General features: G+C 36.9%; 2 protein-coding genes across 2 annotated transcripts; one reads left to right on the forward strand and one right to left on the reverse strand.

Annotated features, from left to right (window-relative positions):
• Positions 1–11,965: 11,965 nt before the first annotated feature.
• Smp_032520.1 (putative lysosome-associated membrane glycoprotein) lies at positions 11,966–19,022 on the reverse strand. The gene is made up of 5 exons (XM_018790063.1): positions 18,702–19,022; positions 18,543–18,667; positions 17,397–17,613; positions 16,971–17,159; positions 11,966–12,724 (listed from the first exon to the last, which is right to left on the reverse strand). Exons 1-5 carry the CDS (start codon positions 18,733–18,735, stop codon positions 12,558–12,560), a joined length of 732 nt encoding a protein of 243 aa, XP_018655444.1. The 5' UTR covers positions 18,736–19,022; the 3' UTR covers positions 11,966–12,557.
• Positions 19,023–34,316: 15,294 nt separating this feature from the next.
• On the forward strand, positions 34,317–57,277 carry Smp_032510 (putative importin-beta 3). The gene is made up of 16 exons (XM_018790065.1): positions 34,317–34,470; positions 34,505–34,585; positions 37,902–38,094; positions 38,763–39,067; positions 40,609–40,737; positions 42,567–42,882; positions 43,137–43,450; positions 44,257–44,429; positions 45,808–46,015; positions 46,102–46,319; positions 46,410–46,545; positions 47,456–47,749; positions 48,282–48,449; positions 53,685–54,002; positions 54,244–54,609; positions 56,393–57,277. The coding sequence occupies exons 1-16, from the start codon at positions 34,393–34,395 to the stop codon at positions 56,477–56,479; spliced, it is 3,384 nt and encodes a 1,127-aa protein (XP_018655445.1). The 5' UTR covers positions 34,317–34,392; the 3' UTR covers positions 56,480–57,277.
• The last annotated feature ends 14,812 nt before the right edge of the window (positions 57,278–72,089 follow it).

Raw genomic sequence — 72,089 nt, forward strand, 5'->3', positions numbered from 1 at the left:
CACCATGGAAAACCTGGAAGCACTGAACGGCCGTTTCGTCCTACTATGGGACTCCTCAGCAGTGCGCATCCACGATCCCGCACTCACGAGATTCGAACCCAGGGCCTACCAGTCTCGAGCCAGAGCCCTTAACCGATAGACCACTGAGCCGTCATCCAACGCTGTTAATGTCTAACTTCGTGGAGATGGCTAAAATTTATTTTTCTATTTATCAAAGTCTTGTCACCAAACTTGAATAGTTTAACTGGATTGTTTTTTTTCTCCCTTTCATTATAGACAGTATTATTAGTGTCTAGTCTAAGTAGTAGACTTGCTATTATATCCCGATCAGAATAATGAATAGTAACTGTTGAGATCTATTTATGGACTAATACTATACATATATTTTTATTGTATAATTATTAAGTAACTAGATTATGTATATTCATATTCATCTTATTATAAGCTTTATTTTGACCTATAGACGATTATAACACGATTTACTATTCTTAAGCTATGCCCAGTATATTAATTAGCTTCTCACAATCACAGCCAATTTTTGGTTATATCTTGTACAAATGTTGTTTCCTATTTTTGGTGTGATGTGGTCTGTTTGGCTTGTATATAAACCAGATATGTTTGAAATAAGTGATTCGTATGGTGGAAGCTGGCACTGATGTTCTGAACTTGACTGGCAGGGCTAAGAGGTGAAGGATTAATAAGGACTCTAGGCTGCTCATACCGATCGATGCATCATTTGTTTAGCACAGTGTTAAGGTCGTATTCCGATTGGTGAATAAGTCACGCGATAATTAGCCGGACTAAAAGTCACAACACATGCTTAAATCAAATACAACACTTGTCAATAATGCGTATCCTTCATTCCAATAGTGCAGAGAAAAACATCACTTTATTCAGTGATTATGTAAGGACAAGCTGGTTAATATAGTTTAACATAGTACAACTACCATGAAACATCAAACATATTTATTTATCCTAACTTAAGTTACTCTTTAATTGGTTTTGATTAAAGAATGATGAAGTGTATACTGGAATACCATGAAGTCAGTGATCTAATTTAATTAAGTGGTCTAATCAAGAAGTTCTTACTAGAAATTATGACTACTTTTCCTAAATCATTAAAAATTATACAGCGAACACTATGGTATCATATGAATGAACTATTACAAATTGTATATTGAACAAATTACTTTTGATTAGAGAATAATTGCTAGATGTATTTTGTCAAATAGTAACTAATTTACAAGTCAAAATTCTTAATCATTTAATCATTATTACATATTCAAGATGGATTCAAAAATCAGCTTGTTTTCAAAACTTGAATATAGGCTTCATCAAGAGTTGATAAAACTTGAAGAACCATTAAAAATTAGACTGCATAGGTTATCTGTTTTTCCTTAGTTTGTGGATGCTCAATACCAATGAACACTTCATCTACTCACTATAAAGTATCGAATTTTTTTAATAAACGGAAATAACTGATTGATTGGGAATTTATCAAGAAAGAGATCTCTTCTTCAAACTACATACGTGCTACCTCATAAATAACGCATTCTTAGCTGTTCTTGATATAATTCAGCTAATTAACCAGAATACGATAGTTCACATTTTCAATTTTAATCCATTCACGATACTAAGCTACCTTGATTTATAATTGTCGGTTGATTATTTTTTTCATTCACAACAAGGTTAACCAGAACAAAATTATTATCCAGTGTTCATTGCTTACAGCTGTTCATTATATAACTTTACCTTTGACAACAATTAGGTCCAAAGAGGGACTAGTTATTTTGCTTCAATCATTTTTATAGTTGAAAGCGTGAGTCAATTGAAGATAGACCACCAGGGAAAACCTGGAAGCACTGGACGGCCGTTTCGTCCTATTATGGGACTCCTCAGCAGTGCACATCCCACACTTGTGAGATTCGAACCCAGGACCTACCGGTCTCGCGCCAGAGCACTTGACCGATAGACCACTGAGCCGGCATCCAACGGTGTTAATGTCTAACTTCGCGAGTGCGGGATCGTGGATGCGCACTGCTGAGGAGTCCCATAATAGTACGAAACGGCTGTCCAGTGCTTCCAGGTTTTCTACGGTGGTCTAGCTTCAATTGACTCGCGCTTTCAACTATGAAAATACTAAATCTCCACAAAACCCCTTCTGATAATAATCCAATCATTTTGTTATTCTAGGTCTACTAGTTTCAATGAGAACTGATCAATAATATAATTCACTAAAAGTAGTTTTACCAAACCAATCTATGAATTAATCAGTAGTTGAACTGTTCATTTTTTTTTGTTAACGTAAATATTTATTTAATCACTTCAAAAATATTATTAGACATAGTATATAGGTGAGGTCACTTACGATGTATTGTAATAAATCTCAGTCTGTGTATATTCATCTGGGTTTTTTTAACATTTGATAATGATTTGCCTGTTATATAAACCTAATCAATAAAAAAATGAACAAATATAATGAGATTGAGAAAAGCTAAAGGTAAATAGAGTGAAGAAGTCATTTATAGTTGCTATAGTTACTCACAAGTTGGGATATTGATTACTACTTGACTTGATTCATTAAAGCTTGAAAACGATGAAGCTGTATACAGATCTGGAAATAAATATCTAATTTAATTATTTAAAAGTGTGCATTAATTTAAATCAGGCGTAAGTTGAAAGTAAAATCATAAATACAATTACATAACAAATACATTTAGAATAAATGCTTCTACCTCCAAGACATAGTTAGATGGAGAATGCTGGTGGGCGGTCTATGCTCTTCCATGAGGGGTAACAGACGTAAGTAAATAAATACTTCCACTTAGTTAAACACAATAATGAGTTCATTCCATTTTAACATGATGTTCTCAACTAATGATAGCTTTTATTATTTCAATGTTGATATTACACGATTTAATTCAGGGAATTTAAATCATTCACCAGACAATGAAAGCAAGTATCGTCATAGTATTTCAATAATTAACAAGCGGCAAAGTATTTCTCTTAAGTATTAGAACTCATTATGTTTGTTTTAGTACATATATGAATTTTATTAAGGAGTGGAATTCAGGAAGAGTATTTTATTGTGTTTGATAGTCGTCACCTGAATGTATCTGCATAACAGTGTTGATAATCATACTGAGACACGAAATCCCAACCCATGTTTTCCAAAATCGATGTGTCACCCATTAGGCTATTGCGTTTACTAAAAACAATAAAGCCTAACGGTGAATAATCAGGCGCTCAAGTAGGAAGAAGTGACTTACTTACTTACATGGCCCAAGATCGTTTTCAATGGTGAAGGTGCATCCACTCTTTGTGTTTTGCCAAATTCTAATCTTCTGAATTCTTCATGTCTCTATCTTTTTTTCTCTTTTCAAATTTATTTCATTGGATTATACTCCTTGAATAACATCTTCAAACCCTAATCTTTCCGATTACTGCTCATAATCTTACTACCTCTACCACCATGGGATTTAAATCGACAACTGCATCTCTGTGCTAATGTGGTATGGCAGCTCGAACTAATGTACGTACGAACAAAGCTGACTTAGTTACTTACTGCTTATTAACGCCTGTTAATCATCATCAATTGTGAGTGAGTTGGTGTTCTCTGTGTTGTATTTGAGGATCTTAGTTTTTCCCTTGTATATGTTCAGACCTACTGCTGCAAAGGCTGTTGGTTTACTGTTCGTCTTGACCTTAATTTGTTGGTGTGTAAGGGATAGAAGAGTTAGGTCATCTGATCACACAAAGTGCTAAGTAAGATGTTACAATTTGAACACTGTCAAGCCACAAGCGACAGAGAAGCAAAGCAAGCAGTGCACAATAAGTTAGAAATAACTAAGGAATAGTAAAGCGTATAACAACAGTTGATAGGTTCACTAAAGGGGAATATAGAAATGTAACACTACAGTTATCTACTAATTACGCTGTAAAAAATGGATAATAATCGAAAAGTAGTTTCAAAAGTTTCAACATCCCCAATATTCTTCATATTGTGACAAGATATTCGTATTCCCATGCTTTCGAATATTAAAGTCATAAGTTGGCGGTTATTATTTGATTAGAATTTATGAATGTGATCCATAGATTGCGGATTAGTGATCCAAAGATATTGTGAATTTTACGAAACATGTGAACCATCAGTTCGATCCCTTGTAGGGTCATTGATTCATTCTACTTAGGAGTCCTAAATGGAGAGAATTATTCAGCGTCCTTTGATTTATATTGGTTTTTCAACTGTTCCCTGTCCGTAGTTAAAAAAAAATAACAAACTACCTCTACCGATGCATAAATAATCATGTTTCGAGACTTAATAAACTTCGTCCATTATTTTTCACTAATGTGAATATGGACAGTAAGTATATTCTATGCCTAAACATAAACTTTTCTTTCACTTTCAAAAGTGAAGATGAAATTTAACAGCATTTGTTGGCTGAGTGTACTGTTAAGATATTCAATAGTTTGGGAGTCAAAGTACTCTGATTGTGGTTTAACCATATTCTACTGTAATTGAACGATTGAATAATACACAGAATTATCTGAAGTCTTAGTTGATTGTAATAATTTAAAATACTGACACAAGCATTTAATAAATATATAAAGTATTGTGCAAGAATGAACGATTTCATGTGTTAAGAGTATTGATCGATCAGTCGGGTGTCGGAGATCGTCTATATAACAGTATTCATATACAGACGCATAGATGATATAAATTTTGCACACTATCATTAAGTGGGTTTTTGAGGATTATAATTAGATTTTATGCTGCAATCTTCAGTAATAGACTGATGGAAATAATGACTGTATTAAGCAAAGTAAAATCTGGTTTAAGTCAGTGAATCCTTCTGATAAATTGGGATAGAAGAAGCACTCGGACTGAAATCATTAAACTACCAGTTAATTATTTTATGGACGTGGTCTAAAAGCTAAACCATCACATCAAAGACTGGAGGTCTTGAACTCGATCGCTGGTAGAGTATCGGGAGTCCAATACTGAGAAGTCACAGACTAGGAAAAACATCTATCTAGTTATACTATATTTTTAATGATATGCTGATTGGTATACTGAAGAGATAAGCAAGATACTAAAATACAGTATAGAGAACACCAACCCAAACATACTTGATGAACAAGCTCTGCAAGTGGTGGAAACGTTTACCTACATGCACAGTATCAACGATCAACAAGGAAGATGTATTGTAGATGTGAAGGGACGGATCGACAATGTAAGGGCGATATTCCTACGTTTGAAGAATATCTGGAACTCACAACAACTCTCAGACATCACCAAAGTCACAATCTTCAATACGAACGTCAAGACGGTTCTACTATACGGAGCTGAAAATTCGACAGAGGTGAAGATGTCTATAAACAGCTTTCTCAACAATATTCTCCAGATCTATTGATCAGAGACCATCATCGATACTCGACTGTGGTAGAGAGCAGATCAGGTGTCATTTGAGTAGTAAATTAGGAGAAGACATTGGAGTTGGATAGGACACACATTTCGGAAATCATCGAGTTGATTCCCAAAGGAAGTCTTAACATATAGTCCTCATGGAAGAAGGTGAGTTGGCAGAGTAAAGAGTAGATTGTATCAGGAGTAGGAGTGATATGTCAAAAGCATGAATAGCACATGTGGTAAAACTGTAAGAGTGGGACCAGGATAGTGTTGTTTTGAGATTGTTGGTTGAACGTCTATGTCTTACGAGGGGCAAAGTTTATAAGTAAATAATCAGTATCGATTCATTACAACAACACTCATACATATAAGCAAAGATAGATAGTGGCTAGCAATGGAATCCAGGACGCGCATTTCGTCCAATTTGGGAGTCGTCAGCTGGATGTACCTACATCTCAGAGTTGATGTTCTCTCTGGGACTCGAGCCCAGTACCTTTCGCTTCAAACGCCATCGCGTTATTCACTCAGCTACTGAGTCCTGATAGCCACTTGCTTGTGCAATGGGGTGAAGTTTAAATTCACTTAATATTATTTGTTTGAATCTTCCCATTGATATTTAGGACTGCAAATGGTCAGTCTCTAATTGGCATATGTGCATACTGTGCGTATTGCCTCAATATAGCCTTAATTCACAACTACCGTTCCAATTCATCACAGTATTTTTCATTTTGTTATATGTTGTGTAGTTTTTGATCCATTATTATGATAAGATTTTTTTATGTGTAGTAAACGAAAAAATAAAGTAGAACAAAGAGAGTTGTCTTGATTTTATTTTTCTAACCATAATTCGACAATATTCTTGTGTGTCATCTAGTGTTTATTGATCAGAGCATGAGTATTAGATACTGATTGGTTAATCAATTAATAAACGACCTCGATTGTAATTTTATTAGTTTATAATACATTTATTAAATCATTAAATAATAATTATAAGGGGGTTGTTTGTGGAGATTTTTAGTAATTTTTTATGTATAGTTGAAATCATGAGTCAATTGAAGCTAGACCATCATGGAAAACCTGGAAATCGTGGATCCGCACTGCTGAGGAGTCCTACGATAGGACTAAACGGCCGTTCAGTGCTTCCAGGTTTTCCTTGGTGGTCTAGCTTCAATTGACTCATGATTTCAACTATATATAATAATTATAAGTTTAACTGAAGGGATTTTGTATTGATTAGTTTATTTTGTAGGCTGTTTTTTTTACACAAATTGGTCTCAGTTTAGATATTATTGAAAACTGAGGAGCAATGAACAGCTATCTTGTCACAATATGCAACTTGTAAGCAGTGTAGACTTGCTATCCTTCTGAGGATTGAGCCCGAAACCTTCGGGTTTCGTAGAGAACGCCTAACCATTGATTTCCATTGATGCAATTCCAACTTTAGTGAGTTTATAAATCATATTTGTTTCGAATGGTATAGTGACCGAGATGCAATGAATCCACCTCTTACCAATAATAATCGTAGTATTTGTCTTATCCATAAAGGGTATTTCTAACAAGTGCATAATTTGAATGATCAAAATACTAAACTAAACATTAAACTCAATTTCGACAAAAAGAATTCCTGGAAATTTGGTTATTTCATGCTAAAACTTTATACATAAATGTAGTTTGTATAAGTGTAAATTATTACAACAAATATTGAATTATCAGAAGGGATTTTTGTGGAGATTTTAGTATTTTAATAGTTGAGTTCACGAGTCAATTAATCCCGCAAGCAGGATCATGGATGCGCACTACTTAGAAGTTCCATGCTAGGACTAAACGGCCGTTCAGTGCTTCCAGGTTTCACATGGTTTTCTAGCTTTAATTGACTCATGAACTTAACTATTAAAATACTGAATTATTTTTCAGATGATAAGGTTCTGTGAAGATGTTATTGATCTGTTTGCATCTAACAGTGATATCATGTGGAGAATAACGAAAAGAACAACAAATCAGAACAATACATATAAACGAGCAGTATTGTTTTCAATTAGATCAACAATACTGTTTGCTTATGTATGATGTTCTAATTTTCAAAATAAGAATCTTTACTATTTTAAGATAAACGATTGTTTTTTACTGAAATAGTTGAAAAGTAATCAATCTCAACTTTATCTACGATCGAATTTATGACATAAAGAGAAGTTAGGAAGTTGCTCAATTTTCTGAATGTTTACTTTTGTTTTTCATAACAATAACAACATTCAAAGGTTATTTTCATTATTTATACAATCTTAAAGAGTACTGAATGTCCGAAAGGATAACTGTTTCATTAAAATTTTGGATTATTTAGCAATAGGATTCACAGCTTCAAATTCAAATGAACTCAGGATCTTTAGTAATGTCAAGGACTTTGGTACTATTCAGTCACTGAATGGATGTGCCGTGATCCATAATTTAGACTAATCCAACTTAAAATATGGTGTGATCTTCATCCAACGTTACTTATAAATAGCTGTTAAAATCCCCAGAATAATTGAATTAAGAGCTCGCTGCTTCCTGGTTAGTGTTTTTTTAATCAGGATTGTTCTTTACGGGATAAGATTGATGACCATATTCCCCAAACTCCTTCTTTACCTGGTTATGGGACCGGTAGTAATTCCAGAAGAGATACATGCTACAGGGATAAAGTGAGATCCTCAAATACAACACGGAGAAGACCAACTCAATCACACTTGATGAACAAGGTCTGGAAGAGATCGAAACATTCACGTACCTTGAAAGCATCATCGATGAACAAGGAGGATCTAATGCAGACGTTAAGGCAAGGATTGGAAAACCAAGGACAGCATTCCTACACTTGAACAACATATGCAACTCAAAACAACTGTCAACCAATATCAAAGTCAAAATCCTCAACACGAAAGTAAACACAGTCCTACTGTACGGAGCTCAAATTTCGAGAACTACCACAGCCATCATCAACAAAGGACAAGTGTTTACGAACAATCGTCCACTCAACTTACTCAATGTCCGTTGACCGGATACCATCAGTAACAGCCTACTGTGTGTGAGAACAAACCAGCTTTCACTGAAAGAGTAAATTAGGGAAAGACGTTGGAAGTGGATAAGACACACATTTCGGAAATCACCAAACTGCATCACGAGGCAAGCGCTAACTTGGAATCCTGAAGGAAACAGAAAAGAGGAAGGCCAAAGAACACTCTGAGCCGAGAATAGGAAGCAGACGTGAAAAGGATGAACAGTAGCTGGGGTCAACTGGGAAGGATTGTGTGGGATAGATTTCGATGGAAAATGATGTCTGACCTATGCTCCACCATGAGGGGGGACAGGCACAAATAAGTAAATGTGTGGTTGGGTATTTCCATTATATCATTGAGATCATGAGCCAATCTAATTTAGACGACCATTGAAAACCTGGAGGCACTGGGCGGCCGCTTTGTTTTAGCATAGGACACTCCATTAGTGTGCATCTACGACCCCGAACTCGGCAACCAAGCTTATGACTTCGGTCTCGCGCACGAACGATTAAACTCTAGATCCCTGATTCGGCATCTAACACAGTTGTCTAACTTTAATTGATCCACTATAAAATAGGACCATCTATGAAATACGTGACGAAATCTGGATATTTCACTTTGCTCCGAAGTTTGTGCTGATTTTATCGTTCAAAAGAACAATGAAAGCTCCACGACCAAACCACCTTGCTGAGAAAACGGAACCTCACCAAAAAATCAACCATCTCCCACTGTTTTTGTTGGATAACTGCATCATACTCGACACGGTTTAGCTCCACAGTTTATGATTTGAGTTACAATTTAACTGAGTACGATAAAGAATTAGATTCCTTCCTGTCATTGTCTTCTGACTGACTATTGGGTTAGAAAAAGCTTAAGGTTGTTAATAATCGTTAGGGTCTCATCGTTTTTTATTAATCAGCGTGTCAATTGGCAAATAGATGGTCACCGGTCCTACTGTGCGGCCCATGCTCCTCCACAAGGGGTAACAGGCGTAAATAAGGTCCTACTGGCAATATAGCACGCGAAAACCAACTAGAATCTCAAGCCACGACAAACTACAGTTCTGAAAACAGCATATCTAAGATTGTTCAGGGAAATTATGGACATTGTCGTAAGATTTGTTATCTTCATTAGTACTTCATCTTAAGTTATAAATCTCTATTTACTAGCATGTTGACAAATCTTATTAGATAACTTAGATTAGTGGCCATATTGCGACGACATAATTTGATCAGCATTGAAGACTAGACAAACATGACATTTATCATAGTTGAAAGCGTGAGTCAATTGAAGCTAGACCACCATGGAAAACCTGGAAACACTGGACATTTGTTATTAATTACTGATTAGTTAATAAACACACCTTGTTTCTTTGTTAATAAATTGTTGTCACTTGCTTTTTAATAAAGTAAATGCGATTTTATGCATGAAATTATTGAGAATTGAAAGAAAAATCATTGTTCATGCTAGGAAACAATAAACATTATCAATATAACTGATCAGAAAAGGACATGAATCGATCAGATATAGAGAAATCTGAACTTGCAATATACAATACGAAATGTATTGAACACTAATAATTATATGTAAAAGGGACAACTATTATGAGATCACTTAGTATTGTTTGTTTGAATCTTCCCATTGATGTTTAGGACTGCAACTGGTCAGTCTCTAATTGGTATATTCGCATACTGTGCGTATTGCCTCGATATAGCCTAAATTAGAGACAGACCAGTTGCAGTCCTAAATATCAATGGGAAGATTCAAACAAACGACACTAAGTGAATTTAAACTTCACCCCATTGCACAAGCAAGCGACTATCAGGACTCAGTAGCTGAGTGGATGACGCGATGGCGTTCGAAGCGAAAGGTACTGGGCTCGAGTTCAAAAAGTGAACATCAACTCTGAGATGCAGGTACATTCAGCTGACAAGTCCCAAATTGGACGAAACGCGCGTCCTAGATTCCACTGCTAGCCACTATTCATCTTTGCTTATTATGAGATCGCCTGGCGCTATTTACTGTTGAATATATTAAAAATGAATATCAAATCCATACTCAAGTTACTCGTTACACGTAAATAAGAAATGATTTCACTTTCAAAGATAATTCGTTTAACAATTGAATTTACCTTATTTGATCATTTTGGCATCAAATAACTCTTTTTATGTAGGCATAACCATATTGTTGGTTGTAAAAAAAGGTTCTAAATTATCAGTCAACTTATGAATTTATACCTAAGTAGCTAGTGCATTCGAAGGGATTATAACAAATTTTTGGTCAGGTGATTTTTTCCAACTAAACTATTTACTTGTAAATTTATTAATTATTTTCTACTCAACAACTATAGTGAGTACTAAGTAAATGATTTCTATTATTCTTGTAATATATACAGTTGAAGAAACGGATCTATTCAAATTCCGAAACCCTTTTCAGTAGAACAGAATAAACCAATAGTATTATCTTCAGATGGTGAAGATTTGTAGCTCAGGTGGATGATTTTGATGGAGATTTGTTCTCTCTCCACGACCCAACCATCCAGCTCAGAGAACAAAACTCCATCAAATGTATTATCTTCAAGTTTACACGTGGACAATAGTGACACAAATTATTGATCAGGAACACATAACTAAACTTTGAATTACAGAGATTGATCTGATGACTAGAGGATAACTATTTTAATAATCAAACTAATACAGAATAAAACAAAATTCATACATTAGTTGGTAATTTATTATTCGGATAGCAATGTGATACAATTCCCAGGATCAAATATCAGTAATTTAAGTAACAAGAAAAGCGTCAAGCTGTATAGAAAGTTATTGATAAGCATATATATACAGACTGGTTCATGACTTTCAGGTCTGAAGTATGAATTACATTGCAAAACATTACAGTTATTTAGTTTAGTTCGACTTTGTAAAAGTGATCAGACTGGATATCAACGTATTAGTTACCTATTAGTGGGACAATAATTAAGCATCCATATGCATTCCTGATTGAAATGCAGTGTAATTTATTTATCTTGGACACATAAACATTGGTACAAGGGGGCACCAAATAGATATGCGCCACACAATAACAATGAGGCCAGTAGTAGTTATCATTGATTTGTGTGAGGGCTGGGATACTGCCCGGGTGCTCAAACCGGAGCAGATAGTTTTCTGAGGGGGTCACATCCGGAGCCTTTGACCTAAAGGTCTGACCCACAAAGCAGTGGAGTAACTTTAGGAGATGAAGTCCCATGGTAGCCGGTGACAACAGTAGGTTCATACACCATTTGTTCCTTCAGGACCCTGGAGCCCATGTGCACCATTGGTTTGGAATCAGGGCTATCCAACTCCCCTAGGTGGATCTTCTGTGTCCATTAACCCGGACAAAGGGCCAGATATTCGCTTTTCGTTTTCTCGATTTCGTGAAAAACAGCCCCCCTCCCTGCGAGAAGTCAGTAAGTAGGACTTCCCTGGCAGTGGCTGTTTACACGTGGCCATGTGGAAGCATTTCGAGAAGGAGAACAGACTATTTTTTTATCTAAAATTACTTGTCTTCTCACACTTTCTCGTATCATAGAATGTAATAAAGCTAGAAGAGAAAAAAAAGGTCAGACTATAGTTTTTAGCTCCGTATTTCTAAAATTTCTTACAACATAGAAATAATTCTTTACAGAAAATGATTTTAACAAAATTTTAGCCAATTGTAAAACGCAGTAAAGCTGAAAAACTGGAAAAATGTTTTGCTTTCTGCCTGAAATAAATTACGTAAAGTACATATATTGAAGAGATTATTTTGAGTAAATTAACCAAAATAAATAACGAATATGTATCTATGAGATTCAATACAGAAGAACAGCATAATATCGTATTGATGTTTGATGATACGACATTTTAAAACATGTGTGTAATTAGAGAAAAAGGATAACTCCATATAAACATAATAAAACAAGTTCCAAGGAGTAATCATACAAAATTTCAGTAATCAATTTTTTTAAAAACTGGAAAAAATCGCAGGTAAAACTATCGAAGTAATTATGAACAGACTGTCCCCACATGGCATACAAACAGTAAATCACCGACTAAGTTGGGCCATTAACCATACATATATAGTCAGGTCTTTTCATACACTTAGATTTGCTGGTAGCCACCACTGACACCATTTCCACTGATATTCCGATTACGTCGACTTGTAATAATGAATGCGATCAGAGCAACGATAATCATTACTGCTAACGATATACCAATGACAATTGGAACAACTCTGTCTAAATGATAATCGAGTGAGCATTGAACCACTAATTGAAAGAAAATTTTCGAAAAGAAAAACAATTAGTGGTTAGTTGAGAGTAAAATAAACGAAAATAAAAGCATAAATGATCCGCTACTTAAAAATTAAATAAGTTAAAATAATGAAACCAGATGAAGTTCCGTGTACCGTATTATGAGATACAACGATAGTATGATGTACAAAAATGGTTACTAAATTTGTTATAATTGACGAGAATTATGTAATTTTTTTATTGTGCGATCGATTGTCTGGATTGATGTGAATGGTGGCCGTGATGACGACTTACGCAAAAATAAACAACCGACCCAGTTGCAGAATGAACAGATACCAAACGACAAAATAACTGGTCGGCAGAGTTATAAAATAAAACATTAATGGGCAAGATGGTTGACACAAAAATGAACGTGACTAAATATCCCTTTAAACACAAATCATTGACAGAAATGAATTTTGTAAGTCATTTATTGAGCTATGAAACTTAGATTTATCAGACTACTTACCGTTTCGCCTACAAAGTGACGTCTATCATTGTGTTTTGTCCATACATTGACATACATTGCGCAGAAATGTAATTCCGAATAATAAAAATAGTTTGAACGTAAAACAAAAAAGGTCAATACTTGCGACTTCAGAATAAATTGCTACCAAAATGTCATGGGAGATTATTTTTTTAAACTAACTGAACTAGTCTCGATTATCTGAACGAAGTGAACCTGTAACCTTTAAACCATAGACTCATTAGCTTATTGTTGTTTACTTATGACGGGTCATGGATTTGTGCGTTTATACACATGTCGAAATTGTAACATAAGCACTAGAATTTATTGGGTGATTAAATTTACTACCTATATGACCGACATTTTCCAACTACTCCTTTTATCCTTACATCACTATTTTAAGGCCCATTCTGAAAGAACATAAAATAAAAACTTTGCGCTGCAAATCGGAAACTGATGATCGTTTTCCCGAAATACATTTTATTAGATATTTTTGTCCTTACCATTCATTAGCTAGCCCCTCCAGCACAGTTACCGGTGGTCAGGATTGACCTTGACCGAAAGGCTACACTTGATTTTGCTTGAAAAGAATCATCACAGCTTTGGACTTTGAAGACCATATCTTACAAGAACATTTATTTACTTAAAGTTATTTAGGGGCTTATGAATCATTGTCATCTGAGGTAAAGTACTAGTTCCGTGAGGACATATGAACAAGGAATAACCATGATGATGCAATCGAATATAATACTGGATTGCGTAATATGGATAATAACAACAGACTTAATAAGTTAGTAACGAATTATAATGTGAATGCAATAAGATGAGTAGTGTTTTTGTTACAATAATTAAAGGTAATAAAGGTGCAAAATATATGACGTGATATCGTGAACACTTATGAATAAAATCATGAGAATATGAGATGTTGATTCTCTGTTCACGAGTATATAACTAACTGAAACCATATGCTATATATATGAGCATATTGATTCTAACAACATAGATCTAGGTCTGTCGACTGACCACTTGTTTTATGGCAAAACAACCAACTTAGTTCGATTATCAATCGATTTAATCTATACGTAAGATACATAGACGACACATTTATCATTTGTGACGATAATATTGAATCAGCAGATATTTTACACTGCTTCAACACATGCCACCCTTCCATAGACTTCACATTAGGAAATGAGCTAGGTCAGTCAAACTATTGTTTCGATGTGCGTTTGACGAGGAGTGATAGCTCCTTAAAAAGACCTATTTTTAGGAAACAAACATGGAATGGCCAGCTGACCAACTTCTATAGCTGGATTCCTTCAAGCAGAAAGAGGAATCTTAATCACTCTTTATGTTACCGAATGCATTGGATATGTAGTACAGAATGCATTAACGAACTAGCATTCCTCAGGAAAACTGGCGGAAAACGGCTATCCAAGTCGCTTCATAAAGAAAAATATGAAAACATGTCATGACAAGTAATCTGCTTTTTTCCGTTTCAAAGAAACACCTTAAAATAAATTTGGAATTCAAAGGAGACCGGAAATTTGATCTAATTAAAAAGAACGTTTTATGTGGCAAAATTGTGAATAACGTTCACTCGTGGGAACTTGATTTAGGTATTCGTAAAGGATAAGTCTCCCCATTTGGTCACCTTTATGTCGGTCAGTCACAACGTAGAACTTCGTACGTACGTACATCAGTCCGAGTTGCCATACCACATTAGCAGTCAGTCAGTCAGTTACAACGTAGGACCAGAACGGAGATTCAAATCCCATAGTAATCGGAAAGATTAGAGTTTGAAGATATTCAAAGAATATAATCCAGTGAAATAAATTTGGAAAGAGAAAAAAGATAGACATGAAGAATTCAGAAGATTAGAATTTGGTAGAACACAAAGAGTGGATGCACCTTCACCATTGCAAACGATTTTGAGCCATGTCTTTCAAGGTCTCCAACCATCGATTGCTATCATCTCGCGAGTCCCAACCAGGTAGTCTACACCTACCAACATGACTCAGTCCAATTGTCAGCGACTTCATGGATTTGTGCCACGTTTTGGTCTGGCCGCCCATAGCTTTCTTCCAACCTACTCCTACACCATAAATCATTGCACGTCGGGGCAGTCGGTGGTTGGGCATACGTAACACGTGTCTCAGCCATCTCAACTGATGAAGTTTCACTACTTCGTCAATCGATTTGCCATCCTTACCTAGTACCTGTTTCCTAACAACTACATTACTTACTCGGTGGTCCCAGGATATACGAGCAATGCTTCGAAGACACCTATGATCGAATACTAGTAGCCTACGAATATCCTCTACTCTTACCGGCCATGTTTCACTGCCATAAAGTAGGACGGAGAGAACTGTTGCGCTGTAAACCCGTCCTTTGGTTGCTAGACGGATATATCGCCTACGCCATAAATGACGCAAGTTGGTGATAGCTAGTCGAGCCTTCTGTATCCGTGCTGAGATTTCGTCGCACACCAGATCACAAGGGATGATGAGACTCTCAAGATAAGTGAAGCGGTCAACACGCTCAACTACTTCACTCCTTATCAGTCACCTTTATGTGCATCTACCAGGTCATCTGCTCTTGTGAAGCAAGGTATAGATATATGGCTTGATAATAAAAGTCACTGAAAAGAGATCCCTTAGCTGGACTTTGTGTTTTTAATGTTTAAATGAGAATTGTGTCAACCTGAGGTTAAGGCAGGACTATGTTCGAAGCCCTTAACGGGGATGACTGATTAAATGACCAGGTTGTGAAACTGCACCAAATCCAGTAACTGAATTATACGTTGTACCGGTCAAGTGATCATCTTCCCTATATGATAATGATTGAGGTTGGGATCAGACTGCATAAAGATAAGGGTGGTTAGTGATAAGAATTTCATTAGTGGTAGATTTTCACGAAATAACAGAGAAATTTCCACTTTATGACTTTGAAATCAGATGAAAGACCTGTAAACGGTACTTTTGAAACTTTAATTCAGCGAACGCAATGATGAACGTCTGTTAAGCAGCTGCATTTAACAGCGTCAAAAAAGAGATTTTGTAGTAGTCTGCCCGTTGAATGTTCATCCAAGAAGTAGGTCAACCTATCAAAGGTTTTCTACTCGAACCCCGTTAGTCGGGTAAAAGCCTAAGATGGACTATCATATGGAATGACTGTACTAAGCAGTATTCATCAGGACTGTCGCGATTCCTTTGAAAAAACCCTGAAACACTAACAATAACTTTTTATAAGGCGAAATATAATTGAAACGCCATCAATGAGTCCTCACTAATGTACAGTTTAGAAGTGATACAGTTGATGAAGACAGTCATCAAAAAGCATACTGGATTATTCCCAGAGTTTGCTGTAATAAAAAACAGGGAGTCTTGGGAATCTTCTCAAGTATGAACGGAAACCTAAAACATTCAACAGACCAAAAGAAATCACACATGCTTAGTATTCAACAAACCATCATTAAGCTTGAATAAAAATTGTGATATTGAACTGTCAGTATTGTTACCTTGTCTACAAAACCGAAGTAGATACTGCTAGTTTATATACCATATAAATCGTGTTGCATATAAGTTCATTTAACAACAAAAACAACTCAGATTTGGTGCTTAAAAACAGCGATAATAAACTACAAGGGTAGTGAATCAAATCACCGCCGAACGATCATTATTTGCAAACGACAGACGGTATACAGCTAATAATTATTTACATCAACAAACTTATATAATGTTAAGGAAAACTTACTGATACCATTAAATTCAGGCTCCAATCCATGTCTGAATGCTTGAACTTTTAACTGAGAGAAAGTTAGGTTAACAGTTACAGGATTTGGTGCGAAATGATTTAAAACTAAATTCTGTTCAGCTTGACAAGAATAGTATGAACCGATTGCAGCGGAAAATAGTGAATGGTTATTTGATGCATATCTTAAACCTAGATATAAAAACAGAATAAAAAGTTAAGTTAGATTGTCAAATGTTTAAAAAGTAACAGGTCTAAAAAATTATTGCTGAAAACTTCTTTTAAAAACTAATGACAGGAACACCGAACAATAAAGTCATGTCAAATATTGAGTCTTTAGGGCTGGTACACTAGCTAATACACGGAATAATTTACAGCAATTAAAATAACTAACTCTAAGAATAAAAATAAAAAATATGAATTACCAACCCGGCAAATCAAGCAGTTCATAAACGAAGCTAATTTCACTGAGGTTGTAACTATTTTCAGACTTCGCGAATCGAAATGTAAGGTTCCAAGTACTGTTTGACTGATCTGGTTTCCAAGATAAGTTCAAACCTTCTATCTCGTTTCCCAAAACACCCGAAACTTGGAATTTCCCTTGAGTTGCGGAATCAATTGAAACTACAACAGGTGCTTTCTGAACCTACATACACCGAAGTCAGATGTAGGTAATGCAGTAAGGAGGTAAAGAAAAAAATGAAGTTAACCGAAATGTTTTATAGTTTCACAAGCAAATTTACAAACTATACGAATGGTTGCACACAAAAACTTTCACCTTGTAATGGATTATTAAGATAACTACTAGTGTTTTGATATTAAATAGATGTAGAGTATAATGGTTTAAGTGGTCGATCGTTAATTATTTTAGTGACGGAAACTGACGGAACCTCATAAAAAACAATATTTTAAGCATTCTTGTTATATGATTGTTTTTCAGTCTTGAATATGAACTTGTGAAGGATCATTGGACTGCATTAATTTATCAATGGTTATACCTTCAGCGGTCTCGGATAGAGACTGGTATTCCACAAATAAGATCAACATACATTTTGTTCGTAAATTCTTGGTAAATCCACACATACAAAACATTACTGAGTATTATTCACACTATATATAACGATTATTCTAAGGACATACAAGTGACCTGGTCTGGAGCGAAGATTATTGCATAACATTGTTTTGTTAGTCATCAAAGCTTAGAATACTTCTCTGCTACTGTGAATACTTCTACCTTGTCACTTGGTCTAATGCATGTCCTCCAACTTTTTCCAAAAGACTACAACTTATGGACAAACCAACGAAATTAAAGATAGCAAGTCTCAATCATGTACTTGGATAGTATTTTGGCATGATAGCTGACGTCAGTTCGTGGTGAAAACCCTGAGTTCAATTTCTAACCTTAGATTCTAACTTTATCTTAATTTTAATTCTACAAACTAACTTATAACACTCCTTTGACCCTGGTAAGTAGGTGAACTGTCTCCAGGTTACTAACGTCGCTCAAAAGTTTGTCATAAATTAGTCCTACCAGTTTTGCAAATCAAATGTATGGAAATGAAATCAGATCCTAACCTTTGTGTAAGCCAAAGTAATATTTATATAGCCTTGCAACAGTATGCTTGAATCATTTGAGCCAATCCGAAAAGTAGCAGGTGATGTGACCGGATCCACACTGTAACATACGATTTGATCCAGACCTATGATCTCAAAGTATTATGAAGTAATCATTACATGCAACAATTAACGCCGAGAGAGCTACAAACATGGCTGCGATAGAATATCCGGATAGGTTGGGAAGTTTCCAGTCGCAAACAGGTTTGTGTCCGGCCTTCAGGAATACTGTTGTTAGTAATGGATGGACAGTGAGAGTAAACTTGGTGATGGTAAGTCCCTTAGCCTAGTACCTAGAAAAATGATGGGGGAAAAGTCAATCAGGTCCATATTTGTTTCAAGCATACAACAGAGATCCACTTACTCTTAAAAATCGTAGCAGTAAACAGTGAACAAGTGCTAAGATAAAGTTTGAATAAGCATACCTGTGGCGTCCTTGAAGTCACAAATCCACAAATCGAAATTGAGTAAGCCACAGAAACGTATCTGTTCCGTTTATTTACTCTCTAATTTCAACCTTATTTAATCAGAAACGGCGAATTTATGATGCCTTGTCACACCTGATTATGTATAAAAACTAAAAAACATTTGCTTCAAAAATATTTCAATGTCCACTTCTCTGGGAAAACTTGTAGTTGCTGTAACATTGAATAACTCCCCCAAAATAAGTAGTTCTGTATGTCTTTATCATTGATGATGATTCCATTTTATTTGCTGGACACACATTAGGTGAATGTGCTCGGCCACGCATCCACACCAGATCACGAGTGTGTATCCCGCACAACGCATTCCTGCGAGCCTGCTTAGATTAAACTCTTCTCGACATACCAGTAGATCCTCAAATATATCTTCGGTTCCCTTCGTTTCTGACTTCTCATTTGATTGGGTTGGTATTCTCCGATTAACAAGTTGTCACGTGTAAAGGTGATGTGAAGCTTCGAATACCTGTGGCGTTTTTACGGTAAATGAGTCTCCACAAACGGATGGTTCTCAAAGTATTCGATACTTGTACTGATCTCGTTAGTTTTACTGAACATTCTGATCATTTTAGGTCACGCATTCGAACCATATTACATTTGGGCATATTGTGCGACTCATCCTTTTCAACAACTAGTTAGCTTGGACCACACACTTCTCGACATACCGAATATCTTACAGATTTATCTTCGATCTCTTACATTCCTGACTTCTGGTTTGACATAGTTTTTGAGATTCGATTCAATATGTGTTAAGTAAATACGTTTTCTAAGCCTTAAATATCCATGACATATTAATGCTTGTTCTTTTTGATCTGTGTCTTGGTATTAAAAAACGATTCTTGATCATAGAGAGACATAACTCTCGCTTAACTCATTTAAAACTCCTTTGTTTGGTTTTTCAATAAAAAAACAAAAAAACATTTTTTGAATAGCTTTTACACTGTCGAAAGCGTATTAGTTTATTTACTTTTTTTCCGCTCACCTTGTGTCTTTACGCAAGTACTAGTGTATTTCGATATGCACTCACACGTTCTATTTTTTTCTCTTCCAGGACGGCTGGAAAAGAAGAATGAAGTTTATGAAGAACCGAGATTTCGATTGTACTTCGTTTTACGATTACTATACTATATTTCATGGCCCGTTATATTAAGGAAAGACGACCAGACGCTGCTAAACATAGCAAGCTATCAGAAGAGTGTTTACCATCGACAAACTCGTTGGGTTCAAACTTCTGGCTGGCCATGTCGTAGGGTCATTACCAGCTCACTAGGAGTGATCCGTAGCTGTAAATAAATCCCCAAAATCAATAGCTCTGTAAGTGTTCGACATCGGATGTTGACCACATTAGTTTTAATGGAATCATTTAGCTGAAGGCGCTCGGTCATGCATCCGCACCAGATCACGTTTCAGAACGGCGTGCGAAACATATCCCACGATCACTAGCCAGATTAGACCAGTCACTTCTCGATATATTGACAACCCATCAAATATATTTTCCAACCTCCTCGCTTCTGACTTTCGATTTTACTGGGTGGGCGCTATTCGATCATAGGTGTTATTGGTAAAGTGTTGTCAAACTACAATACTGGTGGAATCTTTATGGGCATAGCTTCACTTCTTTTCCTAGTCAAAGTATATTTTACTCCTAATTAAAAAACTTTATGAGAGTATAAATTAAGGGATGTTGGTGATATACAAAGTAATTGAGTTGAGTAGTTGAGTTGCTAAACTCATTATGGCAGATATGCGTAGATAAGGACTTTCGACTCAATATGTTCATTATGAAGTGCTCCCTCAACTCCGTTAATTTTATGAAGGATGATTTAAAATATTTTTTCGGTCACTTATACATCGATGATACGTTGAAATGATGGTGAGGCTAGTCACGTCATATCAGATCCAGGCATCACGTCCCAGAATAGAGCACCAGACTGTAGACTAAATATCTCTTTATGCCACAAAATTACTAGCGGTCACTCAGTGAGTTAAGAGTATAAATCAATGAGAGGAACAAAACTCACAGACTTAATAGCAGTTTACCAATCATCTACTTAATCGTCAGTCGTCTAAGTGCCTGTTTATCCACACCCGGTGAACAATCATGCTTTACCTCCACGGCCACACGTCTGTTAATATGTATATGCGTAATCCTGGTTTCTAAGATTTCCATCGAACGAGGCTGACGATTTGACTTTAACCACTTAATTTCCATGAAAACTTTACTGTGTAATGCGTCAAAAGATGACCAGCTCCGTTAAAAACGTCATTCCTTCGGCGGGTGGACTTTCTATGACATTGCACGTACTTGACTTTATGAAAACTCACAGGTTTTTGATTTGTGGTGCGTAAGAGGGTCACGTCGATCAGTAGACAGGATAAGTATCCCTAAGAAGACTCTGCCGCCCGTCCATATAATCGAAGTTGCACTCACCCAGCCATGACATTTCCCATGGCATACTATGACTTTATCTGGCAGTAATTTATGCATGAGGCTTGTTGGGTGAACAGTTAAGCTATGTAACTACTAGATAATAAAAGTACGTGATAACTACGCCCAAATGAATGTAAGATGACAAATCCAGGAACTTTTATCACTTGATAGGTAAAGAATGTAAATTCTGGAGCTTTGTCTATAGGCCTCCATCAAGTAGATTAGGCTACATTCTCAAGTAAACTGAGCCCTTCTGTTAAGCCCCTAGTAATGTTATTGTGGATAGGTTAGGAATGTTGGAATCACCCGAAAGTAGTGTATGAACTCCAAAATGTCGCTGACTACTCGAGAGTGAAAAAAAAACGCCATGCCTCTATACTCCAAATGGTTTCATACTGAACTATTGAAACTTAGGGGAAAACCCCTTACTAACCGACTGGCCTAGAATGTATTTTAAAGACAATATCGCAAGACCGAGTTGAGGAGCAATTTTTCACAGTCAGCATATGAGTTTAGATCGAGGAGAACTTATATAACCTTCATTTACTGCTTGCGACCTTGAGCTTTAAATGGTATGTTTTATCACACAACCCGTGAAACAAATGGGGAGAATGGCCGCTAATTCAAACTCACAAGCATCTCACCACTTGGCACAGAAACGTATAAAAAAAATAGTAGCCTACGAAATAAGCAATTAAATAAATATCCATAATTTTTTTGATCTTGACACGTTACCGGCCGGCTCTTTGCCACTCAGTGTAGGTTGCTACGTCAGTCTTCTTCTACCATAGGCTTCCGCAAGAATTCTAGTTTGACCAATTTATTAGACAAAGACATTCTATTGCCGTAGCTTTGGTAATCAATGAAGCTCAGCGAAAAGTTGTTTTATCTTGTTAAGTTTCTGGCCTAGATTCACCATAGATGACGAGTATCGCCCACCCGGTACTCAGAATCAATCAACAACTACCATACACCTTCATAGCATGTTGTCTTGTCTCAGTAACTGGAGACATTACTTAACTCATTCAATTACATGATCTTGTGACTGTGACGACCGAATTTTATAACTTGGTTTGTAACTGCCGATACAGATACTGTTCAGTAACCAGAAGTAAAAGGATAAAAACAATTTACCCAGATGTTTGACAAAATAAATTACCACCATATTTGCCTGTCTTTTTATATGTCACAAAAATTACATTCGCCGACCACCGAAAGTGACTGCTACAATGTCAGTTTACAGAAAAACAAATTATCGAAAAGTATCCTGAAACCGTTTGTGTCAGATAACGTAGCCACGTAGAAACAACGCTTTATTTATGATAGTGATTATCAGTCAATTTGTCGACTGTTAGTTTTAGTCTCACCACTTATATCAATCATATTACTTGATCATTAAGTTCTACCAACGCTATGTGAAGACGTTAAGAAACCACAAGGAGTGATTAATTTTAGTATCAATTAGGGATCAACTCGCGGGAAAGTTGACATTGCTGCTTTAGATCCCTGGTATTTTTCTAGTCACCAACTTATGTGATCTGTGTTGATGATCGAGATCAACTTGAATCGGGCGAGAATGGAGTGACCCCCTAACTTACATTGAAATCATATCTCTAGGTTAATACTTAGCCTACTTTGTGCTATCGTGACAACCAAGGGAACCGACCACCTAAGTAACTAGCTAGAAAAAATACTCTTAATAGGTAATATCATACACTAGTATTATTGGGTTACAGAGATACAAAGAAGGAACCATCGATGTATTCTTTTGTCCTTGATATGCTACTGATTGTTGCCCGTTAGTTGTCCTTGCTCTTCATGGGGATCGACGAACTGTATAGGAATCGTTGATCCACATGCCGGGTGACTTGGCTGGAGCCTAGTGAGGTTTCGCTGGTCATAAACCTTTCGACTGTTCAGAATATGTCCATAGTTGATTATTCGGAAATGTCGCTAGTTTCAAATGGTTTGTATAACATTAACGAATTCGAGTTCATTGATCACATTACGAACCATGAAGCAGAAGTATTCATTCACCTGACGCTGAGGTTAAAGTGCACTGCAGTTCTATTTTGAACACCCATATTATTTACAAATGTACTATAGTTGGGTCGTTAAATTAGTGCATTGTGATGGTATATGAATTCTGTGATCCTGTTGTTGTATACGGTTTCAACTATGTTGGATGTTTATGACTACTGTGATAACCGAATAAATAAATTCAAACTCATACATCAACAACGATTAGAATGGGCTTTCTAGAATGACTGTCAAATATGAATAGCATAAAATAAAATGATATTCCCGGTCCCAAGCCCGGGCAAAGGAGGAGGGTTGGGCATGGGGTTAACGACCCCATCCCGTAGATAACTAACTCGCTAAAAACGCTAACCAGAAAAAATTATTCAAACCATTTAAACTCTGCCCGGGGGGTTGAAGGGAGAATTATGACGCCTCATGATGAAAGCCGAGTTCCTTCGGAAGTCATGAGGCCGATGCACCTTCTTACAACCAGAGCAACAATTTTTATAGGCACATGGGACGTTCAGACAATGTGGGAGACCGGAAGAGTCTTCCAAATTGCTGCGGAAATTAGGAAATACAACATGGAATGCTTGGGATCACTGAAATATATTGGATACAGGTTGGACAACAACGAGTATCTTCAGTAGAGCTTCTGTTATACTCCAGCCACGAAGAAGAAAATGCCCCACATACACAAGGAGTTTCATTGGTGCTGTCCAAACAAGTACAAACAAGCAAGTGAAGAGGAGCATCCGAACCGACGAACGCAAATATGTGGAAGAATCAGCAATGACGGTGGAAAAGGCTGCAAGAGAAGGAAACATGAGACAATTATATGGTGCAACAAAAAAACTCGCTGGAAATTACCATGAACCAGAACGGCCAGTGAAAAGCAAGGAAGGTAAGGGAATCAACAACATTGAAGAACAAAAAAACAGGTGGGTAGAAAATTTCAATGAACTCTTAAACTGACCAGCTCCACTGAATCCACCCAACATCGAAATAGCACCCACAGACTTCCCAATCGATGTTGACCCACCAACAATTGAAGAGATCAGCATGGCCATCAGAGAAATCAAGAGCGGCAAAGCGGCAGGCCCAAATAACATTCCAACAGGGAAACTGAAAGCAGATGTATCAGCAACTGCCAAGATACTCCACATCCTCTTCAGTAAGATTCGAGATGAAGAACAAGTACCAACAGTCTGGAAAGAAGGACTTCTGACCAAGATATCAAAGAAAGGCGATCTCAGCAAGTGTGATAACTACAGGAACTTTGTCAATGGCCTTACTGAAGTAAATGTAGACTATGCCTTTACGTAACTTTTGACATTTAAAGACTAGCCAACTTTCACGGGCCACCAATGAGTTAGTGAGACATGGATAAACTGTTCCAAACCCATGGAGCCTCACAGAAATAATCCGGTTTACGTCTAGACACTTAACTAACTTCCTCCGGATAATCTTTTCTAAAAATTTAACAACCACATTGGTTAGGCTTACAAGTCGATAGTTATCAAGCCTGTGTCCCGTACCTATCGTAAAGACAAGATTTACCATGACGTTTTTCCGGCCTTTTGGTAATCGACCGTGGGTTACAGGTACATTGAAACATATGCTTAAGGGATTTGCGATAAAATTTGCTAATTTATTTAATAGTCTAGTATGCATTTCATCTGTTCTCATGAATTTTCCTATACCAAGGTCATTCATTAGACCAAATACATGGGGTTCTTTAATGGTCGTAATGTCTTGTGCGAATGTGGGTCATATGAACTGAAAGGTGTGGCATCTCCATGGTATTTTCATTGATAAAGTAATTTGAGAACACCTGAGCTTTACCACAGTCTTCTCCCACCAATGTTTCGTACTACTGTCTTTCCGTATTACTGAGATGTCGCCTCTTCTCTTAACCCTTTGATTTATGTCTGAGTGGACCTACGGAGGGTCGAGGCATAAATGTTTCGAGTTCCCAGATGTTAAGATTTTGTCTCATCAGTATTCAGTAACATAAATATCTCGCGCACTCCCTTCCTTTTACGTGGAGAAGTGAGCGCCTCCTTACTGAACTGTTATGGGGAGTTTCTTCGACTCCTTGCTGTAGTCCAAGGGATGTACAGTGCAGTAAATTTATGTGCAAGTTTCGGCATACCTCCCAAATCGTTGTAACAGGGAATTATGGTTTTCATTGTCCTGCCTACATAGGATGTTGTGTGTACAGTATCTTGTACATTTGCTTTACAGACGTCTGGTCTTAATTGTTGACAACGATATGGAAATTAGAGATTAAAACTGTATGGTCATTTTTACCTAAGAGTAACACATAATGGAGGTTTGTGATGTCATCCTTATGATGGGTTAGTATGAGATCTAGCAAAGATGATTTGGAGTCCGAGTTGTGCCTAGTAGCTTCTTTCATATGTTTTACTAGGACACATTAGATAACTGGGTAAAATAGTTTCTGTTCGAATGAATTTTCCGAAAACTCAATCCTCAGATTCTTCCAGTACACCGTAGGTGGATTGAAGTGCCTTAATATTAAACATCGACCACTTGATCCCCGAATGTTGAGACTGTCTAGCAAGACCTCATTCACCCCACAGTTTGGGCGGTGGCAGACCATGCCAATAAGCAGCTCTCGTCCTTTATATTAAAGGCGGCAACTGACTAGCTTGCTCGTTTTCGGGATAAATTATGGATAACGGTAAAGCGGATATTATTTCAAACGGGCAGAGCAACTCCTCCCTTACGCCTCTGAGTTCTGTCGGCTCTTACTAAATGAAAATTTTGGAATCCAGTTCTCCACTTTCGACAGACTGCATCAGCCAACTTTCTGTATCGGCGATTACATTGGGCTTGGTAGAGTCTATCTGTATATCTAGCTCCAATCACTTGTTTGGCAAGCTTCGAGTATTTGTGTAACAGTTCCGAAGGCAATTTAAATGGTTTCGTGATACGCTCAGAGTGGTCTCGGTATCATTCTCTACCAAAGACTCATCGCCTGAAAATTCAAAATTCCATGGTCCTTCTCGCCAACATCTAACCTTAGATTTAGTCCTCCTTCAGCTTTTCGTCTTTTTGCACGATCCGAGAGCAGCAAGTATTCAGGAACATCAACTTCTAACCCCCTAACATTCTGTCCGTTCTGTAGTACTAAGTTCCTTCCATTTGGAGATTTAATTATCACTTTTAGCAGCCCAGTTTGATTCTGTTTCAATCCTTTTTGTCTACTCGGTTCAAAAACCTTCGGCAAAATGACTTCAGAGATGTCTTGCGGCGATAGGCGGTCGAGTAGATATTTTATCAACTCAATCTCATGCTCGCAATGAGTTCTGGATTCTGAGCTTCTACTCTCCTTGACCCTATGAAAGACAAACAGCCTTTCATTACGATCAGCCTTTGATTTCTCAACTGCTGTCTGAGGAGACTGTCTTTTCTTCAACGGCACAAAATCGTTTTTTATTCTTGATTTGTGCCCCTTTGTCAGTTTCCACTGGAGTAGCAGTTACAGTCGCGTTACACACACTATGGGATTGTAGTGGTCGGTATTCGATATAATCCTTAAACTTCATAAACAGTTCGTCCTGATAACCGCTACTAGATAATGTCCCCAACGGTGTATAAATCAGAAGACGAGTACGAAGTATTGATCTCGTTTATCATTGCGCGGTGAACAGACCACCAAAACCACAGGTAGGATAATCAAGAATGAAAGGCTAACGCCGAAAAGCAAGCGAGCGAATGGTTGTGCGAGTTAGCGAATCAATGAACAAGATTAAAATGTACACATATATACATAGGGAGGTGAGTAAGTCATTGAATCAATTAGGCGACTAACGTTAAGGCTAACAGAATGAATATGTGCGTAGGCTGTAAGCGATCCACAAGCAGATATATTCATACAAGCGCAACAATAATAAAAGTACGATGGTATAGGTAAGTTGTTATTGTACAAATGACTCTGTCCGATAAATAGGTTAACAAAAGGGCTTGACCAAATGAAATGTGAACAAACTAAATTGCCCGTGAGCTGCTATAAGATCCTGGGTGATTGTTAATGGCTTGGGTAATCAGGTCGTTATTTTCCCTGCTATGAAAAGCCTCAGCTTTACCACTAGGTTTTCTAGCCGTTGCTTGCCTGATGCTATTGAGAGGGAGGGAAAGAGAAGAAACCTGCTTTCTTAAGTTTTTATTTCTAACAGACCTCTCTGACGTTGGTCGTTCTTCCTATTTTCCATGTGATTCACTGGACTTTGTGATTTTTTAGGATGGCTCAACACCCATTTGTTTACCAACAGAGTGATTAACATTTGATCCACCTCGATTACACTTGCTAATATTCCTTTTAGCAATGTTCACCATGGCTTCCGATAGCATTGCTGACACAACCACTTTTACTAAACCCTCTGAAAGCCACGAGAGTTAGATACATGCAATCTCCGTGATATCATCATTTGCACTCATCTCAATGAATGCCACTTCAACAGAGTATCGGAAGCTCAGTCATTTACAGTGAAGATGCCACAGGTATTGTAGTTTGACAACACTTTACCAATAACACCTATGATCGAATAGCGCCCACCCAGTAAAATCGAAAGTCAGAAGCGAGGAGGTTGGAAAATATATTTGATGGGTTGTCAATATATCGAGAAGTGACTGGTCTAATCTGGCTAGTGATCGTGGGATATGTTTCGCACGCCGTTCTGAAACGTGATCTGGTGCGGATGCATGACCGAGCGCCTTCAGCTAAATGATTCCATTAAAACTAATGTGGTCAACATCCGATGTCGAACACTTACAGAGCTATTGATTTTGGGGATTTATTTACCGCCACAACACCATTCTTTAGCACTAATCAGTCATCAATCAGAAGTTGTCAAATAGATTAGACACAAAAATACGTGGAGACGGAATCTGATAACCAAAATAAGTGGAACCGTAAACGTTGGATTCAAAAGTGCTACAAATAAAAATCCAATGTACTCATAAAAGTACAGCCGATAAATTACATTCAGAAAACCAACATTCTTGGTGTTACTCTAGCTGAAATAAATTCAGTTAAAGCAAAGACAGTAGTATTGATGCGTAATAAACAATTGACGATGCAACGGATGTTCTAGTTTTACAACTAGCTACCAGTAGCACCTTCTATATTCGATCGTTCCCAGTCAGATAGAAATCAGCAGTCAGACGAGAAGAGGCAGGAAAGATATATTTGATTCGTTACCAATATATCGAGGACCTTTTCTATAAGCTGGCTAATGAAACGTAGGAGCTGTGTCCCACGCCGTGTTGAAACGTGATCTGGTACGGATGCATGACCGAAAGCCTTCAGTTAAACAAGTCCACTTAAACAACATGGTCAGCATCCAATGTCGAACACTTAATGAGCTATTGATTTCGGGGAATTATTTACAGCTACAGATCACTCCCCCCCTAGTGAGGTAGTGATGCCCCTAAGACGTGACCAGCCAGAAGTTTAAACCCAACGAGTTTGTCGTTGGTAAACACTCTTCTGATAGCTTGCTTCGTTTAGCAGCGTCTGGTCGTCTTTCCTTAAACTATGGGACCAAAATGTACAACATAGCAATAAAGAAATACAGTACAATGAAAAATTCCGGTTTCTTGCGAAACTTCGTCGTTCTTTTCCAGCCGTCCTGGAAAAGAGGAAAAATAGAACGTGTGAGTGCATGTCAAAAATACACTCGTACTTGCGTAGGGAAACAAGATGAGCGGGGAAAAAAATGAATAAACTAATACACTTACAAACAGCGTAAAAGCGATCGGAAAAAAAAATGGTTTTCTTTTTATATATATATGTATATATACGCTCAAAAAAATAAAAATGTTTTGTTTTTTTTTGTTTTTTTTTATATAAATAAAAAAAAAATGAGCATATTAAAAAAAAAATTTATAATAAACTATGAAAGTGTAATTCAAGATAAAGCTTATGTCCTACGTGCAATATTCGATAAGATGTTCTGGAAATCCTACTCGTCTTCCAGAACGCGTTGTTTTAGGTTTATCTATTGTCGTTGGCGAAGTATCAAGTTTTGTGTCGGTTGTCGTGTAGGGTACTACAAGTGTAGTAGCTGTGTCGTTTGCTTGTACCGAAGGAAAATCGACGTAGCTAGGGTTTCCTTCTAGGTACGCAGCTTTGAGTCGATCGATACTGATGCTATCGTTCGTACCGTTCTTATCGACTACATAGTACTTAGGTTCGCGTTGAAGAACTTCGAAGGGTCCTTCGTATGCTGATTCGAGGGGTCGTCGATGTGAGTCTCGACGAACGAAGACGTGTGTACTACGTCGTAATTCGGGTTGAACGAAAACATCAGTTGATTGAGGTCGAGTGTGAGCAGGTTTAACTGAACGCATAGCGTTTGTAAGCCTACTCGTGTAAGAGTTTAGATCCATGTTCAATGAAGAAGCTGAAGGATCCACGAATTCTCCTGGGAGTCGAAGTGTCGTTCCGTAAACGAGTTGAGATGCCGTGTATCCAATGTCAGCTTCCACTGCATTGCGGATACCTAGCAAGACGAGTGGAAGAGCGTCTGTCCACTGTGAAACGTTTGAAGCTGATAATAAGGCTTTTAGTTGTCGATGAAAACGTTCTACCAACCCGTTTGCTTGTGGGTGGTAGGCGGTCGTTCGGAAGCGCGTGATTCCTAAAAGTGAGGTTAGACAACGGAAAAGTCCAGATTCAAACTGGCGTCCGCGGTCTGTAGTGATTGTGGAAGGGCAGCCGAAACTTGCTACCCATCGTTCGACGAAAGCGCGGGCCACGGTTTCAGCAGTAATGTCCTTAATCGGTACTGCTTCTGGCCATCGAGTAAAACGGTCCACGCATGTTAGGAGATATGAGTATCCGTTCGAGTCGGGTAAGGGTCCTACCAAATCTAGATGGACGTGGTCGAAACGAGCGTCAGGGGTTTTGAAAGAGCCTAAGGGACATTTGTTGTGTCTTACGACCTTAGCTTTCTGACAGCTAACACAGGAGCGTGCCCACTCCCTCACGTCTTTATTCATGCCAGGCCAACAAAAGCGTTCGGCTATAAGTTTGACTGTTGCACGAGCACCTGGATGAGAAAGATTGTGCAACGTATTGAAGACGTTGCGGCGATAATGTTTTGGTACAATTGGACGATCCCTACCTGTAGATGTGTCACATAGTAAGGTTTCCTTACCTGTTCCCATCTGCCTAACACTTAGTTTAAGAGTTGTCGAGGATAACTCATGCTGAAGATCAATGTCTTCTTTTTGAAGCTGAGCGAGTTTGAGAAGGTCGATTCCTTGGAAACTGTTCAAGGAGCTAATTCGAGACAAGGCGTCTGCGACTACATTGTTTGCTCCAGAAATATGTTGTATGTCTGAAGTAAACTGCGAAATGTAGTCGAGTTGTCGAGACTCTCGCGGTGAGTACTTGTCTGAAGATGAATTTAAAGAGAAGGTAAGAGGTTTGTGATCGGTAAAAAACGTGAATTCTCTTCCTTCGATGGAATGTTGAAAATGCCGTACAGCACAATACATAGCTAGGAGTTCCCTACCGAACGTGCTGTACCTAGATTCCGCGTCTAACAACCGTCTCGAGAAAAATCCTAGAGGTTGCCACGAGTTGTTAACCCATTGTTGTAAGACTGCTCCGATTGCTGAGTCGGATGCGTCTACTGCGATACTAATGGGCGCTTGAGTGTCCTGATGAGCAAGCAGGGTTGCTTTAGCGATGTGTTCCTTAACTGTGGAGAATGCTTTACGGACTATGTCGTCTAAACTAATTGATTTCGCATTTCCACGAAGCTGATCGGTTAACGGTTTCATAAGGGATGCGCATTTGGGTATGAACCGTCTATAGAAACTTACGAGTCCGTTGAAAGTTCGTAACTGCTTGATCGTGGTCGGTTCTGGGTAATCCAGAATGGCCGCCACTTTGCTCCTAAGGGGTCGGATGCCTTGGGCATCAATAGTGTGTCCTAAGAAGTCTAAGGAGTTAGTTGCGATTTGGCATTTCTGAATGTTGACAGTAATGCCATGCCTTTGGAGTCGATCGAAAACAATGTCCAGATGCTTGAGATGCGATTCTCTGTCCGGACTTGCTATTAGACAGTCATCAACATACGCATGTACGAAGTTGAGACCTCGTAAGACATCGTCGATAAACCTTTGGAAGGTTTGAGCCGCATTTCTTAAATCAAAAGGCATTCGTAGAAATTCGTAAAGACCGAAAGGAGTGATGATGGCGGTTTTAGGAATGTCGTCAGGTGCCATCGGGATTTGGTTATAAGCTTTAACCAAGTCGATTTTCGAAAAAACAGTTGTACCTTTCAAGGTAGCTGTCAAATCGTGAATATGAGGCAGCGGGTAACGATCGGGAATGGTTTTTGCATTCAGACGCCGATAATCACCAGTTGGCCGCCAATCATTGCTGTCCTTTTTAGGGACCATATGCAATGGGGATGCCCATGGACTATTCGATGGTCGAATTATCCCTAGGTCCATCATGTGGTCGAATTCGTTTTTAGCTAACCTAAGCTTCTCGGGAGCGAGTCTTCGGGCTTTCGAGAATACAGGTGGTCCTGTAGTCGAGATGTGATGTGTAACATTGCTGGTTACACAAGGTAATTTCGATTGCGATTGGTATACCCCGGGGTATTTGTCGAGTACTGATTGGTACAATGGGTCTATGGCGTGCTTAATCGTGACTGGGGATAACCTGCAACCAGAACAAGGAGTTACGCAAACAGATAACTTAGTGTTTCCGTCTAATAACCTTCGTGAGCGTGTGTCGATGAGTAGATTGTGGTGTTGTAACAGGTCTATACCAATGATTGGCATAGAGACGTCTGCAACAACGAAAATCCAGTGGATGGGTTTGCGTAAACCCACGTTAAGGTAGACGTACCTTTTACCGTAAGTAGCGATCGGTTTTCCGTTTGCCGCCTGTAAACTTAAAACAGACTCGCGAAGTCTGTCGTCGGGATTTTCTGAAAGAACGCTAACTTCTGCGCCAGTGTCGACGAGGTAGCGAACTTTCGTAGTCACATCCGTGACATATAAGAGGCGGCTGTGTTCGCCGGCTACGGTTGCCGTTAACGCGTGCCGGCTGGGAAGTTTCCCGAACTGTTTTTCGTGTCACTCGATTTTGGGGTCGGATAATTGCAGGGTTTCCTGCAATTTCTGGAAGACTTACCGTACTGGTTGTGATACCAGCACCAGTCGGGGTTGTCTGTCTCTCGTGGTCGAGAGACAGATCTCTTACGTGAAACGCTCCTACGTGAGGATTTTGACCGACTACGGTCATTACGAACTCTAAGATATTTTGTAAGCGTGTGACATAGTTCGGCCATGTCAGTCGAGGTCGATTGGGGTTTTTCTTTGATAGTAAAAACCTCGGCCTTAGAAAATTTGGTGATTTCTAAGATTCGATCGGCAGATGCAGCTAGTTCATCTATGGCATTGTTTTGAAATGAAACAAGCACTGCCTGCACCTGTTGAGGGAGTTTAGACAAGAAAAGTTGTCTAAATAGGCCATCATCGAAAGTTCGTTGGCCAATGACTTCTCTCATTCTAAGCAACATGTCCATCGCAGAACCATGTTGTAAGTCGATATTGTTAAGGAGTTGGTCTAACCGTTGTCGATCAGTTAGGTCTCCGCGTTTTAAAATCGATAGTTTAAGCGTTTCGTAAGGTTCGGGAACATCACTAGTAAACATACTAGGTGTTACGTACCTGTTAAACTCGCGCGGTAACGCCTTAACTACCGCGAGGAAACGTGTGCGCGAGTCCGTGATTCCGTGCATGCAAAAATCGGCTTCTGCATAGCAGAACCAAGACTCGATATTGTTGGGCCAAAATGGCGTTAACTGAATTGAAATAGGGGGAATAGACTTTAACTTAAAAACCTTGGGTGAGTGTTCCGTCATAGTAATATAGATAACAAAAAATGTCTAATTAAAATATATCCGGAAAAAAAAATTCGCGAAAAAAAAGTATATCACAATATATAAAATTCAAATAAAGAATAACAATGAATAATAATATTCCAAAATGGAACAGACTCACAGCATATTGACTTGGTGTACCAGATCACGTCGGGTTCACCACTGAGGATACCACGGATGTTCTAGTTTTACAACTAGCTACCAGTAGCACCTTCTATATTCGATCGTTCCCAGTCAGATAGAAATCAGAAGTCAGATGAGAAGAGGCAGGAAAGATATATTTGATTCGTTACCAATATATCGAGGACCTTTTCTATAAGCTGGCTAATGAAACGTAGGAGCTGTGTCCCACGCCGTGTTGAAACGTGATCTGGTACGGATGCATGACCGAAAGCCTTCAGTTAAACAAGTCCACTTAAACAACATGGTCAGCATCCAATGTCGAACACTTAATGAGCTATTGATTTTGGGGAATTATTTACAGCTACACAATCAAAACTGTAAAATCAACCCAGCGAGGAAAAATACCACTGTCCATTTTAAATAGTGCACCTATTACACCACGATATGGTAAAAATCATCTGGTGTATGCATTCGGAAGAAGGTTGAGTGAACTGAGAAACCGAATTATTAGCATTAACTTGGGATTTCCAACCATGCGCTTTTCCCACTGCTATTAATTTCCTCATAACGATACTTTTTCATAAGTATAGTCAACATGAACTGTGATGGCAGGTCAGAGTGTTTCGCGTAACAATAAAGCCTTCTGACACTTAAACCTATCTATAGCTGGTTACAGTGAATCTGGTTGGTATCTTGATCTACACCTTGTTAATTACAGCGCAAATTTGGGTTTTGCCGCGCACTTCAAGATTTTGCGCGAGGTTGGGCACGCTAGTTGAAGTCAAAAGTGCTAGGGTTCTATCGTTGGGTCACAAATGTCTGATTACGCTGCATTTCAAACTTTGTTGTTACAACTTCAAAGCTCGGATAACGAATCTCGTACACGTTCGGAGGTAAATCATATTTTTGCTCCTATTGTTGTTTCAGACCGCGTACGATGCCATTACACCGACAACTCGATTCACTCTTCTCCTCCAAGTGTTAAACGACAAAAGCGTAATCTCCCAGGTTAGTTCCAATTATGTTATATTTAGGCGTCTGTAGTTAAATGTCTGTTACGTGGCTATACTTAATCATGGGTGTCAAAATCCCTGTTTGTGTACCTTTGCTTTGATAATCTGCTTTGCCCGAGTATTTATCGCCTGTTAGTTTTTCTCAGATGAGAGAAGCGATGACTGCTTTTTAGATGTTACTAACTTTTTTATGTCTCATGTCCACAATTACCCTTCACAGTTCATGCCTATCTTGTTTTCTGTGCATTGCAAGGTCGTAATATTCCAAAACTGCTTCCTTTCGACCACCCCATATTAACTGACATTTAATTTTATCCGCCAAATCCAATGTGCCTGATAGCGACCCCTGCAACGACGTTTAGACCTTTGGTGTATTAAGATATGGACAGACACCTGCTGTACGTGAACTTTTCTAGAACGTAGCCGGGGATGATTTGTTATCGGTATCACTTAAACAACTTTTCGCAGACATTGGTGTTGCTATACTTGATTAATTGTAGCGAAGTTTGTAACGTGATGCTGTACAACTGACTACTTGTAACCAGACTTACTATAAAATGACGTCTAGGTTATCACAATGTTCACAAGGTCCTACTTATGACTGACAAGGTATTACCATAGTCATGGTTAAGATAACTCTGGATGATAAATATAAGTTGCATTTTTGTGAGCTGTGATGAGAATAATCAAACATACCCGATCCCGTCCCGACTTGAAAAAACAAAAGAGGGAGTTATTGTATTTCCTTTCTTTCAATGTTATTCGTTGACTAGGTTTTGCGTTGATGTATTCTACTTTAAGCAAACCTTTCAATTGAGCTCTTATTACTGTCTAATCCAGACAGTAGCGTCCAAACTCACAAACGAGCTCAACATAATCCCTTCTGACTGGTCTCTATTGCTAGTAATGCCAGTTTGTAAGAAAGAACGTAAGTCCTTTTGTGGTAACTGCAGCAAAATCAGTCCGACTGATATGGTGTCCAAAATATCAGACTTTTTATAACCACTTGACACAGCTAAGATTTGTGGAAAGCAATCCTAGGTAAATCAAGCTGGTTTTGGACTTGAACTTGGATATGTTAACCAAATGTTTTAGAAACACATACCAGCACCTGACCATAGTTGTGTTTCCTGACCCTAAGGCAACGTTTGAATCAGCTGATCATCAGGTTGTGTCAGCATCAATGAAGTACGTCCACCTTGCAAAGGTTTTCTTGTACACTATTTATCGAATCAGCTTTTGAAGACCTATCACCACGGTTGTCGACCTTTAAATAATGTTCGTCATAGATGTCCTGGAAATAACAGCTAAATTCAGGGGCTGGTCTATCAGGAGGTCCACTTATCGACTGAGAATACACAGGTGACACCTCTGTCTAATGATGTTAACAAAACAAAGTTTCATTATCTTGATCAACAATGCTAGCGTGTTCAGAATACGTTCCTCTCCTTCAGGACTCTCTATCATTGTCTGAATTAATTATGAATTGAGTGCGTCGACCATTTCATTTGTTTTGGAAGTTAAGTCAGTCCTATTGAGAGGGCGTCTGACATAAGCTTGATCTTCATTTGCCAACTTGCATCTCTTGTGGCGTAGACGAAATGTTCGTCTGCTAATTAAGTGACATGTATGCTGCACAGAAATCTATTTCACGTTATGAATGCAGAACACGGTCTGTGAAAGTAAAAGACATCGGTACGGAACAGGTTTTTGATTATGGATATCTTCGAAGCATTTCTTACTTTTTTTGAAGCGACTAAGTGAGCAATACTGATGTCAAACATTGAATACTTGGGAAAGGTGGAAAGTCGGTCGGTGAGGTTGTAATTCTTCATCGTCTACAGTAATTATGAAATGTTACCTATGTCTAACCATCACCAACCTCGATGGGCAATGTTTTTCAATATGAGAGTAAGTTTGAAGAAAGTTAGACGTGTGGGTAGATGCACACTGTCTGATGGGTGTCCACGTGATGACTGTGATCAGTGATTGGAGACATTTGTGCTACGTGATTGAGAATCATTCATATTGTCGCAGATGGAACTACTCTTTATCTCCCTCTCTATTTTGTGTTGCAGTATTCCTTCTTACATACATTTTCATTGTCTTTTCGAATAATATTCTCAATGTTTAGTTTCTGATTATCATTACTGCTACATTATTTTAGTCCATTGCGATTCAAATTTTTATATTCATCTCTCCCTGCTAGTGTTATATTACCTGAACCAATGCACGTCCGTGCCAGGCTCTATGTTGACATCGTAGTATAGATTCGTGAGGGTTACCTTTAACCCTATACTTGTAGTCCTGTTGTTTACCAATGGTATTCATACAGTCTTGGACTTAATTCTTACTCGCTTCAGGAAAGAATGTGGTCGTTAATCTTATCTTCACAATGCTACTTCATCCAGATTCTCACCCGTTTTCCGAAGCCATATCTCACATTTAATAGGTGTAGAAATCGTACCAAACATCCCTGATTTTTCACTGTCCAGGTTCGATTTTTCTAAACTATTTCATTTAGACACGGCTTAAAATCCACAAGGAAACTAGTTTTAGAAATAGATTATCCTTATCCACACTAAGAACTAAAGCTGACACCAAACGCTTTGTTTTCTCTGAACATTTTTAAAAAATTAAAGTAATGCGTGTTTGCACAAATTCCAGGGTCCTGTTGGTTAAAACATAGCATCATTTTCCAACCCCGCTATTGTTTCAGTGTCAAAACTCACTTCATTCAGTCAGCAAAATATTATAGAGCCAGCCCATATGACGTGTATTTGTTCATTCCGATATTTCTATCAAAGCAATCACATGATAGGTTCTATATATAAGCCTGTATCAGATTACTGTGCTTTAGTAAGTATATGGTTTACTATCGTTTTCTAGATAATAAATGATCGACTGTCAGTGTTAAAACGTGGGTTAATCAGTCATTGATTTGGAAGAATTGTAATGTCTTTCCTACTTCAATAATCGTTTCTACAACAAGCCAAGTTACTGTGAAATGTAAACAAACCAAAATTAGTCTTGTGTGTCGGCGGTCAGCTCACTTTTTTATCCCCAAGTTCCTGTCCTGTGGACATTACAAGCTTTCTAAATACTATCACATTGATGTCTATTTGGTCTGTCATAACTAATATTTTAGGACTGAGAAATTTATGCAATCATAATATCGGTCAAAACCATCTTGTTTGTAACTTTAGTACTACATACTAAGAAATCTGTAAGGTTGGGTCACACCTTAATTGCTGTGATGTTATTCACTTTCGAAATAATTTTCTCTGTTAATTTTTGAATATTGTTGTCAGTCTCGACATATGGCTGCAATTCTCGCACGCCGGCTACTAGTCAATGATTATGGTTCAGCATTCGAGCCTCTTCCAGTCGAAACAAAAAATTCAGCTAAGCAGCAGCTAGTTTTAATTTTAGTTCATGAAAGAGAACAATTAATGCGCAGAAAAGTAGCTGATCTGATCTCCGAGCTGGTTCGGATGCAATTCGGTAGGTTTATTTATTTCCCTCGTTTTAATTGACTACTATTTGGTGTTCATGCTCAGAATGTGTATATAATTCGTGTTTATTGTTAAAGTCAGTGATCAAAAAGCAGACAAGTGTTTATTAGAAACAATGTTATTATCTGTTGTAAGACTTGATGACTGGAAATTTTCACATGTTTATGGAAAGATATCTGTTCAAATATCCTAGGTATTCCAAAATATAATTAGTGCATTTTAATGCTATGGGCTTATATAGGTAGAGTATATTGTTTCGAAATGTGCTGTGATTGTACTGTCTAATTCCTGTATTTGAAAATAAACATCTAGTGTTATATTTCAGTATGCTTCAATTTACTAGTATAGAAGCAGAAATCCCTAACGACTAGAATGTATTATTATAATTAGATTAACTCATTCACCAGGTACTTTGATATAAGTCACACCCTAGTTTTAAGCACTTATGAGAAAACCCGGTTATCCACATCGAAGTAGGCGGATCGGGTTTCAAACTCTAAAAGTCGAACACTAACCATTAAGCCACCATTCCATGCAATTAGAATGATGATCAAGTAGCTCATCATTTTGAGAGGAACAAAATTCTATCTGTTGGTAGTAGTGAGCACAATTATTTTCTCTACAGTATTAACACTATGATTTTGAACATTTATATAGATGATGATGGTAATTCCGAATGGCCTGAATTCACTTCCATTTTGCTTGAATGGTCAAATTCACCTGATTCCGGGTTACGCGAAATCGCCTGCCACATTTTTGGATCAGTCCCATCACTATTTGGAAACCAACAGGCACAAAGCATAGGGATTATTGGTCAGTTTCTGGTCAGGGCTATTTCTGACCCTTCAAGCTCAGAGCTTAGAGCTGCGGGGTTACGTGCCTTAGCTGCTTTTACTGTTCAAAATGCAACTGAAGACTCTGTACTTCAATCTCTCCGAGAATTGGTTCCCGTTGCACTACAGGTATAGTTGTTTAGAACTTTCCCATACTTCATCGTAATTAATATCAGTAGTTTGTCTAACATAAAGATGCCGACTCTGAAAGTTTAGTTACTTTGTCTTTCCAGTTTTAGTTATTATTGTTTAACTCATACATAAGAGTTATTATTTCCCATGTAGTAACAATCTAATTTGATGGTTTGCTGTATTATGGGTGTTCTTATGTATGTTGAGGCAGGAAATATTGTATTTTTCGTTCCTATTTACTAAAAATCGTATCAGAAATAATTGATATTGATGGTTTTAAGAAGTATAGGTGATGGTTGAGTGTATATAGAAATATCAGCTGTTTGCTTGTTGATTTTTCGTTATCACTAAATTTTAATTAAATTATTATAAGATATTTTGGTTGCACATTTGTCAGCAAATTCTCATTTAATTTATCCAACCGCCCAACCCATTAGCCGTCAAACTTTATAATTGATTAATAACTCAGCTTAAAGCATCGATAAAATTTTAAGTCCCATAATCTGTCCAACAAAATTCAAAGTTTTTAACTGATCAGTAATAATGCTAAGACCGAGGTTCACCATCATTATGTTTATTCGGTCTAGTACTCTGTTTGTTAAAAGTATGTCTTCAAGTTCAGCCCGTTCTACTTTACAGGTGTGAAACATGGTAATGAGGAATAAAGGATATTCGTAGGTTACTGACATTCGATCATAGGTCTCTACGAAGCATTGCTCGTATATTTTGGGACCATGGAGTAACCAATACCTGGGTTAGGAATAGAGTATTAGGTAAGGATGGCAAATCAATTCAAGAAGTAGTAAATCTTCATCAATTGAAGTGGTCGGAATATGTGTTACTTAGGTCCAACCACCGCTTTCCTTGACGAGAGATGTGTGATGTAGGGGCAGGATGGAAGAAAGCTAGGGGTGGCCAAACCAAAACATTAGATCAGTCCATGAAGTCACTGACATGTTAATAGGTACAGACTGTCAGGTTGGGGTCCGTGTGACTATCATAACTATTGGTTAGAGACTGGATGATATGGCTCAAAATCATTTGAAACGGAGCAGGTGCATTCATTCTGTCTTCCCCCAAATTCTGTGTTGAATTCCTCATAAAATTTTTATCTCACCAGTTTATATTTTCTTTTCGAGTCGTATCTTGGATGCCTAATCTCTCCTATTACCACTGATACTATTACTACCTCTACTGTTCTGGGGTTCGGTTTGACAATTACATCTCTCTATGCTAATGGGGTATGGCAACTTAAATCGATTTACAGGTTCTACGTTGTAACTGACTGAAACGTCATGTACCTCATTTTAAATATTGCTTTTTTTATTTGTCTAGGATCAGTACTGTCGTTTGTGTGTACTTGCAAATAGCCTTACCGTATAGTTCATCATTTTGGTTCAGCTGTCGGCTACTTATTAAATAGGTTATATTTTGAATTTGTTAGTTTTCATAATCCTTATCTGATAAAAAGAGATTACCGTAAGTTTTTGTTTGTCATATATTTAATGTATCGGTCTAATTTGTATACCTTGTTTCAGGCTATTGCTACTGCTATCCAAACAGATTCAGAAGATGATACACCTCTAAAAGCTTTAGTTGACATCGCAGATGCTGCGCATAAATACTTAAGACCTTATTTAGCGCCTACATTGGAGTTATGCTATAAGGTATGCTCCGAGTTCATTATTTTTTCTTGCTTTCTAGTAATTTCCATATATATATATATATATATATATATATATAATTCGCTTTTTCGCACTTAGTGCCTTAAATCCAGTTTCAGAGTTTATACAGCCAGTTTTATAGCCAGTTTTATTTTTACATACGAGGCTTTTGCAATGAAGTTTTAAGTAAAAATTCTTATTTTAGTAAACAGACAGAGTAAACAGACAGAGTAATTAAAACCCATTCACTTTCCACGGGTCTGTTTACGAAGTTTTGCAATTAATCGATAGACAAGCTAATTTTTCACAAAAATAAAATAAAATCACCAAGTAGGTAAGACAAAGTTTGAACCTGTCAAACAATAATTAAAGTTCAGAATGTAATAAACCACTATTTTAAATAGACAGAATAAAGGTGATAAATTCATAACACTAGATGGATTACTGGCAGTATATGCTATTCATCGGGAAACTGTTTAATATTGTCATTCATGTCCACTTTACAATTATACAATGCTTAAGAAGCGTAACGTTGTACGGCAAAACATCAAATATTTTTAATTGGTCTAAACATATTAGTCTTATGCATTAAGTGCTTGCTACGGCTACGGATACATCTTCATTACTTTATGTATTATGTACACTGTTACATATGTTTATTAGTTTTACAAATAATTACCTTAATCGATCTAGTCACTTTTCGAAACTTAATTATCATTCACTGTAAATTGAAATATATAAATGCTTACGTGTTTTAACACTGAAATAATTTGAAATTTGTTTTTTTTATCTTTTTGTAATCATATTCAATCTTAAAGTTTCTCAAAGTGCTTAACCAAATTGTAGTGGTTCAAATTGAACCATTGAAAATTACTCGTCATAGAACAAGTTCACAAATTTATTGTTTGTAGATTTTTTTGTGTGACAAGTAGTAGCATTTTAACTTACTCATTGTCCTTGTTCAAACTTTAAAAACAAACGATTATTTTTTTAACTTTGAATCAACCAAGTTACCTTGAAGTTATATTGATAAATGGAAATTCCAATGAGCACTTGTATTATCTCAGACTTATTCTTTGTAGTCTTAAAGTCACCTCTTGTCCAATGATCATTAACAAGTAATTGGACTCTATCCAACCTATTTATTACACATGCATCGTTATTCTGACAACAATCAACTGAGATATTTCGGCGTTACGATTATGTATTTGATGGTTCTCATTTTACATACACATCGATGTTTCAAAAAACATTTTCACTTTGAACTTTTTATTTTTACTACGAATAGAAGCAAATTAACACTTAATAGCAATTATTAATAACTCAAACTTACACATATACACTCAATCATCCATTCATTCATTTATCTTCACATTGTGGACTTTTCACATGATTCTCATATAATTGATTCATGTTATCGTACTTACTAAAGTCAACATCAGAATATGGTTGTATAAGCACGGTAAAGTTTTGATTTGGTTGTTAAACACTATATACCATTTGATGATTGTGATTTCGTTAGTTGCCCTGAAGAAATCCAGACAGTTTGCTGGACGAAACTTTAGAGTTATTTAGATTTCAATCGCGGAGATTATTTCAAATATGGTTTTCACAAATAACTATACTAAAATCTCAACTGCTAATTAATTATCATTTTTTCCACTCATAACATTTTGCTAAGGTCTTTGTCTTATAATCAGAATTTCTATGTATAAGGCAGATGGTATTATTAGTTTTTAAAAAGAGCACAATCTTTTTACTCACTCTCTAATTTTCTAAATAGTTCTATCTTTAATCGTTTTTCTAACATAATTCTTACTTTCCTTACATAGATATTGTGTAACGAAGAGCTTGAGGAAACGCAAAGACATCTAGCCTTGGAAGTGATCGTTACACTAGCAGAAAATATACCAGCGGGTGTAAGAAAGTCAGCCACTTTAATCGAGTCTCTTGTGGGGACATTGCTCAACATGATGTCAGAAGTTGATGAAGAACCTGACTGGGCTGATGCTGACACTGCAGAAGAGGAGGATGACAGTAGTAATGCTCTCACAGCGGAACTTGCACTTGACAGGTTATCATGTGCTGTAGGTGGTCAACATATCCTGAATGAAATTCGCCGATCTGTCCCAAATATGCTGCAACACGGTAATTCATGAATTATTATAAGTTTTTTCCTTAATTTTACGGGTTAAGTAACTAACAGTTGTTACACAAAATTTACATTTCCTTAGTCAACGTAAAAATATATCTACACTATTTCAAAGAAAAGATATTAATTTGATTTTCAGTAGTCCTATATTCCATGGAATTGTGACCTTTTATTCGTTCATCTTACTAGATATTTTGATAGTAGTTCATCAAATAAGTTTTGTCTGCAACTATTATTGTTTTGTTTACAGCTGACTGGAAGCGACGGTATGCTGGATTAATGGCAATTTCCGCGTGCAGTGAAGGGAGCAGCAAACAGATGGAGACTATGCTTGGTTCTATATTAGATGCTGTCCTCCCTCGTCTTAGTGATCCACATCCACGTGTTCGATATGCAGCTTGCAATTCTGTTGGACAAATGGCAACGGATTTTGGTCCGAAACTACAGAAAACTCATCACAGTACTGTGCTCCCAGCATTAGTTCAAACACTTAACGATACGGTGCCTAGAGTACAAGCCAATGCGGGGGCTGCTCTAGTCAATTTCTGTGAGAAAGTACCACAGGTTTGTGAACAGAATATTTTTATTGATGCAGTTTCTTCGGAGTCATTAAAATGCAAAAATTTTAACTCACTAGTTGGATTATATCTATTGCTTATAAAAACCACCACATATTTTATAATAACGGTTTCAACAATTACCTTTGAGTCTGCATCTGTCCGTATAATTAGACTTCGGCTTGATTCTGTTACTGTCATCTACGGTCCAATTTAGCTACTAATACAAGCTTCTAACGCTTGACCAACCCAAACAGATAACAAAGGAAGATAAATATTTGTAGATAATTGTGTTCCCAAATATCGAGTGAATACACCTATAAATCACATATTCTTATGATTAGATACGCCAATACTGTCATGAACATTTAGACGGTGATCTGAGATTTTCGAACAATGTGGTTTTTACAAATCGCCTGGACATCCACCTGACTTATCATATAACCTAGAGGTGATTGCGTAAATATGTTTCTTCACTCGATATGCCACTCAATCACGTGATTTTTAGTCATTAGGTCATAATTTTAGGGTCTCATTAAGATGACATTCACCTGTGTATAATTAATGTGTTAGTCAGTCTAATAATCGAGTTTGTCTAATCATTAAGTTCTCTCTATTAAATGAAACTGAATGTAAATGAAGTATTATTATGCAAAATAATCTCGAACTAAACGATAAGGGAAATAAAATGTTTAGTTCCACACAGTTAAAAGAACTGACTACATTTACTTACGTTAGCGCATCGTGCAAACAAATAAATAATTGTCATGTTTCAATTAGTATATATGTATGCTCATATATTCCATTTTGCAGCACATTCTGGTAAATTACTTGGATGACCTGGTGTCCAAACTCGAACAAATCATGAATTCTAAGTTTCAGGAGATGGTGGAGCATGGTCGCAAGCTAGTGCTAATGCAAATAGTAACAACTGTGGCATCTGTTGCTGATGCAGCTGAAAAGAAATTCTTACCGTATTATGATCGGTGCGTCTACTTTGTATATACTGATTTCCCGTTTTAAACTCAAACTATGGTATGACGTTTTAACTTTTTTCATGTGTCCTTAGTTGTGAAGTATATTTGAAGTATTTGAAGTGGTTTATGAAGATGCAACAACTTACTTTATAGACTATACGATTAATTGTTCCTAAGCATGTACAATATTTTACTAAGTAGAAAAAAATCGGTCAATCTGTACACATCTTTGCTCATTTAGTTTGTTTTTTCTTTTCTACGTTTTGTAACTAACACTACATGACTTAAATTCAGTGTTTCACTACACATCATTCGTCAACATAGTTATTCAATATAAAGGTTTTATCGATGGTATATTCATGGAAATGTTCGTATGTTGTTCATTCCCTTTTCAAACAATATCGGAGCAAATTGTTACCGAATTCAAGTTAAGCTGATCAGGTTCACCGGCTATATTAGATAAGATCTTGTCCTTATTTTCAATCACCACATTTCATTTCCATGTCGATCAAAATGCAAAAATACTTGAGTTAGTCTCTGTAGTTGAAAACAAATAAAGCGTCATTAGTTGCTCCACCAACTAATTTCACCAAACCGATAATCGAATTAAATCAATTTAAAAGCAACATTTTCCATTTAAAGCGATGGGAAAAGAACTCTGTTTTTTCCTGTCTTTGACAGGTTCAAGTCATGTAAATAATCTGATTGGAAAATCTTTGAGTAAGAAAATCAATGCCAACATGGATAAAATTACTTAAGGTGTATGTCTATGACAAGATTGAGTAAGAATAGGTATTAAAATATTCAGGACTGAAATGAATTATCAATATTATTGCGTACTGTCTGGGACAATGTAAGTTTCCTGTATGTCTCCATGTGGAGACGGCTCCCGGTGAACTTGCGACTTGGAGGGTTCTAGCGTTCGAGTACTCAGGCTGTACGCGGTATAACAAAAGTCCGAGTTCTAAATACAACACTCAATGTAACAGAAATGATAAGCTACAGACCTTGAGCTATATAGATCCTAACGTTATTATTATCAATATTATTAGAGAGCTATATTATCTCATCATTTGCGTATTTCCTGATTTTTATTACGCTTTCGTCACTAAAAACTGCGACTTAGACGTACTCTATCTCTTGAATCAAGATTGTATGTCATCTTATCTACCTCACATCATAGTCACTCGTTAACTAATATAGAAATGGTTAGTGCTAATTAATTGTACATTTATCGAATGTTTTACAAGCCTACCTAACTCATTGCTTCTTAGCTATTACTAATTAAGTAGATTGTTTAAAAAACAAACCATGTTTTAATAATATAAGTATTTATTATCTTATATATAAACTATGTTAATCTTCATTTTGTTTATTTTGTCTACAGTTTTATGCCAGTTCTAAAGTATATAATGGAAAATGCTACACACAAAGATTTACGTTTATTGCGTGGTAAAACTATTGAGTGTATAAGTCTTATTGGATTAGCTGTTGGAAAAGAAAAGTTCATTCAGGATGTCGGGCCAGTAATGAATCTATTACTTCAGACGCAAACTCAACCGGATTCTGAATCATCAGACGAAGATGATCCTCAGGTAAGTCATCATTATATGGTATTTAGGAAATGTGTTTGCGCCTACTGTTATTCTTTTGATTCATGATTATAATTTCTAATTCCTAGGCTTCTTATATGATTAGCGCTTGGGCAAGAATCTGCAAGCTATTGGGTCGTGATTTCGAAAGTTATCTTCCTGTTGTTATGCCACAGGTATTACGTTCTGCCTGTGTAAAACCTGAGATATGTATCCTCGACAATGATGAAGCAGACGATGTAGAATCGGATGTTGATTGGCAAGTTGTCAAATTGGGAGAGGATCGTAATTATGCAATTCGCACAAGGTTAGTTGGAAATATGAAAGAGATTATTTTATTGTTAGTTTAAGTTATTTCAAACTCCAATGGTTGATAAAATTGTTTATTTTTCTTTAGTGGACTAGAAGACAAAGCAACAGCTTGTCAGATGCTCGTTTGTTATGCACGTGAAATGAAGGAGAGTTTTGCACCTTATTGTCAACAAGTTTTGGATATTATGGTCCCGTTGCTTGATTTCTATTTTAATGATGAAGTAAGTTATACTGAGTTATTATTGCTTCAACTTAATTAATTAACTGGTAATTTTTTTCTGAAAAACATGTTTTTTGAATTATTTGACATCTTAAAGTCTTATAAAGGATTTAACGACATGAATATATCCCCTTCCTTAAGTAATTAATGATTACTAAATTCGGTGGTTAAGTGATATGGGTAGGAAAAATTACGCCTAAAAGTTAGGTCTCAATTGAGTAAAACTCGATTGACCTACAAACTGTGATTCCCTGCAATGGCTTATGAAATTTTATCGTATTATTTCCCGTGCTAATGTTTGATACATAGAAGTGTCACTTTATTAAATTTAAAAATTGATAATTGTGGCTAGTGGTCTTGTTTTTGGTTTTAAATCATTCGGCGACTTACCTCAGTAATTCGATCTTAAGAGCAATCACTACTCTCGAATACACTTTGTAACACTGCATATAACCGATTAACCATCATATATACTTATTGATTTTAACAATTAGAAATTCGTTTATCGACTTGGAAAATCGTAGTTCTCAACGTTAATTTTCTGGTATTATAATTTTAACAAATTCTATTGATAGCAAATATGAAGCTTCCAAGTCATTAATACTTCAGTGTTTTTTAAAGATTTCAGTGATTGTATTTATTCTAAAGCACTATATTCACATATAAAAGATTAAATTTGTGCAGAGATAAAAGTCAGGAGAAGGAGCAAGGCCATAGCTATCCATTGACTGAGAGGACTTCTGCGACACGAGAACTTGACCACTGAAAATATTAACATTCACTAGGTGTCAGGGGTTGCCCCATATAACTATTCTTACTTTATGATATTTATCAATAGAAGTTTTTTCTTGTTGTATCTGCAAAAACTATATTAATCATCCATTTCTTGACGTTTTTCTTCAAACAAATAGGTTCGTAGTGCTGCTGCTGAATGCCTACCTTTTCTTCTTAGTAGTATGAAGGTTAAGCAACCAGAATTGGTAAAAACTGCCTGGGAACGTGTACACAAAAGTCTTATACGAGCAGTAACCAATGAACCTGAGCGTGATGTTGTAGCAGATCATCTACAATCACTTGCAAATTCTATCGAAGCAGTTGGAAAGACTTATGTGACTAGTGATCAGTTAGCTGAAATTCGAAATCTATTAGATCATTTGTTTCATGAACATTTTGAAAAAAGTGATGAACGTCTTGCACAACGACAGGTAAGTTGCGCTCAGTTTACATTATTTTTGTAATGTTCATAAAGAAAATTACTATTACACAGATGTAGTAAAACACAAAATAGGCTCTTAGTAATTTAGATTTGACGACTCCTGGTGATAAGTAAACCTAACAAACATATTACACTTTTCATTCTTTTATATGGGACCCTAAATCCATCAATTATCATGTAATTATTGCAAAAATTGCTTGTATATTCTCGACCTTGTCGAAAAATTTTAAATAGTATATATATGTTTATTGTCTTTTGTAATCTGTCGTCAGTTAAACTAACTAGGCAAATGGAACATAAACAAAGAATATTAAATATCTTAATTTCATTCATAGGCACAATCAACCTGACATCTATCTATTTTACTCACTTCTTTGGTGATAAACTATGTATATTACGATGTCTTTCACGTATGTTTAAGGAAGAATTACACTTCACCGTTATAAGCATGACATTATTATATAGATTTGCACAACACATTTATCTGATAACAAGTTATAACATTTTTCTACTTTGTCCAGAATGAAGATTATGATGAATTCGAAGAAGAACGCCTGTTAAGCGAAAAAGATGAAGATGAATACGTTTTATCAAAAATGTGTGATATTGTTCATTCCATTTTTGCTGCTTTCGGTGTTGAAGCACTTCCATTCTTTCAACAACTTATGGTATTCTGTGTCAAACTCCTGGTATGTGTTTATTTACCATTTATTTACTTAATTAAACAAACATTGATACAAAGGGAAACCAAAATATATTCACACCATTTGCCCCCAGGATCCTGGAGCCTGTGTGCACTATTGGTTTGGAATCAGGGTTTTCCAATTCCCCTAGGTGGATTCTTTGTACCCACCCACCAACCTAGCTTAAACTCCGGAAATCCACTGTTAAGGGAAATATTTATATCATTTTCTTTTAAATAAGTTACTTTTTAGCTCCAATCAATCTCTTTTGCTTTGTCCTGCATTGACTGCAAGTTCTTTGTTTATATGGATCTTCATAGCGTTGTTCGCATACCGTAAAATGATCGAGTGAGCAGTATTGATGTTAGTCATTAAGTACTAAATATCGGTGAGATTGTAAACCCCCATCAACTTTAATGATTACGACGTGCTACTTATGTTCAACTACCGCCCACCTCAATGATCGATTTTTTCTGATGTGAAAGTAATTTTAAAGAAAGTCGGGCATGCCCAAACCAACACATGACACTAATCCATGAAATAACTGACTGTTGGTCCGAGACATGTTGATAGATGTACACTGTGTGATTGATGTCCACCTGATGACCGTGATCAGTGATTGGAGACATTTGTGCTATGTGATTGAAAATCGTTCGTATTATTGCAGATGAAACTACTCTTTATCTTCCTCCCTATTTCGTGTCGCAATATTCCTTCTTAAATATTTTTTAATTTCCTTTCGAATAACATTCTCAATGTTTAGTTTCTGATTATTATTACTGCTACTTTATTTTAACTCTACTATTCATCTCATGTCGCCCCCCATAATAATAATAATAATAATAATAATATGGCATGACAACTTTTTGCCTACACAAATGTTTCTAGCTGTACCTTGATTACAAATGGCTGAATATACTGTGAAAAGCCTGATAGTTAATTATAGCAGTCGAATTCGGATTGGTTTTGATAGGCAAAATAGATTAAACTATTTACACGTTGTTCAGTTATTTGTTTTAGTACGTTCTTGATTGCTATTTTTACACTAAGTGTAAATACAAATCCAATTACACATTGCACTACAGTACACCATTCCAAATCGCTCTCCCCAAAGATCGTTATAGTAAGAATTAAGGCTTTCTTTGGTTAATTAGGGGAATGTATGTTTTATATAACTATCAGTCAGTCAATCAGCTACAACGTAGGACCAGGCACATATATGCATCGGTCCAAGTTGCCATACCTCGTTAGCACAACAAGATGAACACCCGATTCATACACGTAATTAATTTAGTGGTGGTAGTATATAAAAGATAGGTTGTATATAAGGATATAGTATAGGAAGGAAGAACGTTATGAAGCAATTTTAATCTCAAGGTTTAAAGGAATATAAAGAGTGTATACACCTACGCCATTGTGATCGATTCTGAGCCATGTCACCTAGAGTCTCCAATCATTGGTTACGATAGTCACGTGGACCCCAACCAAGTAGTCTGCATCTACCAACATGGCTCAGACTAGAAGTTAGTGACTTCAAGCACTGATGCCATGTTTTGGTTTGGCCGCCCCTAACTCTCTTCCAACCATCCCCTACACTAGTCAACATTGCGCGTCGTGGTAATCGGTGTTCAGGCATACATAACACGTGGCCCAAGCATCTCAGTCGATGAAGATTCATCACGTCATCAACTGATTTACCATCATTCCCTAATACCCTGTGTCTAACCTCACTATTACTTACCCGGTTATCCCAGCAGATGCGAGCAATATTTCTAAGACATCTGTGGTCAAATACTAGTAACTTACGAGTACCTTCTACTCTTAATGGCAATGTTTCACAGCCGTAAAGTAGAACAGAGCGAACTGCTGAGCAGTATACTCGTCCCTTAATTGATAGACGGATATCTCGTCTTCGCCATAGGTGACGTAAGTTGGCAAAAGCCAAACGAGCTTTTTGAATCCGTGCAGAGATTTCGTCAGACACCAACCCATTAGGGCTGATCAGACTTCCAAGGCAAGTGAAGTTGTCCACGCGTTCGACTACTTCACTCCCTATCCTCAGTTCAGGTGTTGACGCAGGCCAGTCCTGGAGTAACAATTTACATTTGGATGGGGAGAAACGCATCCCAAACATCCTGGCATTATTACTGAGTTCCAACAGAAGACTCTGCATTTTGTCAGCGTCTTCACCAAACAGGACTATGTCATCTGCGTATTCTAAGTCGCTTAGTGTTCCCCCTGGTAGGAGATCAATTCCTGAAAATTCAGTCGAAGAGAGTGTTATTTCCAGCAACAGGTCTATAATGAAGTTAAACAAAAATGGGGGTAGTGGACAGCCTTGACGGACACCACTTGAGGTTGGAAAATCAGATGACAGTTCGCCATAAGCTCTCACTCGACTGGTAGTGTTCGAGTAAAGAGCATTCACAAGGTTTATGTACTTCTCAGGTACACCTTCCAATGACAGACACTGCCACAGATCCTCTCGGTCTACAGAGTCAAATGCTGCTTCTAAGTCAAGAAGAGCTATCATTGTCGGACGCCGATAAGCGTGTCTGTGCTCTAAAACTTGACGAATGGTGAATATGTGGTCGATACAGCCACGACCAGTTCTGAAGCCAGCCTGATTTTCTCGTGTTTGCAGTTCACGAGTCTTAGTTAGGCGCCCGATAATTATTGAGGCTAGTATTTTAGATGCTATGTTAGTCAGACTGATCCCTCTATAGTTATCACAGGATGATTTTGGCCCCTTCTTATATATTGGGACAATCAGTGATTGTGACCAGTCAGATGGGATTACGTCCGTTTCCCAGATTTTAGCCAGAATATTAGTCAACCTAATCGCTAAAATTGGACCACCATATTTAAAGACCTCTGGAGCCAATCCATCTGGACCAGCTGCTCTTCCTCGTTTCAGATTACTTATAGCCTTTTGAACTTCAAGTAGAGTCGGGGGGCCTACTTCAATGTTCCATTCAGGTTTTCTGGGAATAGTGGGTAGTTGTGAAGTAGCTGAAGGCCAGCTAAACTGCTCCTTAAAGTGTTCCGCCCATCGTTCTAAACGTTTGGGTTGAGAGCAGATAAGGGTTCCATCTTTTTCCGAGATTGTCTCACTTACACTTGACTTATTAATTCCGGTTTCTTTTATTAGTCTGAATAGTTGCCTGGTGTTGCCTACAGCCGCTGCCTTTTCCATCTCTTTTGCTTTCGTTGCCCACCACTGCTCACGATCGTTCCTTAGGCTTTTAGTTAACCTAGATCTAATTTGTTTACGCTCTTCGTCGTGTTCAGAGCCTGATGGGATGAGTTTACGCGAATCCATCAGTGAAATAGACTTAGAAGAAATCCACTGGTTTTTTGGAGCCCTATGGTTTAAATGACTAATAGATGTTACTGCTGTTTCCACAGCTGTTCGTATGTCTTTCCAAGCAGCATCTGGGTCAGTCTCGTTTACAGAACTGCCTAGATGTGAACTCAGTTGTTTCTGGAATTCGCATTTGGCTTTCTCGTCCTCCAGTTCAATCCTAATGGGTCTTCTTAGTGTACTTTTCCTGCGTCCATTGAGGCGCAGACAAATGCGCGCTCATATTAAAGCGTGATCAGAGTCTAAACAAGTATTCCAATACGAGCGACAATCTTCTATTGAGCCTCTCCAACGATGACTGATGACAATATGGTCTATTTGAGTCCATCGTTGGTTTGGTGCAGGTGGTCGCCATGTTAGACGATGTCTCTCCTTATGCTTAAAATTAGTGCTTGCTAAAAATAAACGATTGTCTGAGCATAGTTGCAACAGACGATCACCATTATCGGTTCGTTGAGCCGGAATACTAAAACACCCACCTATATGTCTTTCTGTTTGATTTAAGCTGCCTACCTGGGCATTAAAGTCACCCACTACGACTACTATGTCTGAGCGCTTAGCTTTCTGAAGAAGCTCAGAGAGCTTTCTGTAAAAGTCATCTTTCACTTCATCATGGCTGCAGTCAGTGGGATCATAGGCAGAAACGACGAAAAGGCAACGACGTGTGTCCCTATCCTTCCGAGTTCTTACGGAACCATTTAGCCGGACAGCACACAGGCGACTGTCAACGGGGATCCATTCTAGTAATGTCTGTTCTGCCCTTGTACTTAGTGCTATGCCTACACCTGCAAGTCCACGAGAACTAGCCATCGGGTCGCCAGATACACGGAGGGTGTATTTCGTTGGTTGTCCATTTTGGCGAGATGAGGTCAAGTGAATGACCACACTGGGATCCTGTATGCGTGTTTCGGAGACACAGCATACATCAATGGTACGAGATTCTAGAGTTTTAGCTAAGGAGGCCTGTTGACCGATTTGGCATAGGGTACGTACGTTGAAGGCTCCAATGTGTAGTTTGGAGCGAGGTTTTAGTAGACCTGGGACAGCGTTTCGCGCACTAGAATCGTTGGCCATGGTGACACTTGAGGAGGAAACCGAAAGAGGAAGTTTAGTGTTGAAAGTGAAGGTAGAAGGAATAGTAGGAATTGAAGAAGGAGATTGATTATGAATACAGTGGTCTTGAGTGCTGTTAGAGGTATGAGGGCAGTTATCGATTCCCGGTTGCCCACACCGTGGAAGGGTTCTTCTAGAGGTACCTGGAAAGGAAATTGGGTTAGAAGTGGTCTTAATGATCTGAGAGCGTGACCGCAGTGCCCGAGGGACAACTGCTTGAGGTCGGTCACACACGACCTTTTTGTGGGTAGTTTTTGTGTTGGCTCCGTTCTTCAGAGGACCTTACCGCCGGAGACGGATATCCGTGAGATAAGGCGAGGTGTGCATTTTCAGGGTCGACCTTTTCTAACGCCACCCCTCCTTATGGGAAGGCAGCATCGCTGTCATGCTGGTTGTCTGAAGGAAACACCTTACTGCTGTCACACCTCTGTACAGTCAGCAGTACGACTTCGCCTTCGGACCTTGGGTTTGCTGCTTTTAGTCTCACCGCTCTTCAACCGACTTGCCTGGCATGGTAGGACCTTGAGGAACGATTGTTCCAGCCAGTATGGATCGATTGATTCATCACGATGGGCAAGCACGACCACCACGTCAAGGTAGCAGCATTCCTGACATGATACCCTATCATAAATTTAAAAGCATCTGATCCGAAGAAGTTTTAAAATAATATGTTTGTTATGCGACATCTGGATGTAGACTAGTTAGAAATATCCCACCTATTCACACATATTCTCATTTTTGTTTTAACCTGTTTTTTTTCATAGGAACAAAATCGTCCTTGGTCAGATTTGCAGTGGGGTATCTGTTTATGGGATGAGATAATTGAATTCACTGGAACACAGAGTTGGCAATTTCATCAATTCTTCTTGCCTACATTTGTCCAAGCTGTACATCACCAGCAGCCGGATGTTCGTCAAGCTGTTGTTTATGGGATCGGCGTAGCTGCTATGAAAGGCGGTCCTGAGTATAATCAAATATTGTCTGATTTTGTTGGACCACTTATACAGTTAGTTGAAGCCCCAGATTCAAAGTCTGAAGAAAACAATTTATGCACCGAAAATGCAATTAGCGCGATCACAAAGGTGCGTTTCAATAATTTCCCAATGCATGTTTTTGCACAATTTGTGCGATGCTTTGTCTATTTTCTCATTCCAGTGCTGTGTGAATTCTTAGTGGTAATTTCCTAATTTATTTGTCTGGTGGTCACGGTAGCTCTAACTGAACTAAATTTGTCTGTTCATTTTGTTTACTAATATTATTTAATTTATATAGCTATCGATAATTTACAATTTCGACAATAATGCTTTTATTGTTTTTGAACAGATTATGAAATATCGACCTGAATGTTTACCGCCAGCACTAGGAGGTATTGACGCTTTGATCGTCCGATGGTTAGGTTGGCTTCCTATATGTGATGATACTGTAGAGACTGAACATGTATACGGCTATCTATGTGATCTTATTGAAGCCAATAATCCTGTTGTAATTGGACCAGATAACTCTAACCTACCCCGCATCGTTCGTGCTATCGCTGAATCCATGTCTACTGGCGGTCTGTCTGATACAAACACCGAAGAAAATCGATCGAAACTGGAAACGGTTAATCAAGCTGGTGGTTTCAATCAGCAAAACGGTTTAGAAAAACCTTCCGCTTATCAACGGTGTGTATCCATACTGCGCCACATACAAGTAAGTCACTTTAGTTTAATTCACATTTTCAAAACACGAGTTCGTGCTAATAACTAAGATAATAAAAGCTTCAAGATCAAACCACCCAGCTTAGAAAACGTGATTACATCGATAAACACATCACCTCTCCACCAGGTATATCTCATACATCGCGCATAATGCATGCAGAATTACCGTATGTTAGGCAGCTATTCTTCAGAAATGTTTGTAAATATCAAGGATTAAAAGTGGAAAAATCTGTAACCTGTCTTTTACTTTTGAATTAGTTTGTTACTGTATAACTTGTATCTATATTTCATTTTGACCATAAAAACCAAAACACCTCGTTTTGTCGAATTCGCCTATGCTCCTTTATGAGGAGTAACAGTCGTAAATAAGTACGTAAGTGGGAAAATCTTCATAGGGATCCTAATCATGTCAGCATTTATCAATATTCATAACGTCAAAAATTTTTGTTTACTTATTGAATTATTTATTAACACTATATTATCATGAAATATAAACGATCCACTGTGTTACTACGGGGTCAGTCCTTTTAGGGTTAAATAGTAAAGAGAAACTACGGGTTACATAATTGTAATGATCGTTTGTGCATGGTTATTTTTATCTGACCATGTTGTTTGTCAAGTCGAGTGACTAAATAAAATTACTAAATCTTGTTCATACATTATGGGAATTTCAAAAAGTCATGAACAACACAAGATTTATTGGAAATATGCATACACCCAAATTACTAACACTTTACGCCAACACAGTAGGAGAAGAAATTAGAGAGGTGGAAACAAAAAGAGGAAAATGCCGACAATTATTTCAGTGAAAAATACAACTCAAATAGATCAATGACAACTAAACAATGAAAGGTGGGATAAAAGATTAAAGAGTAAGTCAGTGTTACTCTCACTGATTTCGAACTATTTCATCCAATGTCTTTGGGATTTTATGTTTTTCTTAAAGATCTAATCAAAGAGAATTTTGTAGTTCATTTTCCGCTCAGTGTAACAATTATTTTATAATTCCTGGATGCCGTTTATGCTAATGAAGTAGTGAAACTTCATCAGTTGAGATGGCTGGGACACGTGTTACGTATGCCCAACCACCGACTGCCCCGACGTGCAGGAGTAGGTTGAAAGAAAGCTAGGGGCGGCCAGACCAAAACGTGGCACAAATCCGTGAAGTCAGTGACAAGTGAACTGAGCCATATTGGTAGGTGTAGACTACCTGGTTGGGATCTGCCAGATAATAGCAACCGATGGTTAGAGACCTTGAAAGACATGGCTCAAAATCGTTTGCAATGGCGAAGGTGCATCCACTCTTTGTGTTCTACCAAAGTCTAATCTTCTGAATTCTTCATGTCCGTATCCTTTTTCTATTTCCAAATTTATTTCACTGTATTATGCTCCTTCAATAACATCTTCAAACCCTAATCTTTCACATAATGCTTATACTCTTACTACTTCTACCACTATGGGATTTGAATTAACAACTGCATCTGTGTGCTAATGTGGTATGGCAACTCGAACTGATGTACGTACGTACGAATTTCTACGTTGTGACTGACTGACTGACTCAACAATTAGAATGATGAATGTTTCAGTTCAAGTTAAAAACTATTAATATACTGTTGAATAAGATTTTATTTACCGTATCCCATCTACCGGTAGATATGTTACAGGTGAAAAAGAAGAAGCATCGATCTCTTTCAATATTATAAATGAAAGATGTTTAAACCCCACTTTTAATGAAATTTTCTTCATGCAAATACCTTTTATTTTATTCCTTTTAGTCCAATTCATCATTGGTAGAAGTATGTGTAAGTCAATTAAATGAAGAACAACGTAAAGCTCTTGGAATTGCTTTAATGGGTCAATAATATGAATAAGATAAATCCATTTCATAAAAATTAATTTTATGCCTATTCTGATTGTTTATAAACATGGATAAATTTAATTTATCATACTCATTTAATATCTTTACTATTTCTCCTCTTTATAGAAGTACATTACATTACTTTATTAATGTTTTGTAGTTCTTGTAAATTATTCCAAAATAAAAAGTGTAGAATAAGCACTTCCTATTTGAAAATGTATTTTTTTTTGTCTTCTTCTTCTATCTGCATGGATATTTCAGTTTTTTTTGTTTACTTTGTTATGGTCTTCTATCAACTAAACTGTTAACGTACCGCCGAAAAGGTTTTTTTTCTTTGTTTTTTAAAAATGAAACCAATCAGATTCAAATTATGACATTGTTTGATGCTTAATATGTATCGTATATGTTCATATATGTATTGGTATTTGTCTCAGTGTTTTCTGAATAACTTTTCTCATGTGCTTTCCTCATATAGATTTTCCCCTTGGATCAGGATGATAATTGTAACATATGTGGTTTAATTTAATTAACCGGTTTCATTTCAGCCAGTACTTCGGTATTCATCATGTATGTTTTGATCTGGTACTGTTGATCATTAATAAAGCAAACTTAGCTGGATGGTCATTCATCGTTTTTGTTGTTACTTTAGTTTTTCATTCATTATCCATTAATCCACATCTCGTAAATTTAAAAGTTTACTGGAGAAAAATATATTTGTTTATTTTTATGTAACATAGCATTGTTAAGTATAAAATGTATATCTTGTCTCCCTGGTACTAACAATAGTGTTATTGATCCCATCATTAAATATTTTTTTAAAAAACAAGTCCTAAATTGGTTAATTGGAAGGATTATACAATTATTTGATTCAGCTAAACCGTCAGAAGATGGTTTATTCAAAGCTGACATTTTCGAAGCACCGATTACTCAGCACGTAATTCTCTATTCCGAAGTACAATTAAATTTCTCTCTCGATAGTTACCGCGCCCATTTCCCATTGTTCAGTGAACATCAACAGTAAAATTTCGTTTTATGCTACTTCTTATTTATGATAATCATCAAATATTGCGATTTCAGTCGTTGAGTATCAGTAAATTGTAACATTCACGACAAACAAAGTAATCTCATCCTCTTAAACATCCATTAAATAGTAACAGCTAGGCAAATAATTCCATATAATATTCAATGTATTCCAGGCGCTATCAATTAAAAAATAGAACCAGTCAATCTTGAAGTGAAAAGCTTATGTAAGCACACTACTCTGTAGTTTTTAACATTTTTGAAGCCCAATGCGAAAAGAATTATGTTTTACGAGTACATAACTTATATTCGGCTTGTTCAGTCATAGTAAACGTAGTATTCAGCAACGAACTTCATCGGCTCAAGTTGTCAATAGATCAGGACAATGATCCAGTGGACTGATCAACAATCTAATGGTGAGTGGATGTGTTTGACTAAAAAGTTGTTTCATTTTCTATGGAATAAACATGCGTAATTGGGTGCTTATGTATGTGAGTCGGTTTAACCCAATAAATTTCCTTCACTCTTGGTCTTTCCACTCAGTAGCCGGTTGGAGACTTTTGTATCAACATCAGTATTGATCCCTATACGTCAGAACAGCAAGGTGGAATTTTATTTCAGTAATCTCAACCACACAGTGCGTTCAAGTCATTATTAATCTCCACTGGACTATATAAGCGGACGAACCAGTGCCTTAAACGTCTGATCGTTACCGTACATGTTGCTTCATTAACTGATAATTTTGTTTTCGCGTGATTTACACATTGATCCATTGCTATGTCAATCTAATCCAGGTAAACAAAATTACCTGTCAATGAACTATTTTGCAGTTTACCTAATTTTCACGTTCATCATCGCTGAAAAAGTGGTGGCAAATTAGATTTCTGTTAGTTTATCTATTTAAATCACTAGATTACGTAGTTCACAAATAATCAGTTTCTCTTAAGTCAAATGACACCAGTGACCAGCAACAGCCGGATATTCTGTGGCTTATTGGTCCACTCAAATTCTATCCCAAATTAAGAACACAGAAAAAACAAGCCATCTTTTATTATTATGACTGGAAAACGTGTTAATACGCATCAGTTACTAAACCATAATGCATCACTACCCCGTTCATGACTATGACATTCTCGGTACAAAGTAATTAATAAGTATATAGTAATTAGCTGTTACTCATGAACTATGAGTTATATTGTCAGTTAGCTAAACAGCTTGCAATTATGGCAGCATTGAAATACCATAAGCCCCATATTTATTATCTACACAATAAAAATACCTATACTCACTAGAATGTCCCTAAGGATTAAAAATCTATGATAAAGACCGTTCAAGTTTGATCTATCGCAGCACTATAATCAAAGAGATAATGGCTTAGTAGTTAATACACATCTTGTCCTTATGGACCTAGGGTAAAACTTAGCCTCGTTTCAGTAATATTGGCTATCGTGCTGAAAATGTACTGCGAGGCTACTTTCACAAACTAGTACTTGGTTTCCAAGTTATATTTAGTAGAATAAAATGTTGGTCGATTTGAACAAATATATTTATGATAAATTTGGTGATTAGTGTCAGCATAAATGTAATGTATGAAAATATTCGCCCTTGGAATCGTTGAGATAACATTGTAGTATCCTGTCTCGCTACCGCATAGCGGGTTTACCGAATAAAATACTGCAGACTAGACAAGGTGATATCCGATCACAATCATTATTTTCTAACATTTCATTGTACAATATAGAAACTAAATACAATCTACTATAATTTAACAAGTTCCTGTTCTTAATTCTTCAAATCTAGTATAGTAATTAAATTCAATTAGTATTGTTTGTTTGAATCTTCTCATTGATGTTTAGGACTGCAACTGGTCAGTTTCTAATTGGCATATGTGCATACTGTGCGTATTGCCTCGATATAGCCTTAATTCACAAGCCTAGTAAGCAAAGATGGCTATCAGGACTCAATAGCTGAGTGGATAACGCGATGGCGTTCGAAGCGAAAGGTACTGGGTTCGAGTCCCAGAGTAAACATCAACTCTGATATGCAGGTACATCCATCTGACGAATCCCAAATAGGACGGAACGCGCGTCCTGGATTCCACTGCTAGCCACTATCCATCTTTAGTATAGTAATTGTAAAAGTACAATCGAGTGTGTAGAATTATTCATAGTAAGACTATTGATGACTGTTCTGCTTGATTATCTTGGGTGCCACAGCTTGTAAAGTCCTAGGTATAATGTGTTTCCTTTTTTGAAAAAATGTGAATATTACCATGATATAACTCCGCCTGTAGCTCTTCTAGAGTTACTGCCGGTCCCAAGCCCGGGTAAAGGAGGAGGGTTGGTCCTGGGGTTAGCAACCCCATCCCGTAGAAAACCAACTCGCTAAAAAAACGCTAACCAGAAAAAATTATTCAAATTACCATGATATAAAATACTCAGTGAAATTATCTACTTTGTAGTATCTATTTATTGAATTCTGTAAAACTCAGGAGAAAAATACCTTGAACATAGATAATTCAACCTATACATCAAAGAGTCTACCGTTGTGTTATTTTTCTTCACTTTGCTTAACTTCAGATATGGCGATAGTTTCTACGGTGCTGAACGTTTTGTTAACCTTTATCCTTTTCAGAGTTATAAAAAGTATTTTTAATGAATCCATAAATTTGGTTGTATTTCTATTCCAATGATCAGTAATTAATCAATAAGCATTCCGAAAGTGAATTATATACTCAACAATTACGTCAATACATCGCTAAACCGTCACTAAGTAAAATGTATTGACTTGTTGATTTTACAAATTTATGAAGTCAACAATTAGATTGATTGATAACTGATTAAAATTAATTATTCACCTGTAAAACACACGACTTTATTTTCGACACTGTGTCAGACATTATTATTATTAATATTATTGGTTTCTGCAACCTTTTGTTTGTGTTTAAGGTCACTTAAATCCATGTGTCAGAAAAGTTGCAAAGTTATCAATTCGGTTTTATGCTTGCTATTTAAACTATGAATAATAGTTATTTATTTAAACACATAAATATTGGTACAAGGAAACACCAGATAAATATGCGCCGCACAAATCTCATTCGATTTGTGTGAGGGCTGTGATACTGCTCAGGTGCCCAAACTGAAGTAGGTGGTTTTCTTAGGGGGCCACACCCGGAGCCTTTGACCTGAAGGTCTAGTCCACAAGGCAGTGGAGTATCGTAAGGAGATGCAGTCCCATGGTAGCCGGTGACCGACGATTGGTTCATACGCCATTTGTTCCTTCAGGATACTGGAGCCCATGTGCATCATTGTTTTGAAATCAGGGTTTTGCAACTCCCCTAGGTGGATCCTCCACATCCACTGACCCGGTTAAAGCACTGGACATTCGCTTTTCGTCCTCTCAATTTAGTAAACAACATAATAGGAAATAAAATCAAAATAGCAAGAGGTATCCGAACTACCATATCCAGCAAATTCAATTCCTAATCGAAACTAAAAGTTTCGATGATGTAATCTTTTCTCACTTCAGTATTTCCTACTTCAAATTATCATTAGCATATTTGTGTGTGTGCTGGGATACTATCCGAGCATTAAAACCGAAATAAGTAGTTTTCTTGAGCGGCCATTCGTTGAGCCATTAATCTAGAGGTCTAGTCCATAAGACAGTGAAGAACATCAGGAGCTACTGTTCCATGTTAACCAGTGACCAGAAATATGTCCGCACACTATTCGTTCTCTAGAGATCCTGGGGCGTGTATGTACCGAGAGTCTAGAATCAGCGTCTTCCGAACCTCCTGAATATTTACCAACATGGTCAAGTACTGTATATTTGTTTTTCATTCACTCACTTTTGTAAATAAAACCCTTGCAACAAGGAGATGGTGAGAAAGACTTCATAGGCAGTGGGCTGTAACATTATACCCATTTGTTAATATTTCAACGGACTCTCACCACTCCCTACGTACCAGAGCAATTGGTTTGAAAAACTATTATTGGCATCATTCATTTAAATTATTTAAAACTTCCTCACATGAGATAGAAAATGATGATGAGAAATTCGAATCCAGTGATCATTTCGTTATGCAAAAACAAGAGTATGATCCGATGAAGTAATTTTAAGGAAACGACAAATAGGAAGGCCGAAGAAAACATAACATCGGGAATTAAAAGCTGACATGAAAAAAGATGAAAAGCAACTGGAAACGATTGCCCAGAATACGATCAGATGGAGATTACTGATGGATGGCTTATTCTCCTCTACGAGGAATAACAGGCATAGGTAAGTATTATGTATATAATTAAAAATAAAACAATAGAGTAAGAAAATACTGATATTATTTAATGATATAATGGTGTAATACAACACCCCTGTAGTTGATAATCTCTTTACATAGACAATTTAAATTATACTAATTATAAATCAATTTCGTGTATCGGTTGAAGTTAGACATTAACACCGTTCGATACCGGCCCAGTGGTTTATCGGATAAGTGCTCTGGCGCGAGACTGGTAGGTCCTGGGTTCGAATCTCGCGAGTGCGGGATCGTGGATGCGCACCGCTGAGGAGTCCCATAATAGGACGAAACGGCTGTCTAGTTCTTCCAGGTTTTTCATGGTGGTCTAGCTTCAATTGACCCATGATTTCAACTCTATAATTATAAATTAGTTGGATCATATATTTCTCACATTTCAATGGATGTATCAAATTAGGTTAGTCTGTAATTTTATTATTATTATTTTTTATTAGTAAGAAATTATGTCATAACACTGGTGTATAGTATCAATGAAACATGAACGACATCTATCATATTCATTCATATGCTAATTAAAAAAATAGGTTTATTTTCGTACTGTACAATATCGATTTATATTTTATGATGTATATATATATGTATATTTATAGCATGATTGATGAACATTAAAAAAGTGCACTACCGTTTTTTTTTGTGTGTGTGTTAAGTTATCATTATTGTTAAACAATGATTTGACCTGAGATTTACAGGAGAGAGAGAAAAGTTTTTTAGCATTATCAGTTATAGGATTCAGTTAGATTGGGGTAATATATACTATGAATTATATAGCACCATGTATATAATGTCATATACACTGGTGTTGAGTGCTGTTAGAGGTGCCTCCAAATGCCCTGGTACGGCCGAGAGTGGGGAGAGTCCGCTCTCCCTCCCCAAATGCTCTCATATGGCCACGCGAATATATAGCCTCTGCCAAGGAAGTCCTACTCACTGCCTTCTCCTGCCACGGGTGTTGTTCACGAAATTGAGAGGACAAAAAGCGAATGTCTGGCGCTTTAACCGGGTTGGTGGATGTGGAGGATCCACCTAGGGGAGTTGCAAAACCCTGATTTCAAAACAATGATGCACATGGGCTCCAGTATCCTGAAGGAACAAATGGCGTATGAACCAATCGTCGGTCACCGGCTACCATGGGACTGCATCTCCTTACGATACTCCACTGCCTTGTGGACTAGACCTTCAGGTCAAAGGCTCCGGGTGTGGCCCCCTAAGAAAACCACCTACTTCAGTTTGGGCACCTGAGCAGTATCACAGCCCTCACACAAATCGAATGAGATTTGTGCGGCGCATATTTATCTGGTGTTTCCTTGTACCAATATTTATGTGTTTAAATAAATAAATAAGCTGTTAGAGGTATGAGGGCAGTTATCACTTCTTCATAACTTTCCTCCCTCCTATACTATATCCTTATATAAAATCTATCTTTAATATATTACCACCACTAAATTAACTACTTCTATGAATCCGGTGTTTATCTTGTTGTGCTAACGATGTATAACAACTTGGACCGATACATACATGTGCCTAGTCCTACGTTTTAGCTGACTGACTGACTGATAATGTCATATTTAAAAAAATGATACATTTTTTAAAAATTAAAAGCGGGTGTTTTGTTTGTAATTTCTCATGTTTTATTAAATAATAAATAATTACTTTCAGGTATGTCATTTTTGTTCAGATTTATTTTGTTATTTGCAGTTGACATAATGAGGCAAATCAACACGAAAATGGCATCGGTCCATGGAGTTGTTGACTGTTGATCTGTGACATATTAATAGATACACACTGTCTTATTGGTGTTCGTGTGATGACTGTGATCAGTGATTGGAGACATTTGTGTTACATAGTTGAGAATTGTTCACAGTATTGGCACACATGCATTCATTCTTTAAATTCTTTCTAATCTTCAACTCTACTGTTTTTCCACATATACATTTCCACTTCCATCTATCCATAACAGATTGATAAGTTTCAGTCATTTTTCAGTTTCTTTATCATTATTACTATGTCTCTTCAATCTCTTTTTATTATTTTTATGTAATGGTACCAATGTGTGTTATACCGACTTCAGCTAATGCACATCTATTGTAGGCTCTATTATGATAGAATCTCTTTGTCTATTTGTTTGGTAATAGGATTAGTAGCATGAAAATTGAAATATTCCAGATGAGATCGGAGCATCATAATGAAATTTTGTTGTAGAGTTAAATCCAACTTAGTCAAAAATAGATTTACCTATAACTTAAATCAACATTTTATGTGGGTGTTAAGAAAGTGTGAATTTAACTATTGGCGCCGTGTTTACTCTGTTAACAGTTTGGTTTGGCTACTAATATTGGTATATTTCAACTGTTTGTCATCTGTTGGTAAAATGTGAATATCATACATTCAATAATTCATTTGCAAAATATCTATCAATGGTCTCAGATTTTATTATCCCTTCATTTACATACCAATCACTCTTTGTTCTCGTTCTCTTCGATCTTTTTAACCTGCCTCCGGAATTCCACGTTCAATTAGCGATATATACTACTTATATCTGTTTAGATCAGTAGGATACACCACAATATACTTATTGGTAATTTTTTTATATATTTCTCATGAAACATAATTCAAAAAATTAATCCTGATCTTCTTTTTATTTTCGGTAATTCTCTGTTAATGATATCATTCATATATCTTATTATAGTGAACTGTTTAGAAGTTGAGTTTTTGGCGAGACTATAATTTTTGGACGACCTTTGAACGAATCATAAGTGACCTTGAGAAATATTATACAATCAAGAAACGGTTAGCATAGAATAAAAATACATTTCACAAAATCAAAGAATCAGAATGGATACACCTCTTTTACATGGTTCAAAAACTTGTCAGGATTAGAAGTAGGTTCGAAGGTTTTAAAATCGTAACACAGACAGTAAAGGGACTCATCTATATGGCTCCATAATAGTCGATCTCTGGTGTCATGATAAGGCCGCAAATTCTCTTCGAAACCTCCACCATGTAGCTTTAATATTGTTTGTGTGCACTCTGGCTTGTCATTTTTATTACGCATTTATCTCTACAATACTCATACCACTGAACGGCCGAAGCTTCAGTAACATCTGCTAATATTGCAGCCAATGCTACTGGTGCTTTTATTACACAGTTCGCGGCAATTATCATAATATGCCTTAGTCTCAATCTGGATCGGGCAAAAAATATTCCTATTCTAGCAAACGTCTTCCTTCAAAATATGTTACATCGAAGGACATCACGGTAGTCTGCACAAGGTCTACAAGTCATTTGATCACTGCAATGTCAAATAAAGGAACTTCTTTGTAATGCCACTTATTTTAGTCGCTTAACTGTCAAGTCTTCTCTAAAATCCTCTGTGAACCGATCGTACATGAGTACCAAGTACTGAAATTGGCGCCGTAACCTTGAAATCCCTCAGACACTTCTGATTGGCTCGTTCATAAATTATAGTCTCGCCGTGTTATTTTTTTAATATTGATAGCAATCAGTAATAGATGATTTCTCTGCATTAACACTAAAAAGCAACTTTAGTTAATTAACATTTTTGTTAAAATTACTTTTCTATTCATTGTCCATTGAAAATTCCTGAATGTAAGTCAGACGAGTAAGAATTAAAGAATTATGTTTACAAATCGATGCAAGCAACTGAGGTATTTCACGGGATACCTTACCTGTCGTATGCCCTGATGGAGTTCTCGTGACTTTCAGGTTGCCTGATCTGCCGACGGCGATGGGACAGTGGATAACGGTATTGTTGTGTGCTAGGTTCAAAAAGAATTGTTTGTTATATGTATGCAAATCCGCTCCGTTATTGTTATTATTGTATTGTTCCTATTGTCACAATTCGAATTTGCATACATTATGACTTTCACATGGTCAATGGAATAAATTAAACAAAAGCAACATGTAATGATATATAAAGAATAGATAAAGGATTTTAGTGATTTTCTAACCGAAAAAAGATTAAATTACCGTTGTACACTTGCCATTGAAACTTAGAATGTTAATAGTTAAATGATCAACTAACTCATTGTTTATAATAAGTAATTTTTTTTAACTTACTTACTTACGCCTGTTACCACTCGTCGAGGAACATAGGCCGCCCACCAGCATTCTCCATCCAACTCTGTCATGGGCAATCCTTTCCAGTTCTTTCTAGTTAACATTCATCCTTTTCATATCTGCTTCTATTTCCTGACGTAATGTGTTATTTGACCTTCCACTTTTCCGCTTCCATTCACTATTCCAAGTTAGGGATTGCCTCGTGATGTAGTTGGTGATTTCCTCAATGTATGTCCTATCCACTTCCAACGTCTTTTCCTAATTTCCTCTTCAACTGGAAGCTGATTCGTCCTCTCCCATAAAACGCTGTTGCTGATAGTATCCGGCCAATGAATGTTGAGTATTTTGCGTAAACAACTGTTTGTAAATACTTGTACCTTTGAAGTTAGTTGACAGTTGTTTGGAGTTCCATATGTTATTCAATTGTAGAAATGAGGTCCTTGCTTTGCTAATAAATAAAATTTAAGATATTTTAAAATTTTATTTGTTGTAATGACCTATGAATAATAATACTACAATATAGTCATTGAATATTGAAAATAATTGATAGGATGGTATCCAGGACATGGAAACATTGTATAAATTAATAATGTTATGCATTTTCTGTTTTAAGAAATTTAAAAACTCTTTTTAAACTTGGGATTTGTGGGTAGCCAAAAAAACTTCATCAATGTGGTGAAAATCCACAGGTGAATTCGAGGAGACTCTAAGAAGCTCAAAGAGAGCCGAAGATGTTCTATGCAGTCATCTTTTGGAAGAATATTCCAGAATCTCCATGTATAGCTTACCTATTGGACCAGTGCTAAAATCCATTGTATTGGATGTCTATAATGATGATTTCGTTTTTATTAAAAAATACTATAAATACCTGGTAGTTTTGTACTATATTTGACACTGTTTGGAATAGCATTCTTTTCACTTGTCTTCAGTCTTCTCATTTGCGATTTGGAGGGTTCTAGCGTTCGAGTGCTCAAGTTATACGCGGTATATTAAGAATCTAAGCTCTAGATATAACAATCAAAAAGTCTCAATCAAATACATCAACATGTACAATATTAACAGCGAAGATCACCAAACAAATAATCTTACCCTACAATATCAACATCTTTCGGATCACAAGCAGATTATTAAAGTTGCTAGGGATAGATTTAGCCTAAAAATTCTTTTTATTCAACAATATGTTAACCAGAACATAAAATGATAAAAGGTGGAAAGCGAATATTATCCAAATTAAAAATAGTAACAACTAGAAACACCATATCAAATAAAGTAACCACCGTCTCCACCTGCCTATATGTAAAAACCAGATAATTGTTAAACACAAAAAGATGTCTTCGTTCATATCGATGCTAGTGAACATCTATGAATGTGAACTCAATTCACAAAATGTTAATGTAATAGATGGAAGAAATATAAAGGAATCTAGAGAAATTTTAAAATTATATGAATCAGATCACCCACCAATCAATAAACATATTGAAATTAATTCAACTTACTAATCAATCGAAGAAAGGGTAAGTAAACTTACGGTCAAAGACTAGGTCAAGGGAGAAAAACAAAAATGATTGTGCCGATAACGACAACACAGTTATTGATAATGATCAAAGAAATTCCAAGTCTTTCTATTGAGATCATCAATCGATGAATGTTAGACTACCTTTGAAAACCTGGAAGCACTGAACGGCCGTCTCACTGGTCTAGAGGTTAAGCGTTCGCGCTCGAGTCCGAAGGTCCTGAGTTTGAGTCCCGAGTGTGGGACCATGGATTCGCACTACTGAGGAGTCCTATACTAAGACGAAACAACCGTCCAATGTTTCCAGGTTTTCAATGGTGATCTAGCATTCATTGATTGATGATCTTAATAAAAACACAATCTTCATAACCCCACACTGAAAATTCTAAATCAATAAAATAAGCTATTTGTCAATTTTATAGAAAATCTAATAGTACACTACTCTTCAAAGTATATGTTAATGGTTTTGTCTGGAACTATAGTGAAAGCCCCAATAATAAACCATATAGCTCAGAAGTTACCTAGTAAATTTGAATACATAAATATTTCATTACCTCATTCAATGATTTGAGTGTTATATCAGTTTGCTCAATCAATATTTGAATCCTATTATTCTGTGTTACTTTGTAGAGGAGACAGATGTACGTTACATCATTGTTTTATTAAAGACCGTGGAAATTTTCGACTACAATTCATTCATATTAAGTAATATATCTTTCAGGTATAATTAAACCATTTATCTATAATATGGATTTCATTTCACTGTTTCCAGAATTAATGTTAAAATGGACCAATATATCTAATTGTTAACATTCTTTTGAATGAAATCAATAGTGTGACAAAATAGACCAGTTTCATTCATACTCATTAATAATATCAAACTGACTTGTTTATCTTGTAATATTATTGTTATATCATTTGGCCTTGTGCCCTATTAATATATCACGTAATCATACCTCCAATTAGAGAACACTGTGACTTACCGACCGGACCAATGACACATAAACCTGTACGAGCAGTCTACAGTTCTTATCGGTCCTTTGAGATAGCGGCTTCTCGTCTAACCCAGCCTGTTCAGTTCAGAACGTAAATATCAGCCTCACGTATACCGAATTATGTATTCCAAACACACTTGGTTTATATAAAAGCAGATCAGACAACATCACACGATAAAAATAGAAAATAACATTTGTAGAAGATCCAGCCAGAAGGTGGTTGTGATTGTAAGAAACTATGACTGGTAGATTGAGAATAACTTGAGAATAATAAATCACATAACAGTAACCAAAAGATCAATTAAGAGCTTATAACAAGAACAATATCAATATATATAGTTTAGTCTCTTATAAGTCATAAGATAAGAATATATGTATAAAATTAGTCCATAAATAATTATTAACGATTACCATTCATTTGTTCTCATCCAGGTATAACAATTAATAATATGTCTTTTAATAGTTGAGATCATGAATCAGTTGAAGCTAGACCACCATGGGAAACCTGGAAGCACTGGATGGCCGTTTCGTCCCATTTTGGGACTCCTCAGCACTCCATATATTACTGGGAATATGGAAATTTAGTGCTAACATTTGGAACCTAATTTATAATGATCTTTTTTACTGTGAAGTTAGACAATTATCTGTGAACCGATCACTATAGAGAGATATATACTTCCAAGACTACTTAAAACGCTTAAATTTATTATGAAAAAACAAATTGTACTTGACCATCAATTCTTTCAAATATGATAATGTGTAAAAGTACGTGAGGTATTTATTTACTTATTCTAAAACAAGTTTTGCTTAGAGTGAAAATTTCAAGCGAACAGACATATGAAATACAAAAAAATTGACATAGTAAGAAAGAAAGACAGTAATGAAAAATAAAGAATATTCAAATGAACAATTGGTTTTGTTAACCTCTTCATCAAGTTCTACAGTTATAAGTCCACAACTCTTGTATTGTCATGACCTAAAGGATAAAGAAAAAACGGCGAAGTATACTAAACAATGTTATACTTACTTACGCCTGTTACCCCTCGTAGAGGAGCATAGGCCACCCACCAGCATTCTCCATCCAACTCTGTCATGGGCAATCTTTTCTAGTTCTTTCCAGTTAACAGAGATGGATAGTGGCTAACAGTGGAATCCACGACGCGCGTTTCGTCCTATTTGGGACTCGTCAGATGGATGTACCTGCATCTCAGAGTTGATGTTCACTCTGGGACTCGAACTCAGTACCCTCGCTTCAAACGCCATCGCGTCATCCACTCGGCCACTGAGTCCTGATATTCACTTGCTTGTGCGATGAGGTTAACATTCATCCTTTTCATATCTGCTTCTATTTCCTGACGTAATGTGTTATTTGACCTTCCACTTTTCCGCTTCCATTCACCATTCCAAGTTAGGGATTGCCTCGTGATGTAGTTGGTGATTTCCTCAATGTATGTCCTATCCACTTCCAACGTCTTTTCCTAATTTCCTCTTCAACTGGAAGCTGATTCGTCCTCTCCCATAAAACGCTGTTGCTGATAGTATCCGGCTAATGAATGTTGAGTATTTTGCGTAAACAACTGTTTATAAATACTTGTACCTTCTTGACGATACAGTAGGAGTGTCTTGCAGTTCGTGTTGAAGATTCTCACGCTAGCCAGAAATAATAATTCAAACCATTTAAACAATCTTATACTTGCGTTAAAAATAATATACTTGGCATCAGTTACGGCTTGGATACCTCCTGATTGTATCATTTTTAAATTTTTAAGGTCACTTAAGAAAAGTAATAGGGAAATTCATTGTGTGATATCAGGTCATAATCAATATAATGATATTAGGTCGCAACAGCTGTCCAATACTTCCTGATTTTCAGCGTTGGTCTAACGAAAATGATGTTGGTGATGCAAATTGTAATAACAAAATAAATTATGTGAAGATTCTGAACAAATCCAATAGTTAATCGTTACATTTCACTTTATCTCACTTCCTTCCACTTCTTTGCATCTCTAACCTAAAGGTCACTTTTACCCGTTGAATTAGAAAAAACCTAATTCCTCAGTTAGATTCCATCAGGATCTAAATGAATCGGTTGTAGTAACATGCAAGCAACTGTATGATCTTTCTCTAGTTTGATTATCGATGAGTTTGCCCATATTTCCAGAAGAACCGGTGACGTTCTTTTAATCAAATGACTCACTAACCAATGAACCATATTCAAGATTTTAATGTTTATTACTCCTAGAGTACCTTCTAACTCAAGACAAAAGTTGAAATAACATCAGTTCCCTATTGTACTCAATTCAGGTATGACTGTATACTCGTGCAATAATGAACGTGAAACGTCTGAAAACACAGCAACACAATTCAGAATCCAAAAATTGTTTACAATTTGTAGTAAGGGAGAACTCATATAGGGTCAACCATCGAATTCCTAACACGAATTTAAAGAATATCTTCATAAAATATGAGAATCATACACTGAATATTTCATTTGCGAGTTTCCATCACTTGTCCTTCACATTCCTCATGATTCTTTTAGTCCGCAATTCCTTTTTAATTCCCTTTATATTCTCTTCAACTGGATCTTTATCACCTTCTGTTGCCAGGGTTCCCACTACCGATTGGTGTTACATACTTGTTAGGTCGGCTTACAATAAACTCTAGAGAGGCTCATAAAGAGCCCAACCAATCAGCGATTAGTTAGAAGCTATGCTACTAAAATAACAAGGTCCTGATTGGCTGTTTAACATACTGTTACTATGGGATCTCAAGGTCTTTTAGTTACTATAATACCCCTGTTTTTTCTGTACATAATTGAACCTTGTAGTAAAGTGCTTCTCTGATACTCGTGTCTTCTCTCTGGTCTTTCAAGTCGCTGAGTAGTGCTAGCCTGGGGTTATCCGAATAGCTAGGATCCGAATAAAAGCGTACAACTTACGAGCCATATCAGTGGCGACGGGGATTTCGGCAAAAAAAAAAACAATTGTTGTCGAGGTTTTTGGTACACAAAAAAATACAACAATTGTCGTCGAGGATTCTGGCAAAAAGAAATACAGCAACCGAGACGTGATTTGGTAATCAAACAAGCTGTAATAATTGCCGGTGAATTTTCGGAGTTATTATTATTATCAGCAGAAAAAAATGACGATTTCTTTAGAACAGGCGCTGATAATCTTAGAGCACCGGCAACAACAGATGCTAGCCTTCCAGCAGCAACTAATTGAAACAGTCTTGGACAAGTTTTTCAATGATGGTGCTAAAATGGCCGTCCCAGAAGAACGCCAAGTTGAGGGTTCAATTCCCTTTATATCTGATGGAAAATGCAAAATTGGTAAGTTGGCCGGTTCAGAGCAAGACAATATCTTGCCTAATGCACATGAAACTGTGACAGTATCAGATGAGCAAGAAAAAGAAGGTTCCGCAGACAACCCCCTTAGTCCAGAATCAAATGAAACACCATTAAGTCCGCCCATCTCTGACGACAAACTTACGTCAGAACAGAACTACAGTTTACGTGATATTGGCCAAGAAAACTGGAAGAACGCATGTCCAGAAAATAACTGGAACAATACAGTTAACCAAATTGTGCCAAATGTGATTCGAAATCATGGGGAGACAGAAGTTTATAATATGGGTTCACGTAATGATGCCCATAATTCTGATGAAATTTCGTATAAAGATGAGAAAAATAAGCCGG

The sequence above is a fragment of the Schistosoma mansoni genome, chromosome W (genome assembly GCF_000237925.1).
Source record: "Schistosoma mansoni strain Puerto Rico chromosome W, complete genome".
Classification (NCBI taxonomy): domain Eukaryota; kingdom Metazoa; phylum Platyhelminthes; class Trematoda; order Strigeidida; family Schistosomatidae; genus Schistosoma; species Schistosoma mansoni.

What these genes read in the sequence shown, in the direction of transcription:
- Smp_032520.1 (XM_018790063.1), bottom strand. Translation starts at nt 18,735, where the DNA reads ATGTTTGTAGCTCTCTCGGCGTTAATTGTTGCAT. An exon ending in CTCGGCGTTAATTGTTGCAT is followed by an intron (nt 18,668 to 18,701) that starts GTAATGATTACT and finishes TTGAGATCATAG; the next exon opens with GTCTGGATCAAATCGTATGT. An exon ending in TGAACTGCTTGATTTGCCGG is followed by an intron (nt 17,160 to 17,396) that starts GTTGGTAATTCA and finishes TTTTATATCTAG; the next exon opens with GTTTAAGATATGCATCAAAT.
- Smp_032510 (XM_018790065.1), top strand. Translation starts at nt 34,393, where the DNA reads ATGTCTGATTACGCTGCATTTCAAACTTTGTTGTTACAACTTCAAAGC. An exon ending in TCTGTGAGAAAGTACCACAG is followed by an intron (nt 43,451 to 44,256) that starts GTTTGTGAACAG and finishes TCCATTTTGCAG; the next exon opens with CACATTCTGGTAAATTACTT. An exon ending in AACGTCTTGCACAACGACAG is followed by an intron (nt 47,750 to 48,281) that starts GTAAGTTGCGCT and finishes TACTTTGTCCAG; the next exon opens with AATGAAGATTATGATGAATT.